Source organism: Nelumbo lutea, chromosome 5 (assembly GCF_056320005.1).
Source record: "Nelumbo lutea isolate HS-2025 chromosome 5, American lotus-T2T, whole genome shotgun sequence".
In the NCBI taxonomy this organism is placed as follows: domain Eukaryota; kingdom Viridiplantae; phylum Streptophyta; class Magnoliopsida; order Proteales; family Nelumbonaceae; genus Nelumbo; species Nelumbo lutea.
Genome location: NC_142688.1, coordinates 2,316,142 through 2,388,230, shown reverse-complemented (window position 1 = coordinate 2,388,230; position 72,089 = coordinate 2,316,142). Strand labels below are relative to the sequence as shown.

At 37.2% G+C, this 72,089-nt stretch overlaps 3 protein-coding genes, 1 long non-coding RNA gene and 2 other non-coding genes across 8 annotated transcripts in view; 3 read left to right on the top strand and 3 right to left on the bottom strand.

Annotated features, from left to right (window-relative positions):
• The window catches only part of LOC148849804 (Tetratricopeptide repeat (TPR)-like superfamily protein), a 20,211-nt gene extending 19,341 nt beyond the window's left edge, over positions 1-870 (bottom strand). The window contains exons 1-3 of one of the 3 annotated variants that reach the window (XM_088947230.1): positions 477-870; positions 306-366; positions 134-191 (exon numbers count right to left, since the gene is read on the bottom strand). In XM_088947230.1, coding sequence (XP_088803356.1) covers positions 134-191; positions 306-366; positions 477-490 — 133 coding nt within the window. In that variant the 5' untranslated portion in view covers positions 491-870. The remainder of the gene's footprint in view (positions 1-133; positions 192-305; positions 367-476) is intronic. The other 2 variants (XM_088947231.1, XM_088947232.1) reach the window with 2 other exon arrangements.
• A 5,827-nt stretch (positions 871-6,697) lies between these two features.
• Positions 6,698-8,658, bottom strand: LOC148849803 (scopoletin 8-hydroxylase-like). The gene is made up of 3 exons (XM_088947424.1): positions 8,018-8,658; positions 7,570-7,894; positions 6,698-7,305 (listed from the first exon to the last, which is right to left on the bottom strand). Exons 1-3 carry the CDS (start codon positions 8,581-8,583, stop codon positions 7,063-7,065), a joined length of 1,134 nt encoding a protein of 377 aa, XP_088803550.1. The 5' UTR covers positions 8,584-8,658; the 3' UTR covers positions 6,698-7,062.
• A 12,310-nt stretch (positions 8,659-20,968) lies between these two features.
• Positions 20,969-21,074, bottom strand: LOC148849802 (small nucleolar RNA R71). Its single transcript, XR_016100076.1, has one exon. It is a non-coding gene; the product is annotated as a small nucleolar RNA R71 (small nucleolar RNA).
• A 22,109-nt stretch (positions 21,075-43,183) lies between these two features.
• On the top strand, positions 43,184-43,289 carry LOC148849801 (small nucleolar RNA R71). Its single transcript, XR_016100074.1, has one exon. It is a non-coding gene; the product is annotated as a small nucleolar RNA R71 (small nucleolar RNA).
• A 12,307-nt stretch (positions 43,290-55,596) lies between these two features.
• LOC148849800 (scopoletin 8-hydroxylase-like) lies at positions 55,597-57,557 on the top strand. Its single transcript, XM_088947342.1, has 3 exons — positions 55,597-56,237; positions 56,361-56,685; positions 56,950-57,557. The coding sequence occupies exons 1-3, from the start codon at positions 55,672-55,674 to the stop codon at positions 57,190-57,192; spliced, it is 1,134 nt and encodes a 377-aa protein (XP_088803468.1). The 5' UTR covers positions 55,597-55,671; the 3' UTR covers positions 57,193-57,557.
• Positions 57,558-63,382: 5,825 nt separating this feature from the next.
• LOC148849799 (uncharacterized) lies at positions 63,383-65,552 on the top strand. The gene is made up of 4 exons (XR_016099980.1): positions 63,383-63,772; positions 63,883-63,943; positions 64,058-64,115; positions 65,519-65,552. It is a non-coding gene; the product is annotated as an uncharacterized LOC148849799 (long non-coding RNA).
• Positions 65,553-72,089: the final 6,537 nt, after the last annotated feature.

Here is a 72,089-nt window from a genome sequence, read left to right as displayed (position 1 = left end):
GAAATTATTCATTCAGTGCTATATGATTTCCAAACGCCAAAACCGTGGCTCGTGAGCCTATGAAGCAAAAAAAAAGGGACCCTATAAAAGTTTTCCTTAACCAATTTAACAAACAGAACCACTGAATAAATACCTCCTGAAGTTGCAGAGGTTAGGGAGGATTCCATTCTCTCGGCCACATTCCTTCGCCTCTGATCAACATTTGTAGTTACATTAAAAGGGGAAAAATCAAGATCATGTGATATCATCGAACGTACTTCCTGATATTCATTCAAAATTTCATATTTTGGAGGAGAGAAAAGTACCTTTCCATGCGCTTTGGATTTAAAGAAAGAATCTGCAATCAAGCGAAGAGGTGTTCTGGCTCTGTAAAACAAGAAAACAGCTAAGAGGGTAACATTATATATGACCAAATGACTCGTTTCTTACTATGTATGCTTGTACAGATGGATGGACGAATTATACTTAGTACTTACAGGGATCTATGCATACTAGAGGCCTCAGTGGAAGTAAGAGCAACACTAGTGCTTGCGATTAATGTTTGCGACTAAGACGGGGTTTTCGCCGGAGACAGATGGGAAACCGTCAAACCGCTTATTCCTCACCATCCAAGGTTTTAATAGCTTCTCTCCGTTGCTGCAATTCTGGAACTTAGGTCGAGAATAGCCGTTGGGTTTATTTCAGACTTCTAACCAGCAACTGTTACACATCTATAGTTTCCAGCATATCTCGATCTGAACCAGCAACTGTTAAGACGCATCATCCCCGTGCATTGGAAACATCTCGAGGGATTTGCTGTGAGGCGATTGTGGGTTGTGCCCAGTGGGAAGATCATCCGATCTCTCCTGCTGCGATTTTTTATTGTTATTTATTTACTAATAATTAATCACGCGTTGTTTATGAGAAATTTTTGTTGATGTTAATTATTTGAATTTTAGATATGTCATATATATAGAAATTGAAAATTGATAAATGTAACAATACATTAAAAATAAATTTAAATGTTTGTACCAAATAACAATTATTATTATTATTATTATTATTATTATTAAATTTTGTGTTTCATTTCTATCATAAATTAAAATAGTCTTTTATTTTAACAATTATTTTTATTTAATATGATGAATATATAACATTATAAATGTTCTTAAATGTTTTTGATAAAATTCTGTACATTTTTTTTTGGTGTTCTATCTTTTATTAAACATTTATTATTCAATTATGATATCATGGGTCTTTTAGAAAAGTTGGATCAATGACCCACTATTTAAATAAGAAAATAGCTTTGGTTCGAGATTAATTTTAAATTAGGAAAATTTATAGCTTGGGCGTTTAAAATTAGGCTACAGGTTAGTCCAGAAATCAACAAAATTTTAACAATCGGCTCTACATTTCAAATTATCATGTCATTGGAGGTTTATTTGGCTATTACCTCTATGGAATTCTTAATCCATGTTAAACACAACAAAAAGCTTATATCGAAATTGCCCTTTAATGTTAGGTGATTGGAAAATATGAAAAAATGGTTTTTAGTCTCGAGACAAACTTGGTGTAGTTCAAAAATCATTACACCAATTTGATAAAATTTCATAAGAAGCTCTTGGCTTGAGAGAGTAGGAGGTCGGGAGATGATTGCGAGAGTGAGAGAGAAGAGAGGGAGATCAAGAGACAAGAGGGAGTGGGAGAGAAGCTGAAAACATATTTTCCATATATGTTTTTTTTTTTTTTTTTTTGTCCAGCATGGATTAAGAGTCCTATGTTGTCAACAGCCACATAAGCTTCAAATGACATGGCGAGGGTTTTTATAATTTGAAATGTAGAGTTGGTTGTCAGAGTTTTTTTTTTTGTTTCTAAACCTACCTGCAACCTAATTTTAAATGTATAACCGACTTTGACTATAATTTTCTATTTAAATTATATATTTTACTTACATTATATAAATAATTTTTACTTATCACACTTAATTTTTGTTTGTCTATGATATCATTTAATTTCACCCAAAACACTAACCCACCACCCAAAAAGAAAAATAGTTTGATTTGTAGGTTGACATTAAATTTTGTATTACATTTCATCATTGAAAAAAAAAAATTCTTATGTATAATACATATTTTTGTTCAATATAATGGATGCATAATATTAGAGGTGTACCCAATATCTTATTTTTTTATAAATATATAACATTTGATATGTGCCCAAATTTTTTTCTATCTTTTTTTTTTTGTATTTTCTATTTTTAAAGATTTTATTATTTGACTATTACATCATTTCATTTCTAGGTAGATTTTAAATTTGGCATTCCATTTTCATCATTAATAAAAATACTTATTACATTTCATACTTATTTATTTTAAAAATTTTATTATTTAATTATGGAAATTTTTATTAATCCATTTGACCCCAAATGATTAAATTGTTTGCCCACCACCAGGAGGGAAGAAAATGATATTGTTTCAAATTACTTTTCAAAATATTTATTTTTATACTATTAAAATTAATATTTTAGATTTAATTATAAGAGTTTAATGATGAGAAAAATATATTTTAAATATAAGATTTAATGATAGAATATGAAAATATTTTTATTTCCAATTGGTTTTAGATTTTACATTCAATTTCAATCATTAATAAAAATATTTCTTATTTATCATACTTATTATTGTTTAATATGTTAAAAATGTTCCCAAATTTTTTTAATTTATATTTTTTTCATTTGATCTATTTTTAAATTTTATTATTTAATCGTGGCAACATGGATTAACCCATTTGACCCAAAATGGTTTAATTTCTCACTACCACCTAGATGAAAACTCTATTTTTTCTAGTTAGATAAAGTATAAGCTTTTATATTATTGAAATTATTAATTTATTAAATATGGATTTAATTGATAGAACTTAAAGATGAGAGAGAAGAAACAAAATTAACTTAAATATAAGATTCAATGAACATGAATTCAAGTTAATAAACTAAATATTGGATTTATTGAGAGGGAATTGAATGCATTGAATATCATAAAATTATCTCTTTTCAACTCATTTAATATCAATAATCGATTACCTTATTTGCCCTCACTTTTTACCAATAAATTTAAATGTAGAGGGGTAAATTTTGTCCTAAAAAAATCCAAAAACTTTCTTGAGGCCATTTGTGCTCTTTAAAGTAGTATAGATTTATTATCCTAGCCCATCCTGAATTTGTCTTCGGTCTCATTCGAGTAGCCTTTATAGCCTTCCAATAAGAATATCTCATTGTTTATATGTGGGATTATAACTGATAAAGGTAACTTTATTTTAAAAAAATATCAAAAAATGGTAGAAACATTGTTCATCTCCTTCCTCCTTTAGACCACTGAACAAATGTCCCCACCTTTGGTCTCTAGTCTCTTTCTCTTTCTTGAGTTCATATCTTGTGAACCCATGGGTTCACGGGATGCACAAACCTACCAATAAGAATGGATCATGTTGGCATTTTGAACTAAAAGAACAAATCCGAAATGACTGTCCTTCTCAACGTTGTTTTTCACTTTAGGGCTTTCTTTTGGAAGTGCTCCAAAAGGCATAATGGCGACTCTCTTTTTTTTATTTTGCTTTTGGCACGGGTTCGGCATTGGCGGTGACTACCCACTTTCTACCACGATTATTTCCAAGTATGCCAACAAGAAGACTCGTGGCACCTTCATTGTTGTTGCTTTCACCATGCAAGGATTTGGGATCTTAGATGGCGGGGTGGTTTCAATCATCATCTACTACAATCAAAGCCAAGTACTCTTTTCCAGCTTATGAAATTGACGTCAGTGCCTCAACTATCTCACAAACTAATTACATATGGATCCTTGTTCTAATGTTTGGTGCATTGATTCAATTGATAGGTTTCTTCTTCAAGGCAGTGTTTAGCCCATTGAAATCCTATTTCCATACCAAAATAGGGGTTAGGGCTTGGGGAATTCTTCCAAAAAAAGCCTTGAAGTAAAGAACAAAAAAGTAGAGATTTATGAATAATATTTATTAATCTTGAGAGAGATTTATTCAGTGGTTTGGATGAGGAAGAAGATGAAAAGTGTTTTTGCTCTTATTTAATATATTTTTTTAAAAAATTAACCTATTTCAAAAATTATATTAAAAATATTATTTTTATTGATATTAGGGCTCAAAAGTTGCCCTTATCAGCTATAATTCCTTTATTTTATGGGAAGATATTCCCAATACAGATTGTAAAAAGGCAATTGGAGCATTGTATAGAAGCCAATCTCGCCCATTCCCATCTCGAGATGTCAACTTTCACCAAGATTTGATTGGCGCCCCACATGCACATCTTAGTGTGCATTGGGAATATTCACTACTTGCCATGGGAAGATGTTTTCAATATATTGCTGGAATGAGCTGTAAGACGTCTGTAGGGCACACTCTAGGATGCTAATGCAAATTCATTTTTACCCTAACCATTGTGTATTCGTTCTAATGAGGTGGTTTTTTTATTAAAAAATGTATTTTGGTATAGGAATGGGTTTTAGGATTTTACAAATCATATAGATATTATTATCTATTTGATATTGAATTTGATGATATTTTAAATTCTATAAAAGGATAATTGATAATTTATTTAACTTATGTTTTTTAATCAAATAAGTGGAAATTTTTTATGTTTATATTATTTTATTTATTTATTACTTATATATAACAAAAAATAATAAAAAATGGAGCAGAACAAAACTACTCTCCACCCCACCAAAGACAACTTCCACAGGAGTCCGGGAGGAGTAACTGGCCGAAATGGAGAAAATAGATATCCCTACTCAAGAATGGTTAAACTAATATAGTTGGACTTGGCGTAGATGAAAACAAAACCCAATAGCTAGGCAGAGAGTTTATTACATGGCGATGATCAACACTGCTGTTTGATCGTCACCATGATTAACATACAAAATGCACTTGACACGATGCATGTCGGCCAACCAGGTAGGAACCAAATACATCCCCCTTTCACTGAGAGAAGAAAACGAGAAAGTCTTAATACCAGCAGCTAGACGCAAACCACGGAAATCCAGAATAACAGGACCTGCCAGCAGAAGAACATTCAGATTCGAACAAACTGCTTCCATATTGGTTTTGACAGATAATCTAGTCATAATTGCGGGTTCGATCAACTTTTACCCACCATGTCACAGAAAACCATTTAGCTTGGTCAATGACCCGTTGAACCGAATAGTTGAATTAGTAACCCGTTAGATTTGTTGAACGGGTTACCAAGCCTTTATTTATTTTTTTATAAACATAACATTATGGTTGACCCAAATGGTTTAACTGTTAATCTATAATCCACGTGGAGGAAAAAACAATGTATATGCTTTTATAATTATAATATATATATATATAAAGTTTTAAACTCTTTATTTTATCTATAAATAGAGTTTGGTTGAGTGTCTTATTTTTTAATAAAGAGAATAGATTAATTTCAAAAAAAAATTCACTATATTCTGTTTGTCATATTTCATATAATGATATACAATATCAAAGTCATGAATTAATATTAAAGCCATTTTTAGTTAAATTTATTAAGCTGCATTTGGAAACTTGCAAATAAAGTGTGAATGTAACTAGGTTCATTGTAATTAAAAAAAGGGATACAATATAAAAACCTCCTTTAAAGTTTCTGACAATCATAAAATCCTCCCCTATAGTTTCATTTTAATAAATACCTCCATTGAACTTTTGAGAAATTCAACAAAAACCTCCCTTCCGTCATTATCCCAGACAGAAAACATCAGATTGATACACCAGTTTTTTCCAAATACCTATTTTACCCTTTTATTGATTATTTTACATACAAAATTACAGAAATAACCCCATTTTAACTCAACAAAAACCTCTTTTAATGATCACTTCAGTAATTTTACATACAAAATTACTGAAATATGTTTTTTGTTGAGTTAATTAAAATGGGATTATTTCAGTAATTTTATATGTAAAATAATTTATAAAAGAATAGAATGGGTATTTGGAAAAGACTGGTGCATCAATCTAATGTTTTTCGTCTGGGACAGTGGTGAAAGGGAGGTTTTTGTTAAGCTTTTCAAAATTTCAGGACAGGTATTTGTTAAAATGAAACTATAAGGGAGGCTTTTATGATTGTCAGAAACTTAGGGGAGTTTTTTGTATTTTACCCAAGAAAAGGCATATTACTTTATTTGGAATAATGTTTGCATCCATTATAATTAAAATTTGTTTGGTAAGAAGCAAATTTGTTAATGAAAAACTAACCCAACTTTGCATTTGTGTGGACTGAAATGCATTATATGCATATTTTCATTTACACTCTATTTGCATGGCTTCCAAACGTAACCTTAATAGCATACAATATATTAATAGTTTTTAATTTAATATATTAATGTTATTCAGCATCTGATTGTAATAATTTAAATTCGACAGAATCCAATGGATAAGATTTAATTTGGATCCGAATAAAAAGGAATTAAACTTGAGTTTATATGAGTGTGGATCTCCTGCCCACATCTACCCACATAACATTGCAGTCACACATGGAGAACATTTCATCCTCCTATATAATATTATGCAGGGAGAGATATTCTCAATTTACGGAGGTAGTGTGTTGTGGGTAGACATGAACAGAGTTATCGTGGACAAAAAATCCGGAGTCGTTTTATATGGCATTCAATTCAATCCGAACTGTTTGCGAGTATAAACGAAAGTAAACCAAATTACCTGTTACCATAAAAGAATACACATAAGTCTCACACTTCATCCACTTTTCAAGGTGGATTCACAATAATACATGAAATTCCATCGATATTCATGGTTTGTATTTGGAAAATTTTTTTTCTCTTTTTTGTTGTTTTTTCCATGGGGTCAGACACGAGGGGTAGCCCATACTTCCACTACAACTAGTTGCAGGAAGTCTTCCCAACCAACCACCAGGACTTGGTACCTTGCAAATTGCAAAAGTGATTTGTATCACATATGGTTGAGATAGACCTTATTTCTTGTGTTCATACTACAAATTAATAGTTGATCGACTGCAACGGCATATGATGATGGGTGATGTGTTCAGAGTCTAGCAAAGTCTAGAGTCTTCTTCCCTTGGTGAGCCGCACCAAAGTAGTTAGTCATGTATTCTCCAAACAAGAGATGCCTGTAAACGGTCTTGCCGTCCTTCTCCGCTAGACCCGGCAAAGGTCCTATCATGGTGTGTGGTCGTGGGCTTACAAAAATAGGGACTGAAACTCGCGCTCTAGTGCTGCTGGCGATCACCCGATGCTCCGCACTCTTGTACCTCCCATTGCTCAGTATCTGCAATATTTTATCGTATTGGATCAGTTCTTTTTTTTAAGCAGGCAGGCACTGCGAGGAACATCTCCCGTCACAGAGGGCGCCTCCGACCTCACAGACACATACCATCATGCATTAGGAATATCTCCCGGGAAATGTTTCAATGCATGCATGAGACGTGTCTATGAAATCGGTGTGAGGCGCGCGTTGTGTGAGGATCAGATCCCAATTCGGCACTGAATCAAAACCCTAGTTAAGAAGCGCTCGCAGCAGTCGATCACGTACCTCCAAAGTGTCACCCACATTGACTACAATTGCACCTTCCACGGGAGGAATCTCTATCCACCCTCCGTCTTCAACCTTAACGAAGAGGCCTCCGATGTCATCCTGTAAGAGAATGGTGAGGGCTGCCAAGTCGGAATGCCGGCCTACACCTACCGTCAGCTCCGGGTTCGGGCAGGGTGGATAGAAGTTCATGTTCACAGCCTTAGCTTCCATGTAGCAGCTGAGGAGAGACTCATCGTACTCTACTCCAAGTCCCCTCAGGAGAGCACCCAGTATCCCCTGGATCATCTTGCTTGCCGCTTTTAGATAGTCGAGCGCAGCTTCTCTGCAACCATATATACCAGTTAGTAGATCTATGAACCAAGAGAAGGAATTTTCTGCAAGCATGGGTCAGACCAGACGGGAGAAAAACATCAACCAAAATAAAATTAAGGAATATAATACGAACCGACATTCACGCGGCCAGAAAAGCATAGCCTCTTCGTCGTTCATATAGATCATGCTTAAGTAGTCTTTCCATTCAAGAGACTTCTCGGCCTCCGGCGAGAAGCTGGTGCTGTAAAAGACGTTTGGGCAGGGCGTCTTTCCCTTTAAGTAGACGGCTTTCTTCTCCGGCGACAGGTTGAAGAAAGTATGTGCATCCTGCTTCGCACGTTCCATGACTTGGAGTGACACTCCATGGTTCACCACTTGAAAGAATCCGAGCTTGGAGGCAGCTTCGCAAATAGCAGCAATAGTTTCATCCTTCTTCTCTCCTTCCAACCCGGACAAGTCAATAGGTAAGCCCAAAAATGGTGATGCATCAATTGTTTTCTTCCTATCAATTCTCTCGTCTGGAGGGTGGATATATCGTGGGGGTACAGAGGTTATTCCTGAATCAGCTAGTCCTTTCACTCCAAAACCTTTCTTCACCACAAATTCGAACACATCGGATTCGTGATGAGAGGCAGAGACTACAGGAGAGGACGAGAAGGAAAAGGAGGAGGAAGAGGATGACTTGTTGATAGCATCCATGGATGCAAACAATGGAGCAAGGCTCTTATGTATTTGACGTATGTATCTCTCTTCCTGGTCGATGATAATGAAGCTCAATGCGGATCTCATGTCATTGAAGAAGCCTCTTTTATAGACAGCCACTTACATTATAACTTAGTACACCTAATTAAATGAAAGGTTGGAGTTTGACTTCTTCAAATCTAATTAATGATATGTTGGACATTGGACACTTAGACACTTGACCTAATAAAAGTTGATACTTGCCTATACCCTCCACCCAAAACAATAAGGGACTGTTTGGTTCCCGGGAAATATTAAAACCTTAATGACATGAGAAGCCTTAATAACATATTTTATATTTTTTGAATATTTTATTCTTTATCTTTTATCTGTTGTTTGTCACTCATAGCTTACCGTCCATAAAAGATCTATTGTAAGTTATAACTCGTAATAAACTATAGTCATTTCAAACAGTTTTTTTTTTCTAAATTTTGTACTTAAAGAACCAATAACTACATCAACAAACAAATACTAATAAAACATATGATTAATATATGTAGTGAAAGTTGAGTTAAAATATGAGATTAAGAAGTTTGTACAAGATTTTGAGGGATGGGAAGAAGGTTGGGTTGGGCCCAACCTGAGCCCAACCAACCCGAAGTTGACTTTGGGTTGAGTTGGATTGGGTTAGGGTTGAAGGAATTTAGTTAGGTTAGGGTTGGGGGTTTAGAACTTAGGGTTGGCCTCAACCTGACCTAACCCGACCCAACTTGCAGCCCTACTACACTTGTTCCCTCTTCATTACATGTAGTTCTAGGCTAATGTATCTCTATTATCTGCAACAATGAAAAGAGATTGATAGAGCTCAATAAGAGGATTTTCAACACACCATGGATCTCCTCATAGGACAACTTGGAGACATCCCCCACTTTATATATAAGCCCTGTTATGAAAGAGGTATGGGATTTCTTAATCCTATCCTTTACTATGCACCCACTCCCAACCAAAATTTCTTGTGCAAGGGTTGATCTCTAGAGTATGTTGGTTCATTAAGCCTCCATCATTTTCTAGGTGGTTGGGGGGGGGGGGCGGTATGGGAGCTAATATTATTATTCTAGTCCATTAGATGGTACTTGAACTCACCCTTTCACCCTCTCCATGAGAATACCTCTTTATGTTTGATAGAGAGTTAAAGGAAGAAGGACCATAAATTCTCATAGTTTAACAATTGCTAAGGTTGTAAACAACATAAAATAAAGGAGAAATCATCGTTGGTCAGTCCCAAAACTTCCTCTCAATGTTAGTTTTCATCCATTTATTTTGGGATTTAAAGAAGTTGTTGACAAAAGGTATGATCCAGGTTTAGAAAATTTTGTTAATAAATGTTTGTAGGGTCAATATTGGGGTCTAGGGAGGTGAAGATGGATTTGAGATAGATAGGTTTAAAAAAAATTCTCAAGATAGGAAAATAAAGAAAGTTAACAAAAAACATGAAGATTTGACATTTTATAAAATAGTCTAGATAGATGACATGCAAGGGGCGACTAAGTTTGGTAGCATTTTCTCATTAGGAAAAAAACATTTTGTTAACAATAAAGAGGAGATGAGGCATGAAAGGTCATTACCCAATGTTGGTCCCCAGATAAAATTTGGCATTACTTTTATTTATTGCATGAAGTGGATGCTCTCAGGCTCGAAGTTGCATTTTCATGGTTGTCATCCTGAGATTTTACTACTAAACCAAGCAATGGCCCCTAGAAGAGATTAGAAATAAAAAGATAAAAACATACAACCTAAAAAAAGAGAAAAAGAGGTTAGTGCCAACATGAACAAATCAGCCCATTACATTATATCATAATGTCATAATGCTTGCTTATGTTTTCCATTTGCCCATTCTAGCCATGTTTGATTTCCTTGTTAGATACTGTATGCATGAGTGTTCTATCCACATATGGTTTAGATTCTCATATTTCATTTGATTTTTGTTTAATTTGCCACAAATGTGTATAGGGTAGGAGAAATGTGCAATAATCATACCCAACAGCAATTTTGGAGCATATTTGCAAAACTGTTGTAAAGGAGAGATGATGTGCAGTAACCATATCCAACTAGAGCCTATTGTTCAGTTAGATTCTGACTGTTGAACGCAGAGGTTGTTTTAACGTTTGTAGGGATGATGTGAATGCCATTAGCCCAAACTCGAAAGGTGTTGTTCAGTCAGATTCTGACCAACAATTTCAAATTTAGCTAGCAGCAAGAAAATGGTGAAAATTTGCAAAACTAGATTTTTATCTAGATGTGTCATACCTGGACATCAAAAAATTTGAGTGGTTCTTATCTAAAAAAATAAATGGTTCACATATAACAAAAAGTGTTATTTCCCCTTCTAGAAAAGCTAATGGTGAAAGGATAAAATTGGTAAAAAGTGAAAAAAACAACTTACCCAAAAAAGTCAGTATTGCAAAAGAATGGAAAAGTAAGTAATCTCATTTATAAGCTCACTAACCCAATAAACACTTACGTATATAAATGTGTTTCCAAAAAAAGAACATAGCCTATGAGGTGGTAATGAGTTTTCTTGTACAAGCTAATGAAACAATATATAATTAGCATGAAATTGCTTGAATTTACGGGTGAGTACATTCTGAGGAGTTTACATCTCCGCCCCACAGTACATCCCCGCAGTATATTGAAAATCTCTCAAGATAATACTAAAACCGATAATATGATGCACCTACACTCATATTTTGTCTGTGATCGATGGCGCTAAAGCGAGTGGGTACTTGTGGCCCACTTCTGATCTGAACAGAGATGTAGGGCAATTAATTGAGTAATCATATCTTGATTTTGAATCTCATTTGATGGGCTATTTGGACTTTCACGTGGACATGGGTGTAGTGGCGTTGGGGTGATATCATATCACCCAATTCACATTTTCAAAACTCCCATATCTCATCTCTGCAATGTCAATGCCATTGTTCTTGAAGTCTTTTACTTGGATTTTTGGACTGCGACTGGATTGTTTCTTTGGACTATAAAGGTTGCACCGGTAAAGCAGGTTGTGAGACAATGGACAAACCCACTACCGACTTGACCGGCGGATGTAGCTTATTTTTTTTCATTTGCATCTTCAAAACATTGATTACCAATGGAAAAAAACTAATTATTTCAATTTTCTTTTGTCTCTTAAATAAAAAAAAAGAAAAAGAAAAAAAAGAAAGAAGCTAAAAACTTGAATTTTGGAAATGGTTTCATAAAACTTTATACTAAATATAAGAAATATCTTCCAATGAAAAATATGAAAGATGTTTCAGTTTACAGTGAGATGTACATGTACGGAGCCAGATATGCATGTGGGGGACCTATGGGGTGCTGATGAGATCACAGCAATAAATATAGAGGATGAGAGAGGAGAGAACACTATACCTTTAGAATAGTGCATTATTTATAGATAAGGCATCACAATTGTGGGAGTAATGCCACTTTGGTTGGCTCGAGATTTTTGCCTGTAACAGCCACCCTTACTCTTTGCACAGACGGGATCAGCTGCCCACAAAGCATGCCCTACAGGCGCCCGACCACACATCCCCTCTATGCATCAGGAATATCTCCCCATCACAATCATGGCAGCTGTTCCCAATGCGCGTAGGGGATGGACTGTAGGGTACTCTCTGTGGGCAGCCAATGCGATCTCCTCCTTGCATTATTCAGCCGTTACTCTACCGTTGTGTGGTTGTTGGCCTACCAGTGACACGTAATCGTTACTAGTGGTTCATCATGGTGGCAAATTGGTGAAATTCCCATTTTGCCTCCATCTCAGTGCCACATGGTGTCTCTTGAGTGGAGATTAGTTTTGGTTGTATCACTTTTTTTTTTTTTTTTCATTTGAGGTTATGTTAAATTGCTATGATGATGGTCAATGTAATACTTTATGGTCTAATGGTATTTTACATGGTTTTTAAAATCGAACCGAATCGGATGGTTGGACTGAAAAAATTGGGAATCAGTCACATGATTAATTTCGTTTTTTCTCAAAATCGCTTTTTTTCCCAAAATCATTGATTTTAGTCAGCAAATCGCTGAACCGGATGGTTGACTGTTTGAACCGTTAGAACGGTTTTGACCATTTTTTAATTTAATTTTATTTTTTGTCAAAATTGGCCGACTGTTCGAACTGATAACCGGACCCCTGATCAATTCGGTCACCGATTCGTTTTTAAAAACATGGTATTTTATTTCAGCATTGGTGGTTCTCAGATCACCCATGTTCCTACTAGTATTTAAGAGTTTAGATCCGGGCCAGGCACTTTGATGCTTAAATTAATCAAAGTGATTATAAAAAATGGGAAAGTGAGAACAAAAAAGTAAAATCTGTTTATACTTAATCACGCGTAACTTGTAAAGGAATAGAAGAACTTTTATATGAACTTCGAGGTCCAAAAGCCGTATCCAAGATATTTAGGAACGATAGGCCTTATTGGCCTTGGGCAAGCTGTGTAGAAAAAATGAACGAAATTTTTGAGACAAAACGTATGAGGCGTAATTAAGATGCACAACCTGCCGTTCCATTGTCAACTTCTAAGCCCAAAGAAGTCAGGCAGGACGAATTAATCAAAATTAAAGGCTATGATAAGAAACCCATATTTAGAACCAAGGAAAAAAAAACAGAAAAAAAAGAAAGAACCGAGAAAACCGTAGACAATGAGATTCAGAAGAAGTCACAAGAAAATCAGATCTATGGACATGGGACAATTCAGAGATGAGGGATGGGGAGTTTTTGAAAATGTTAATTGGGTGATACGAAATAACAAGGAAATGTCCCAGCACATCAGAATAAAAAAATATTTCTTTATTTGGTAAATGAGTCAAAAATCAAGATATGTATTCACACTTCATGCCGTATGGATTTCACACAATCACACACACAACATAGGAGTTTGTAGGTCATCAATACATCATATTGACGTGAAAATCACTTTTTGTCACAATACCATTGCACATCACTAAAACGTATTGTTCATGATAAAATGTTATTAATACAGACTATGAATCCATGTGAGAAGATGTATAAGTAGTAAACCCCAATTTCTGTATTTCATCTTAAATTAAATGAAGTGACATCTTATATCATTATAAAAGTGAACTCATTGATATGAGTATCAGAAAATTAGAATGTATTAATATAACCAATTCTCGCGTTAATTACACAGAACAGAGGAGGTACCTTTAGGGTAAGAGATGCGCTAGACGATAGAGAGCAAATCCCATTACCTATGAACCATGGTTTTTAAAAACCAACCGGTGACCTAACTGGTCAGAGGTCCGGTTATCGGTCCAACTGTTCGATTTTAATGGCTGGTCCGTTATGACAAAAAGAAATAAAAAATTAAAAAATTGGAAAACGATTAAAACCGTTCAAATGGTTCAAACAATTAATTGGCCGGTTCAACGGTTTAATGACCAAAATCAATGGTTTTGGGGGGAAAAAGAAGTTTTGGAAGAAAACAGAATCGGTCCCGACCTTTCTGGTCCGACCATCCGGTTCGGTCTGGTTTTGAAAACAGTGCTATGAACATCCTCATGGTGTAACTGTAATTGATAAGTAGCGAGGTTTTAGTCCAACAAGTTAATAATAATAAAAAAAAGTCACACAACTATAGGACATGGTTTTTAAAACTGAATTGGTGATCGAATCGAACAGAGGTCTGATTACCGGTTAGAATGGTCTGACCATTCAACCTGAACGATCGGCCTATTCTGACAAAAAATTAAAAAAAAAATTGAAAAATAGTTAATCAGCCGGTTCAGCGGTTTACTAACCAAAATCAACGATTTTGGGGGAAAACAGAACCGGTCAGGTGACCGGTTCCCGGTTTTTCTAGTCCAACCATCCGGTCCGATTTTGGAAACCACGCTGTAAGAAAAATAACGATCTGTTTGATTTACAGACAAAATCAGAATTGGAATCAAAATGATCTATCCGATCCCATAATCTGTTTAATTCAAAATATTCAGAATGAGAATTGAAATCAATTAAAATAGGATTTTATTCCCAATAAAACGGGAAAAAATGGCCATTCCCTCAAATGAAGAAATATCACTCCACCAAAAATAAAAAAAAAAATTCCAAATTTACTCAATCAAACAATTAGAATGAAATTCCAATTTCAAATCCAGACCTCCATTCCCCAAAAAAACAAATGGGCCCTAAGAAGATAAGAGGGGAGATTCCTGCTAAAGATTCCACTTTATCTGGGGAATGATTTTAGTATACAGGGAATCATGCATGGTCTTCTTTGATGTATTAACAGGATCACAATATTGCAATTTTGCAAAGATATATCAAAGATTTTGATTTCGAGATTTTTGGCGCTGTACCGTAAACTAAAAACTACAATTGTAAAGGTGACAAATAGAACCAAGGTGACGAAATTTACTTGTACCAACTTGCAAGCAATTACGTTTACTGGAAACCAAATCTCATTAATTAGGTTTGGATTAGTCCAACGCCAACCTTTCAATGAATTAAGTCCATTAAATTAATAATGAATTAAGTCTTGCATCAGGTGCTATTGATAACACCTCCGCGGTCAAGAATTTTTTTCATTTTTTATTATTTTTATTTAATGTCATTTTTGAAATAATTAATGAGATGCATTTTCTCAATAACATAAATAATCTTTTCTTCTAAAATTACTCCTAAATTACCTTCCCCACTTTCTTCAAAATTATCTGTAATTCCTATTTATCTTCTAAATTATCACTAATACCTATTTATCTCCAAAATTATCTCTAATTTACTAGAGAGTTTCTCTCCTAAATTATCTCTAATTCCTATTTATCCTCTCCCCTACTTTTTATTTATATTTATCTACAGAAAGTTTTGATTAAAAATTTAAGAATTATTTAAATATTCTAACAAAATTATATAATAACTTTAAAAATGTTTATTAAAAACACAAAAACTAATTTTATATTTTTACAAAAAAATATCACGAAATTATATACTAACAATTTAAATTATACTTTTTTGGATTATCAATTTACATAATTTAAACTTTTTCCGGATTATCAATTTAAATAACTAAATATTTATCATAACTAGATTCTAAATAGTTAAAATAACAAAATCATGTAATAAATTTAAAACATTCTTTAAAGTAGAAAAATAATTATAACATAATATTGAAATTAATAATAATTTAATATATTCCAAAATTAATAATGAAATTATGTTATAATAGTAGTATAAATTATGATTTTATGGATAATTAAATTCAATAAATAATTAATATTTTAATATTTTACATAGTATTTAAGTATTTAAATAACTAAATATTTTAAATAATAAAATATTTAACATAACCAGATTTTAAATAGTTAAAATAAAGAAATTATGTAATAAATTCTAAAAATTAGAAATATATATATAACATAATATTGAAGTTAATAAAATTTAATATTTTTACATAATATTGTAAATAATTAATTTCACTTATATCAAGTAATAATTTTAGAAAATAACTTTCAAAAAAATTAATATTTATTAATAATAATTTTTCACTCTTAATATGTATTTATTATATAATTATATATATTAAGATTAATATTTATTATCTTTTGTGATACAATATTTTCAATGATTACGTATAAATTTATTTTGTTTTATTATTTAATAGAGAACTTTCAATAATTATTGGAGATTAAATTACTATTATTGAAATTTATAAATTTAATTTATTGTATTTTTGTTATAAGTTATTGATTAATATTTATTAGAGATTAAACTATTATTTGAGATTACACTACTTATTGACTAAGTTAATATATTTTTAGTACTTATTATATTTTCTTAATTTATGTAATTATTGTATTTCTCATTATCAACATATTTTCAATAATTGTGTATTTTTGCTATAAATTTTCAATAATTATTGGAAATTAAACTATTATTATTTATTAGAGATAAGACTGTTAAATTAGTTGAAATTATGAGTGTTCATGAGTTGGTTCGATTTAATCATATGCTATTTGGCCCACAAAATTGACATAGTCAGGTTAGGGAGTTGGTTAGCTTAAACCAACTAACCTCTTATGAAAACCAACCCACTCAAGTTGTATCGATTTGGGTCAATTTTTTTGGTTTGGTCAATCTGTTCAAAAGATTTAAACTTAAAAATTTAATTTAATTTTAAAAATTATGGTGTAATTATTAAAAATAAATTAAAAAAATTAGACCTATGATATAAAACATTTTAAACTAAGAAGTATGGGAAAATTCCCACTTTCCATATTAAAAATTATATTTAAAATATAAAATATTAATATATATCCATGGTTAGGTCATTCGATTTTGGTCGGTTTACAAATGGCCAAAGTGAAACTAATCCAACTTGGTCAAATTGGGAAATTTTTTAACCAAAGCCAACCTAAAATACTAGAAAACCGACAAACTTGGGTTGAGTTAATCTGGTTGGTTGGTTTCATCAATTTGATAAATAAACCTAACTGAAATTAATTATTGTTATTTTTTTTATTATAAAAAAATTATTAAAAGAAGCATATAAAATATTAAATAATTTTTATTTATTTTAAATTTTAAAAAATATAAAACAATTGTATATTCCTATGTGTTTCTATTTAGGTCATTTATTAGAACACACTTTTAGGGATGGCAATTTTCCCCATCCTCAACAAGGACCCGACTTCCCCAACTCGATGGGGCCGGGGTTTGGGATTGTTTTGGCGATGCAGGGGCAGGGTCGGGGATTATTAGGAATCCCCGGTGGAGGTCGGGGTCGGAGATTATTAGGAATACCCGGTGGAGGTCGGGGTCGGAGATTATTAGGAATCCCCGGTGGAGGTCGGGGTCGGGGTTGAGGATGGGGATTGAGGTCCCCACCTTGCCCCTACCTCGATTAGGTCTGAAATCTGTTGCAGTTAGGTCTGAAATAAGTTTGATCCCAAGAGCTTAAGACTTCTCTTTCAAGTCCCAACTTAAATGTCTTGTATGCCTCAATTGATTGCAGAGACCTGAAATCAGATCTGCAATTTTATAATGAAAGCAGCCTTGATTCAAATCTGAATACCATTACATCAAAAATATGAAGCTCTTTTTGGACCTCACAAACATCAGTCCTAATCCAATACAACCAATTCAGATTGGGTGCAAGTGATTTAAAAGATAACAAAACATCAAGTTCACAAAAATTTTAGATCATGTACTTATACTGCCTCTGATTCTCATGCACTTCAGAACTGATTTTACCATTGATGGCTTAAATTTTCATCAATGAGGCAAGTCTGATGCATCAAATTGTGAATTGGGTGCTGTCACTACCCGAATTCACATCAAAATAGAGTGGGTTTAGGTCTGAGTTTAGATGAACTCAGATCTGAACCTAACAGAATGCAGTCCTGCAACCGGCTGAACACAGATCTGAACTTCAAATCTAAGTTTCAGATTTGAAAACTCACATGCTATTTTTTTCATTGTTTTCTTTTTGTTTTCCTTATCTATTTTTTTTTAAAATAAATCTAAAACAAAATACAACAATGCAACCAAAATCTTTTTGGATGAGTGCAAGTCTGATTGATGAATGCAATTCAGATCTGAACTCATTTTAATTTTTTTTCGGTTGAGTGCTGCAATTCTGCTATAGCAGATCTGAGTGCCGAATGCAACTCAGATCTGCAACACTCATGATTTTGTGATTTTTTTTCTTTTGCAGGGTAATAACTTCAAGATAGAAAGCAAAACATGTCCCCTTTTATTAAAATTAAACTGAAACAAGGAAAATAAAGTAATCTACTAAAGAGAAAAGAAGCATAACTACAGTAATACAGCAATTGCATTCAAAGCAAAAATGAAAAATTAAGCAAATTAAGCCAACTATGAATGCAATGCTGAAGAACTACATCTGAAGAACTACATCTACCAGCTACACTAAATCAGCAAACAAATATGAAGTAGATCATCAATGGGAAAGAGAGCTAACTAGATCAGCAGTGGAGTTTCATGCTAATTGCTGTACTGTAGCAGCCTTGCTACAGCTCTGAATGCTAGTGGAATGCACTGCTGCTTTTATTGAATATGTGAGGCATCACAATTATTCGATCCAAACACACATCCCCAGCAAATTTAGATTGGGTACAAGTGGGTAAAGCCACATCAAGTTTTTGGCGCCGTTGCCGGGGATTTATAGAAGCAATATTAGGAAACATTGAGCATTCTTAATCTGGTATCATTCAGCATTGCATTCATAGTTGGTTTAATTTGCTTAACTTTACATTTTAGTTTTGAATGCAACTACTGTACTACTGTAGTTATGTTTTTCTTTCTTAAGTAGATTACTTTCTTTTTCTGGTTTCAGTTTCATTTTAATAAAGGCATATTTGATTTCTATTCAATCTTGATGTTGTTCCCTTCAAAAAGAAAAAAAAAAAGAAAAAATTCACATAAACATGAGTGTTGCAGATCTGAGTTGCATTCGGCACTCAGATCAGCAGATTTCAGATCTGCAGCACTCAGCTGAAAAGAATTGCTTGTGTTTCAGATTTTATTATTCTTTTCTTTCATTACAAAAAGAAAAAAAAAAACAAATGAAAAAAAAAGGGGAGATCTTTTGAACAACCAGAGGAGCAATTGAGAATTCGGATCAGAACTCAGATCTGAGTTCAGATCTGAATTCTGCTATTGCAGATCTGCAACAGTTCAGATCTGAGTTCCTCTGAACTCAGACCTGAACTGATGAAATTTTGAGGGGAATTGGGTGTCATCACCACCCCAATTCACCCTAGGGCACTTCTGCTATTCCCCAAAAACAATTTGGTAGCAATAACTGAAGGTAAGGCAATTGAGAATTCAGATCCAAACTCAGACTTGAGTTCAGATCTGAATTCTGCTGTTACAGATCTGCTCAGTTCAGATCTGAATTCCTCTGAACTCAGATCTGAACCGATGCAAGTTTGAGGTGAATTGGGTGCCATCACTACCCCAATCCACCCTATGATACATCCAACCTGCCTCAAGGGTGAATGGATAGCAAGGAATGAGAGAAATTCAAATCTGAAATGCAGTTGATATTATGTGAGGACTGAACTGATACAGAGCATACTATGAATTCTGGGTGGACTGAATTCTTGGCTTTACCCACTTGTAACCGAGCTACATTAGCTAAGGAGGTGTATGTTTGGATTGAATAATTGTTATGCCTCAGATACTTAAGAAAAATTAGCACTTTCCAAGTATTTCTATTAGCATTCAGATCTGTAGCAGGGCTGTTATAGTGCAACAGTTAGCAGACCTGATTTCAGATTTCTACAAAAGTTGTATGGACCGAATAGCTTGCAATACCAAACATTGCAGACCCAATTTTCAGGTCTTAGCAAGTGTTTGATATGCATCAGCTATACAGGTTTGAGCTTCAATTGTAGAGTTTAAAATCTTTAACCCAAGCCTAACTCAGGACTGGTTTTAGTTTATTTCAGATCCTTTTAAATCATTTTTTTTTTTAGATCAGATCTGATTTCAGCCCTAAAGCATCACAGAATTGATTCCAACCTTAATGGATGTATATTATAGTGTATACCAATGAGTGTGTATGAGATATACAGCTCAGATCTGAATTATTATTTGTTAATTTCTCTAGACTAACAATACCAAAGACTTGTAGATCTGAACTCAGATCTAAATTGGGTCTGAATTCAGATGTTGCAATCGATGGATGTAGATAAAGGAACCTTGAATAAGATGATTGGTTTAAATCTTCTTTTAGTATAATCGGCTTCATTTATTCATGATAGGATGTAGGTTTTGTATTCCAATACTTCACTTTACATTTTCAGTGTGATAGGATTAGTTATTTATTTTCTTTTGTGAATATTGGCATTTTTATTGCTTTGACTTTAACAGTTTATGACAAGCAGACCTGAACTGGAAGAGATCCTTTACGACTCAGAGATTGAACGGACTCTCCGTGTCCGTTTGAGAGCTGCTAAGCAAGTCAGACAAGAAGCACAAGAAATGGCTGAACAAAGAACAATGATGGATTATGCCAAGCCCACCCTCACCGGGACTGTCTCCAGCATTATCAGGCCAACTATTGCTGCCAATAACTTCGAAATTAAACCGGCCATAATCCAAATGATACAAAATACGGTTCAGTTTTGTGGTATAGCCCATGAGGATCCGAATGCCCATATTGCTAACTTCTTGGAAATCTGTGACACCTTCAAACACAATGGGGTAAGTGATGATGCCATCCGGCTGAGGTTATTCCCATTTTCTTTGAAGGATAAAGCCAAAGCTTGGTTGAACTCATTACCGACATGATCTATAGCCACATGGGACGAAATGGCCAGCCGTTTTCTCTCTAAATATTTTCCCCCTTCTAAAACTGCTAAAATGAGGAATGACATCACTACTTTTTCCAACAAGAGGGGGAATCTTTATATGAGTCATGGGAACGTTACAAGGAGCTGTTAAGGAGAGTTCCTCACCATGGCCTCCCCATTTGGCTGCAAGTGCAGACTTTCTATAATGGTCTTACTGACTCAAATAAGACCATATTAGATGCTGCAGCCGGAGGATCCATAAATAATAAAACTCCTGAGGTTGCCCATGCACTTATTGAGGAAATGGCAGCCAACAACTATCAATGGCATTCGGAAAGAACTCAAACTAGGAAGCAGCAAGGCTTGCATAATGTTGACACTTATACAGCACTAGCTGCACAAATAGGAGCACTCAGTAAGAAAATAGATGAAATGCAGATAGCTGCCATGCATGTGCAGCCTCTTAATTGTGAATTGTGTGGGGGAGGCCACATCAGTACAGACTGCCAAGTTGGCAATCAGTTCAGACCATCTACTGAACAAGTTGACTATGTCAGCAATTCGTTAAGACAACAGGGTTACCAGAGTCACCATACTTTTCATCCAGGATGGAGGGGACATTCAAATCATTCCTGGCCAAATCAGCATATTTCCAAGCCGTTCCACCAGACTTATCATCAGCCTGAACCAAAATCCAATTTGGAGGAACTGATGACAAAATTTATAGCAGGTGCAAAAACTAGGTTCCAGAACCAGGAAGCCTCAATCAAAAACCTGGAAAACCAAGTGGGGCAATTGGCACAATTAATCTCTTCCAGACTGCCGGGAACTCTTCCAAGCAACACTGAAGTGAATCCACGAGAGCAGGTGCAAGCTATTACCTTAAGAAGTGGAAAAGAGTTGCCTGAGGTAGAAAAGAAGAATTGGGCTGAACCCAAGGCAGAAACAAGCCTTGGGACCAGACAACAGAAGACGGAACAACCAGAAGCACAACAAGGGATGCACCAACAACCACAAGTTCCATTCCCTAACAGGCTGAAGCAACAAAAATTGGAGAAGGAATTTGGTAAGTTTCTTGAAATATTTAAAAGTTTACATATTAATATTCCTTTTGCTGATGCTTTAGCCCAGATGCCACACTATGCAAGGTTTTTGAAGGAATTATTGGCAAACAAAAGGAAACTGGGAGATGTGGCTACAGTTGCATTAAATGAGGAATGTTCTGCTATCCTTTTGAACAAGCTGCCTCAGAAACTCAAAGATCCAGGGAGTTTCACTATTCCTTGTACCATTGGCAGTTTAAAAATTGAAAAAGCTTTATGTGACCTAGGAGCTAGCATCAATTTAATGCCATACTCTATCTTCAAGAAATTGGGGTTGAATGAACCCCAACCCACTAGAGTGGCATTACAATTGGCTGATAGATCCATTAGACATCCTAGGGGGATCATAGAAGATGTGTTAGTTAAAGTTGACAAATTCATTTTTCCAGTTGATTTCATTGTGTTAGACATGCAAGAAGATGTGGAGGTTCCGCTTATCCTAGGGAGACCTTTCCTGGCTACCGGGAAAGCAATGATTGATGTCCAACAAGGACAACTCAGCCTTAGGATACAAGATGAGGAGATAATTTTTAAAATGTCTGATGCTATGAAACATGCACCCTCTAGTGATGATTCTTGTTTTATGATTGATGCCATTGAATTGACAATTGATGAATGCTTCCAGGTAAGTAGAATAACTGATCCTCTTGAACTCTGCCTCCAGCAGGGAGAACTTGAAGAAGCAGAAAATGAAAAAATAAACCTCATGATAGCATACCTGAACGATAAGCCTCAATTCAAGGGAAAGGGGTTTCTTAAATTAGAGAACTTAGGCAAATTGCCCGGACCATCAGGTAAGCCATCACCCCAAGAACCCCCCACCCTTGAACTGAAGCAATTACCATCCCATTTAGAGTATGCTTTCCTTGAGGAACCATCAGATCTCCCCGTGATAATTTCCGCAGCGCTGAATCCCTTACAAAGAGAAAAATTATTAAGAGTGCTGCGGGAACACAAAAATGCTATAACTTGGAAGGTAGAAGATATCAAAGGCATTAATCCATCAATCTGCACTCACTGAATTTTGATGGAAGAGGACAGCAAGCCTTCCGTTCAGCCCCAAAGGCGCCTGAACCCCAACATGAAAGAAGTGGTAAAGGCTGAAATAATTAAGTTGTTAGATGTTGGGATCATTTATCCTATTTCTGATAGTTCTTGGGTAAGCCCTGTGCAAGTTGTGCCCAAAAAAGGGGGTACGACTGTTGTTCCAAATGAGAAAAATGAACTCATCCCTACTAGAACCGTTACCGGATGGCGTGTGTGTATTGACTATAAAAAATTAAATGAAGCCACCCGGAAGGACCATTTCCCTCTCCCATTTATGGATCAAATGTTGGAGAGGCTAGCCGGGCATGAGTATTATTGTTTCTTGGATGGATATTCAGGGTATAACCAGATACCAATTGCACCAGAAGATCAAGAAAAGACCACTTTTACTTGCCCATATGGAACCTTTGCATACCGAAGGATGCCCTTTGGGTTATGCAATGCCCCAGCAACCTTTCAGCGATGTGCTTACTAGATGTAAAGAAACACATATTGTGTTGAATTGGGAGAAATGTCATTTTATGGTGCAAGAAGGCATAGTGCTTGGACACAAGATCTCTCAAAGAGGTATAGAAGTCGACAAGGCCAAGGTGGAGGCAATTGAAAAATTGCCAACCCCAACATCTGTTCGTTCTTTGAGAAGTTTCTTAGGACATGTCGGATTCTATAGAAGGTTTATTAAAGATTTCTCAAAAATTTCCAAGCCATTATCTACCTTGCTTCAGAAAGAAGTGCCTTTTGAATTTTCAACTGAATGTCTTCATGCTTTCAACATCTTGAAAGACAAATTGATCCATGCACCTATCATGGTAGCACCAGATTGGACCCTCCCATTTGAATTGATGTGTGATGCGAGTGATTTTGCTATAGGAAATGTTTTAGGACAAAGAATGAACAAACATTTTCAGCCAATTTACTATGCTAGCAGAACCTTGACTGGACCCCAACTCAATTACACCACCACAGAAAAGGAGCTGCTAGCAGTAATATTTGCACTTGATAAGTTTCGTTCATATCTGATATTATCCAAGGTTGTTGTCCACATAGATCACTCGACATTAAGGCACTTGCTTACCAAGCAAAACTCAAAACCAAAACTGATCAGGTGGATCCTTTTATTGCAAGAGTTTGACATTGAAATTAAAGACCTGAAGGGTGCTGCAAACCTGGCTGCTGACCATCTCTCCCGGTTGGACACGGTAAGCTCAAAAGAGGAGATAACCAGCAACATTCGAGAAGAATTTCCGGATGAGCAGTTGTACTCAATACAGAAATACTCATATCCTTGGTATGCTGATTTTGCTAATTATAGCTGCACAACTCCTTCCTCCTAACCTTTCATATCAACAGAAAAAGAAATTCTTTTCTGATGTAAAATACTATCTGTGGGAGGAACCCTTTTTGTATAAATTGTGTGCAGATCAGATCATAAGGAGATGTGTCCCCAAGGAGGAGATGGAGTCGGTACTCCAATTTTGCCATGATAAAGAAGCAGGAGGTCATTTTGGAGCTAGTCGCACTGCAGCCAAGGTTTTGCAATCAGGTTTTTATTGGCCCACACTTTTCAAAGATGCCCATCGGTATGTGTCCACATGTGACAAATGCCAAAGATCGGGAAACATTTCCCGACGGAATGAAATGCCCCTTTCCAATATTTTAATCTGTGAAATCTTTGATGTTTGGGGTATAGATTTCATGGGACCTTTCCCGAATTCTTTTGGGAATAAGTACATCCTCGTTGCAGTTGACTATGTATCCAAATGGGTAGAAGCCATGGCTTTACCCACAAATGACTCAAGAAGGGTGGTACACTTCCTAAAGAAGCTATTCTCCCGATTTGGCACTCCGCGAGCTATAATTAGTGATAGGGGAACTCACTTCTGCAATAGCCAATTTGAGAGGTTAATGCAGAAATATGGAATTACACATAAATTAGCTACCCCTTATCACCCTCAAACCAGTGGCCAAGTGGAGTTGGCTAACAGGGAACTCAAAAGAATTCTGAAAAAGACCGTAGCATCCGCCAGAAAAGATTGATCCATCAAATTAGATGATGCATTATGGGCATACAGAACTGCATTTAAGACACCCATTGGCATGTCCCCCTACAGATTGGTCTTTGGTAAAGCATGCCATTTACCAGTTGAATTGGAACACAAGGCCTATTGGGCTCTTAAATTCTTAAATTTTGACATTCAGGCCACAGGGGCTAAAAGGCGGTTGCAATTGAATGAATTGGATGAATTCAGACTTACCACCTATGAGAATGCCAAAGTTTATAAAGAAAGGATAAAAAACTGGCATGATAAGAACTTGCTGAGACGGGACTTTTATGTAGGCCAACAGGTATTGTTATATAATTCCCGTCTCCGCTTGTTTCCAGGTAAGCTGAGATCCAGGTGGTCTGGACCCTTTACCATTTCACAGGTTTTTCCCCATGGGGCTATAGAACTCACCCACCCGGTTCAGGGCACGTTTAAAGTAAATGGTCAGTGCCTGAAACCATATTTAATGGGCAGTACTGTACCCCCTCCATCCACTGTTTATCTAGATAACCAATAATATCTTATGCTTGCTCATGAACAAGTTAAGGAATCTTTTTGTCATTTATCTTTTTAGAATATTAGTTAGTAAAATAAAGATCTTTTTCTCAAAATTCCAATTCTTTAAGGACTCAGTTCATCATTTTCTTTTCTTCAGTTTGCTCTAGCAAGTGTGACTCCCTAACACTACGAACATTGAGGACAATGTTCATCTTAAGTGTGGGGGAGTGAGCCCGAGGCTAGGGTATGGAGGTTGAAACCATGCACCTCATTCACCCCAAACACACATATGCAGGCAATGACATAACCAAAAAAAGACTGGAACCCCTCAAGTTCATTACTATTTATTTGATGATTTTTTTAAGAAGGAATTCAATGAGTTGAGGGAAACTGATGTACTTGTTAAGTTTTTATTCTTGTGAATGACCCAATTTGATATATGCATGAGAAAAGGGGAGCTGAATATGCCTTTCAGCATGACTAGCCCTAACTTCCTTCATGTGTATGGAAGCCCTTGATTTCATTGTTAATGGTCAAGAAAACTAGTGCACATCTGAAGTGCTGATTCTTGAGGTTCAAAAGCCCAAATTGACTCCGCTATTTTGAGCTGAATAGTAAAACTAGCAGCTCAGAACATGAGTCCTACCTCAAGTAAGTGACCAGTGTGAAATGGAGCATAAGATGCACTCACACCGAAAAAAAAAAAAAGAAAAAAAAAAGGGTGAGATGGAGCATAAGATGCACTCACCCTTAGAAATAAGTAATTGTAGTGACAACCGAGGTTCAAAGGGGCACTCTAAAGTTGAACTCTCATTGAGATTTAGTTACAGATGTGAAACTTAGTGAAATTTGATTATTAACTTTGACAATTAAGGAGCTGATTTATATATGAATTAGGAGTGAAGGCTAGAATATGATGAAATTCATATTCTCCTTTCCTCGGATCTGATACATATCTTAAATGGTAATTTACAAGAATAAGAGTTGAGCACTTACAAAAGTTCCCCGACTACTCAATGCATTTCTATCTTAAAAAGTTCACCAGGTAAATGGTGAGAACAGAAGGGGGGAATGTTAAGTTTATGGCTGATGTCTTTGCTTGAGGACAAGCAAAAGCTTAAGTGTGGGGGTATTTGATGAACCTACAATTTATCTATATTTTATGACGTTTTTACATGAAATTTTATGATGGTTTAATTAAATTTTGCCCTATTTTAGCTTGATTACAAGAAAGATTTCAGGGGAGCCAAATCAACAAAAAGAAGGCAAAAGCAAGAAAAGAAAACCCAAAATTTATCAAGTTCAGCCCGGCTCAGCCATGAGAGCAAGAGAATTTCATTCAGCCCAAGAAGAGCAAGTGAAACTCTTTGAAAAATCCAAGGGAAGAAGCCTAGCAAGAAGGAAATTTCGGCCCAGCCCATTTTTAGCCCAAATAACAGCCTAGAGTGTAGCCCACATGAGCTCAAAAGCAAGCTAAGTTGTAGCCCAAATAGCAGCCCAAAGGGAGCTAGGGGCGGCAACTTCTAGGTGTTTCTTGAAGAGAAGGAGGGAGCACTCTAGAAGGTTCATGAGGGGTGTAATACACCCCATTCTAGAGGCTTCAAGAAGGGGCAAGAGCCCCCTTGAAAAACTATATAAGGAGGCCTCTAGGAGGGGAGAATGTTGTTCAATTGCTTGAGAGGAAGGCTCTCCCACTCTTAGAGTTTCGGCCACCTTGAGAGAAGAGAAGAGAAGAAGGCTAGGCGCAAGGAAAAAGAATAAGAAGGGCTGAAGGAAGTTCAAGACAAGCAAGCTAGAAGAAGAAGGTGAGTTCGAATTGAGGGTTTGTGATTCAAAGATCTTTTGTAATAAATCATTTGTAGTTTCATTCTCTTTTGATTTGAATTCAGTTTCTTAGTTATATGTTCTTTCTTCTTTCTCCTTGTTTCCATTCTTCCTTGATGTATTTCAGCTTGTAAAATTTCAGTTCAGCAATCTAATTCTTTTTTATTCATTCAAATGGTCATGCATTGTACTTGAAGTTTCTTGAATAAGGGTGTGATTGTAGAGTAATTCGGCCAACTAACCTTCAAAACTCAGATCTAAATTCTCAGATCTGAGATTGCAAGATCTGAATTGCTTGAAAGAGAATTCAGATCTGCAATTTTCAGATTGGGCGAATTAATCTACAGCTTGGAATTCGTAGAGTGCTTGAGAGAGACTCTAGGAATTCAGATCTACTATTCAAGAACTGAATTGAGTGCAAGGTTAGAGATAACTTGCACAATTCAGTTGGTGATCAATTCAAATTTGAATTGATGCCTTAGAAGTGTTTGAAGAAATGCATGCATGGGGATTAGATTCTTGCTAGAGATAGAAGAACCGTCACTCATGCATAGGATGAACATGCGCTTGAGAGAGGCTGTTCATGACCTTGGGGTTTCACCAAACCAAGGATCAATCATGATTTATTCGAATGATCCAAATTGATAGATTGCTGAATTCTGAGATTGACATTTACTGCTTAATCTTCTAACCTGAATTGAAGGCAATTGGGCCAATGATTTAGATAGATTTTAATTTAGGATTTCTTAGCTTTCATTAGAGTTTTGATTTATTTGTTGATCAGATAAGAAGTTCTCAATTTAGTATTGGTAATTGTTTCCTAAATCCTCGTGGGAACGATACTTCACTCTCTACTTTATTACTTGAACGGCTAGTGCACTTGCTAGTGTCACAATGAGCAACACATCATTGGGGGAACTGCTGCTGATAGTGGTGTTGAGAGAGGTGGTGTAGTATTTGGTGCTGCTGGAGTTGATGCTGCTAAAATTGTTGCATTTGGGCTTGCATTGCCCGCATGCATTGCATTAGGTCGTCAAACTAGTTCTGGCGGGTTGCCAAGGGGACAACAGTTGGTTCAACAAAAGTTGCTTCAATAGGGAGTGGAAGAGAGACGTTCATGGCAGGAAGGTTTACGGGCGCCACTGTTTGTGGCGCATTCAAGCTGGGGATCCCATCCATTGGAAGGGGGATGGTGAACTGTCTGATGCACACCACGGGGACTTGGAGTTATTCCTCGGTGGTGTTCGTCTCTGTGCCCTGTCTGGCATTGCTGGAAGAAGCCATGAGTGTTGGAGTTTTTGGAAGAAGATGAGGTTGTGAGAGTTTTAAAGGGAGGCTTTTAGAAGCATTCCCACAGACGGTGCCAATTGATGTTGCACAATCCGGCCGGTCCTAGCTGCCAACGGCCTTGCCTCTGAACGGAGCTACAGGGAACCTGAAACGGAGAAGATGAGGGAACTCCGGGGGGAACCCAGTGAGATTGCTCCGAAGCTCAAGTTAGTATTCTCTCAAAGGCAAGATAAAACTAGATGGCGCAAAGTTCACATACCTTGTTCTTGGGGGGTAGGAAGCCTTTTATAACCACTTCGCGCGCTCACTCCGAGGCTTCTGTCAGGTCGGGTATGATTACTTCTGTGCTCTGCCAGTTCGGGTGTCATCCCCTCTGCTGGGACAGAACTGCCACTGCTCCTTGTCGGAGTCGTCTCTATAACTGGAGATGGCGGTGGTAGGTGCCCGTTTGAAGTGCGGCTGTCAAGCGTCAGATCCCAAGTCAGTCATGTGCACCGCCCCTGGATACGAACTTCCTCGGTGTCAGGCATGGTATGGTTGTTCAATTTGACGTCCTGGAGGCGAAGTGCTAGAGTGGTGAGCGAGGTGAAGTCTTAAATTCAGATAGAGGTGTGTCCCGAACTTCCATGGGGCAGGCTAGTTCAGGTTATTGCCCTTTGTGTTTGGCTCGGGGCCTAAGGGAGAGTTCGAGCTCCTTGTAGGGAGTTCGGGCTCCTAATAGGGAGTTTGGACTACTGGTAGGGAGTTCGGACCGCTGGTTCCTCCCTTTGGTGCTCGCGCCTTGGGCGCGCTGTTGTGCCCAGCTGTTGCCTTTGCCACATGTTGCGTAATTACGAGGTCAAGCCAAATCTTCCTTCATCAGGATCTGTACTCTTTGAGTGCATAGGGACAATCCCTTATCCTATTTACTGATCTAAATCCCATAACCACCTCTCTTTAATTAATCATATTAAACTAGTTCGAATTGGGCTTTAGGCCCATTAAGTCCATGTGCTCACTTATCCTCCAAACTGCTGCCCATTTGTGTATCCTTGTATGGCGTGAGACCCAAACATTGATCTACACATCAGCCACATGGGTTCAGCTCAACCTCTGTGACAAGGCCTGGCCGATTGCCCTGTAGGAGACAGTGAACCCCTGAGTCCATCACCATGGGCTCTTAATGGGCCCAACACTTACACTAAACGGTCCCTAGGTCAAGCCACTTTATAAAAACCCAAGGACTGTGGGCAGATGCAAGATTAGCCCATCAGGTATAACCCTTAATGGTTTTATACTTAACCTCTCAGCCCATAATGATCAAACACTGCCCGACAAGAGATGACCTCTCCCTCGACTGCAAGGAACAGTGTTGCACTCTCTACTCACATGGATCCCGGGAATTAAAACATTTTGCAAACATTTTGAAGCAAAACAATTTTCAACGGTTGAAATCGGCTGCCGGCAGCTTTGGTTTCCATCAAAGAGAGTGCATCCCCGATCATTCACTTTGTCCGACAAAGGGGTTGATCCTGTTACTATGATCACTCACTCAGATGAATTCTTGGACTATCCCAACATACCCAGGTTTTGACCCCCTCTAAGGAACTGATTGGCATATCAAAGACAACCCAATCCGACACCTAGTGCTGTGTCATAATCGAGACTAGGGGTCAGGTGTAACATTCCAGTTTTGCCCATCTATCTCTAAGGTCCAGGGCAATACTAGAACTCTGATCCGGTTCAGGGCTTCAAGAAAACTCACACTGCATGTACCTGAGTTCTCACCTTGGCAGCTGAGACAAGCCACCCCAACCAACTCGGCGGCACATCAGTGTCAGTTTTGACAAGATAAATCTCCTCAGATCTATCCAACGACTGTGAAGATTCTAAACTAACACGAGTCTCATATGTGTCCAGTTTAAGGGTATTACACAGAAACACACCATAATAACATGAATCAAATATGTAATTTGTTCATTTACATTAAATGTCATAATGTACATTATTCTGATTGGAGCTAAGGACATACACTGTCTAACAACTTCGCCTCTCTTCCACCGTCACCTGCACCGCACAACCTATTCCACTAATTGTCTTTCCCCTTTTTTTTTACAAGAGATTACAAATCACTCGACGTTGATTTTTCTCGTGGCAGTGGTCGTCCATCATTTGGTTGGTGGTTTGTGTAGTTACAACTCACATCCCAATATGTATTGTTAGTTTTTTTTTCATTGATTGTTGTTTGCGTAAGTACATCTCAAATCAATTCTATTTTATTGCTAGTCATATTTGTTGTGTTACATATGGATTATATGGATTAATGTGAACCACTGAGATTTTTTTTTTGTGTTTATATTCATCTCTAATGTGGTTTGATAAGGATTAATGTGAATCACTATTTTTTTGTGTTTATTGCTTTGATATAAAAATCATTGATTTTTTTTGTGTTTATATGCCATCGGTAATGTGGTCTGTGATTTGATATTTACTAATGTGAACCACTTTTTTTTTTTTTTTTTGTTTATCATCTGTAGTGTGGTCTACGGTTTGATATGGGAATCACTGTTTTTTCTTCTATGTGCGTTTATTTCATCTGTAATGTTTTGATAATGGATGGATGGCTTTTGGCTTAAGATTTACAGTCACTAATTAGCCCAGATCAGCAGTATACATACTCAAACAATTTGAAATGGTCTTTGGGCTGATATTATCTTCTAATAGATCGATGAATAATCACACTTACCAAACGGCCTTATAGGCTATTTACTGACAGATCTTATATCAAAAACTTAATACACAGAACTATCAAAAGATTTTCTAAAAAAGACATATCAAACAAGACCTAAATCAAAGCTTTTGACTTATTGTTATATTCCCACCTTGAATTACATGTATTAATTTATTGCTGGGCCACTGCAATACATCTAAAGCTATGGTTTTCTGTTTTAGCTCTGACCTAATAGGCTAATACAGTGTAACTTTCGTAGCAAAAGTGAACTCAAGTTCCATAATGATTCGTGGCCTGACCCACTAACGGGATTAAAACGGTCTCCGCTACTCTAGCCGAGGAAAAAGGAATTAAGGGTATGACTTAGGTGGGCCCAATTCGAACTTATCTGATCGGGTTTTAGTTTTCGAATGTTTAAATTGGGCTTGGGACAAAAAAAATATATCAATTATGTTTAAATTGAATCCGACCTGACCCAATTTAATCTCATCCAATATTTCATAATATGCATATATACGTAATATCAATTATACAGATCAACATATCCAAGCATAAGTCCAATTCTAATTCTAGATGTTGAGATAAGCTCAAGTTAGGCCTAGATTAGTAAACTCGGAGTTAACTTGGGCCAAGCCTGAGCTCTAGCTTTGAGACTTGGGGTTGAGTTTGGGTAGATCCTTAATCTGACTCAACCCACTCAAATTGCATATTAAGGAGTATTGTTACGTTCTTAATTGTATTAGTTTTCAATTTTTATGAAATTGTTTTGACTTTTACTAAATTTTTATTTAGAATTAAGTTTTGTTATTTTTAAATGCATTGCAGGATTTCAAATTAATAATAATTAAGTTTAAAACTATTAATTTTGTTTTTTTTTTTAATTTTATCAACAAATTTATAGTATTGCTTTATTTTTAAATGAAATATAAATGGATATCAAATTATAAGATTTATTTTTAAAATTAAAATTTTCTTTTTTATTTGTTGTTTTATTAATAAACATGTATTAACTTTATTTTTAAATAACAACTTATATTAATGTTAGCTATATAGGGACAAAGTTATAGATATTTTTAGTTAATAAGTTGTTAATGACTTTTTTTCCATATGCTCAGTTTGGAAAGACTACAAATGCAAATATGCCCAGTGCAAATATACAAAACAATACAAAATATAAGGTTTTGCACTCTACATATTTGCATTTGTACTCCTTCCAAACTGAGCCAAGAATATAAATACAAATATGTATAATGAAAATACATGAATTACAAATATGTGCTGGCTGGATTCAACCCCAAGTCTCCCTGTGCTAGCAGGAGACCTTATCAACCAGCCAACTTTTAGTGTGTAAGCTCATTAATTAATGAAACTGAACGAAATGTAATTGAACTGTGCGTCTGTTGAAAAGTAGAGCTAGTCTTTAGAATGAGATTGGATTGATTCAGTCCTTACAATACTGTGCTTATAACCACTTGTAAATTGTGTATTGGGAATATTTCTGCACTTGTATGTTTTTATTCATGGAGAGATATTTCCAATGCACAGGTGTAAGGGTGTCAATTGGACTTGATTTGGTCCAATTAAATCCAGTATAATGTAAATTCACTACAAATAGACCAAGTCTAATCCAATAAATATTTTGAACTAGTCAAATTCAATATTATCTTGTTGGTCCACCCAATCCATCCAAATTGATTTTGGTTTGGACAGGGTCGAATCCATAACCGATCAATTACACCCCTACACAGATGCAAGTGGCTATGAATATAGTGTGAGCATGATTTTATGAGGACTGAATCCGAGTTCCTTTAGAACTGATTTAATATATGATAGTGACATAATACAATTGTTTTCATGGTGAGGCTTACGTTTACTTCTCTTTCAAATATTGGATATATTAAGTAGAATACGGAATAATGGTGGCTCAGTTGATAATGTCTCTAGCTAGCTATGTCCATTTCCTTAAACCTTCTTATCATTTCTCTTGTCTAGAGTGTGGATATATCTAAGGGTGTTAATGGACCAGTTTTGGATTGGACCATCCAGTCTAAAATTAATTTGGATAGATTGGAAAAACAAAAAAGACAGTGGATTGGACCAATTCGGTCCGAAATATTTATTAGATTGGATTGGACCTGGTCTGTCCATAATAAATTTATATTGGATTTCGTTGGATTAAGCCAATATCCAGTCCATTGATATAAGATAAGTAGACATGGCAAAAAGTTGACCCAATCCGTGAATCTGACCCAACCCAACCCCAAAAAATTGGATTAGGTTCTCATATTTAACCACTCGAATGTGAGAATGACCTGAACCGACTCGGAAAAATTGGGTTGCATCATGGGTCAACTTGTTGACCCGATTGTCAAGTCTAATTAGAACTATTTATACATTACTAGAAGTTTTCACTCTTTAATTTCTTTCTATTTAGTCTTTACTCTTTAAATTGTTAAATGTTTAAGTTTTTTTTATTTATATTTGGAATTTTAAGGTTGATTCTTTTAATTTTGGTATTTTCATGTAGTCTTTCTTTATTTTTTTTAAATTTCAGTTACTTTTGGGATGACCCGAATTGACCCACGAGTCAATCCTAACCCGAACATTTAGGGTTAGGGTCTAGCATTTGATAACCCAACCCAAAATGTCTTGACCCAACCAAACCCGATCCACCTAACCCAATTGCCAGGTCTAAAGATAAGAATATAGGTGTCAATGAATTCGGTTTGGGTTTGAAACTAATATAAATTAAAATGAATTTAAACAAATTGATCGATCCAAACATTGAATTGGACTAATCCATAATTATCCAAATTATTTATTGGACTGAATTGGACCTCATCCATTTGTAATGGACTTACATTGGACTGGATCGGATTGTACTAAATCCAATCCAATCGACACCCCTAGATATACCATGGAGGTACAAAGGTTATTCCCGAATTAGCAATCCCTTCGCTCTAAAACTCTTATTAACCACGAATTATATGGAACTAGCAGGGACCCGTGCGATGCACAGGATTTATTAAGAGAAACCTAAATAATAGAAAGGGTCATATAATAAAATACCCCTAATAGTTTCATGGATTTACTAAAATCTACCATATAGTTAGCATTTTACTAAAACACCACCTATAATTTGCAATGGATTTAATCAATCTATCATTAGATGACAATGGAAAAAGTGTTAAGGGTATTTTTGGAATAAAAAATCATGGGCCTAATGGCAAAACAAACACTTCTTAATGAAAGGTTGATTAAGTAAATAAGTTGCAAAATATATGGGATGTTTTAGTAAAATGATAACTATAAGGTAGGTTTAAGTAAATATGTAAAACTATAAGGTGTGTAGGAATGGCAATGGAGCGGGAATCATATTCCCCGTCCCTGACTCGATTCTAAAATTAACCCCATCCCCAATCCCCGACGGGATGGGTTTCCCGTGGGGACCCGAATCCCCAAAATGTTTTCAGATAATAGTATTTTTTTAAATAATTTTTTTTTAAATAAATAAAAAAAAATTAAATTATAAATAGTGTTTTAAATATGTTTTGATATATATATTGATGAGGGCAGATTTGGCCCTCCAGTGAAATTGCGACACGTGGCACCTCGTGACAACTAGGCAAACACCCAGGCAACAACTTACGAAGTTGGTGACCCACCCGGGCACCAGTCTGGCCGGCCTGGCACGGCCTAGCGGGACCTGCGCGCGGCCTAATCAGCCTAGCACACGATCAGACCTAGCCGCCCATAAGACGCCCACTGATAAACTCGACATGCATACCCCACGAGCTCGGTAGCTCACCAAGGAGCTCGCCAAGGAGCTCGGTAGCTCACCCAAGAGCTCGCCAAAGAGCCAAGCAGCTCGGCAGAGCTCGCCCAAGCAGCTCGGCATAGCTTCCCCAGGCAGCTTGCCACTTGTAGGGTAGCTCGGTACAGGACTAGTTTAGCGTATCGCAGGAAGATCTCTTGCCTGACATCCTGGCCTAGACACCAACCCACCGACTGACACAGGCGCCGACCTGACAACCTGGCCCATACATCGACCCGCCGGCTAACACAGACGCCGACCTAACAACCTGGCCCAGACACCAACTCACCGGCTGACATAGGTGCCGACCTGACAAGCTAGCCCAGACATCGACCCGCCGACTGACGCAGGCGCCACCCTGACAACCTGGCCCAGGCGCCAACCTGGCCGCCTGACACAAACGCCAGCATGACGACCTCGATGAGTTTAGCACCGTACCCCGGTTCTGACGGGATGTGACGAGTCTTACCGTTTGGAGGCTTTTCACCCACCTAACCCGCGAGGACTCCTGTATATAAAGACCTCACCCCCCAAAGGAGAGGGAGGATGGAAAAAATGGAGGTAATCCCTACTCTCTAGCTCTCTCATTTCTCCAATATCATCTTCAAAGTTCTCTACAATCAGAGTGCTAACTTAAGCGTCGGAGAGCCCCCGTCAGGAAAATACCCCCAGGTCCTCTAATTCAGTTCTCGCAGGTCTCTCAGCTCCCGCCACCTACAAAGAGGAGGAAAAGATGGAGTTCTCGTAGGTCCCTTAGCTCCCACTGCTTACAAAGGAAAGAAGACCACCTCATGCAGAGGGCAGTCGGGTTGCGCTACATGAGGGAGCTCCATTGTTCTCTAAGTCACAGGCCACCTAGTAGGGAGCTCGCCACCAAGTAGCTCTCCACCAGGGAGTTTGCCACCAGGCAGTTCGCCACCAGACAACTCACCACCAGAGAGTTCGCCACCAGGGAACTCGCCACCAAGTAGTTCATCACCAAGGCATGTCACCATCGGGTCAAATAACGAGGTACTTAGCCAAAAAATTTTTACATCACAAAAAATGGTACATGACTAGAAACGGTTACATCATATATATATATATATATATATATATATATATATATATATATGTATATATGTATGTATGTATATGTGTGTGTGTGTGTGTGTGTGTGTGTGTTAAATGTTATTTATATTAACACCAGGGAGCTCGCCACAAGGCAGTTCGCCACCAAGTAGCTCATCACCAAGGCATGTCACCACCGGGTCAAATAACGAGGTACTTAGCCAAAAAATTTATACATCACAAAAAATGGTACATGATATATATGTAAATAAATAATAATATAATAATACATTTAATATAAATAAATTTAACATATATATATATATATATATATATATAATCGAGGTAGGGGCAAGGTGGGGACCTCAATCCCCATCCTCAACCCCGACCCCGACCTCCACCGGGGATTCCTAATAATCTCCGACCCCGACCTCCACCGGGTATTCCTAATAATCTCCGACCCCGAACTCCACCGGGGATTCCTAATAATACCCGACCCTGCCCCTGCATCGCCAAAACAATCCCAAACCCCGGCCCCATCGAGTTGGGGAAGTCGGGTCCTTGTTGAGGATGGGAAAATTGCCATCCCTAAAAGTGTGTTCTAATAAATGACCTAAATAGAAACACATAGGAATATACAATTGTTTTATATTTTTTAAAATTTAAAATAAATAAAAATTATTTAATATTTTATATGCTTCCTCTCAAGCAATTGAACAACATTCTCCCCTCCTAGAGGCCTCCTTATATAGTTTTTCAAGGGGGCTCTTGCCCCTTCTTGAAGCCTCTAGAATGGGGTGTATTACACCCCTCATGAACCTTCTAGAGTGCTCCCTCCTTCTCTTCAAGAAACACCTAGAAGTTGCCGCCCCTAGCTCCCTTTGGGCTGCTATTTGGGCTACAACTTAGCTTGCTTTTGAGCTCATGTGGGCTACACTCTAGGCTGTTATTTGGGCTAAAAATGGGCTGGGCCGAAATTTCCTTCTTGCTAGGCTTCTTCCCTTGGATTTTTCAAAGAGTTTCACTTGCTCTTCTTGGGCTGAATGAAATTCTCTTGCTCTCATGGCTGAGCCGGGCTGAACTTGATAAATTTTGGGTTTTCTTTTCTTGCTTTTGCCTTCTTTTTGTTGATTTGGCTCCCCTGAAATCTTTCTTGTAATCAAGCTAAAATAGGGCAAAATTTAATTAAACCATCATAAAATTTCATGCAAAAACGTCATAAAATATAGATAAATTGTAGGTTCATCAAATACCCCCACACTTAAGCTTTTGCTTGTCCTCAAGCAAAGACATCAGCCATAAACTTAACATTCCCCCCTTCTGTTCTCACCATTTACCTGGTGAACTTTTTAAGATAGAAATGCATTGAGTAGTCGGGGAACTTTTGTAAGTGCTCAACTCTTATTCTTGTAAATTACCATTTAAGATATGTATCAGATCCGAGGAAAGGAGAATATGAATTTCATCATATTCTAGCCTTCACTCCTAATTCATATATAAATCAGCTCCTTAATTGTCAAAGTTAATAATCAAATTTCACTAAGTTTCACATCTGTAACTAAATCTCAATGAGAGTTCAACTTTAGAGTGCCCCTTTGAACCTCGGTTGTCACTACAATTACTTATTTCTAAGGGTGAGTGCATCTTATGCTCCATCTCACCCTTTTTTTTTTCTTTTTTTTTTTTCGGTGTGAGTGCATCTTATGCTCCATTTCACACTGGTCACTTACTTGAGGTAGGACTCATGTTCTGAGCTGCTAGTTTTACTATTCAGCTCAAAATAGCGGAGTCAATTTGGGCTTTTGAACCTCAAGAATCAGCACTTCAGATGTGCACTAGTTTTCTTGACCATTAACAATGAAATCAAGGGCTTCCATACACATGAAGGAAGTTAGGGCTAGTCATGCTGAAAGGCATATTCAGCTCCCCTTTTCTCATGCATATATCAAATTGGGTCATTCACAAGAATAAAAACTTAACAAGTACATCAGTTTCCCTCAACTCATTGAATTCCTTCTTAAAAAAATCATCAAATAAATAGTAATGAACTTGAGGGGTTCCAGTCTTTTTTTGGTTATGTCATTGCCTGCATATGTGTGTTTGGGGTGAATGAGGTGCATGGTTTCAACCCCCATACCCTAGCCTCGGACTCACTCCCCCACACTTAAGATGAACATTGTCCTCAATGTTCGTAGTGTTAGGGAGTCACACTTGCTAGAGCAAACTGAAGAAAAGAAAATGATGAACTGAGTCCTTAAAGAATTGGAATTTTGAGAAAAAGATCTTTATTTTACTAACTAATATTCTAAAAAGATAAATGACAAAAAGATTCCTTAACTTGTTCATGAGCAAGCATAAGATATTATTGGTTATCTAGATAAACAGTGGATGGAGGGGGTACAGTACTGCCCATTAAATATGGTTTCAGGCACTGACCATTTACTTTAAACGTGCCCTGAACCGGGTGGGTGAGTTCTATAGCCCCATGGGGAAAAACCTGTGAAATGGTAAAGGGTCCAGACCACCTGGATCTCAGCTTACCTGGAAACAAGCGGAGACGGGAATTATATAACAATACCTGTTGGCCTACATAAAAGTCCCGTCTCAGCAAGTTCTTATCATGCCAGTTTTTTATCCTTTCTTTATAAACTTTGGCATTCTCATAGGTGGTAAGTCTGAATTCATCCAATTCATTCAATTGCAACCGCCTTTTAGCCCCTGTGGCCTGAATGTCAAAATTTAAGAATTTAAGAGCCCAATAGGCCTTGTGTTCCAATTCAACTGGTAAATGGCATGCTTTACCAAAGACCAATCTGTAGGGGGACATGCCAATGGGTGTCTTAAATGCAGTTCTGTATGCCCATAATGCATCATCTAATTTGATGGATCAATCTTTTCTGGCGGATGCTACGGTCTTTTTCAGAATTCTTTTGAGTTCCCTGTTAGCCAACTCCACTTGGCCACTGGTTTGAGGGTGATAAGGGGTAGCTAATTTATGTGTAATTCCATATTTCTGCATTAACCTCTCAAATTGGCTATTGCAGAAGTGAGTTCCCCTATCACTAATTATAGCTCGCGGAGTGCCAAATCGGGAGAATAGCTTCTTTAGGAAGTGTACCACCCTTCTTGAGTCATTTGTGGGTAAAGCCATGGCTTCTACCCATTTGGATACATAGTCAACTGCAACGAGGATGTACTTATTCCCAAAAGAATTCGGGAAAGGTCCCATGAAATCTATACCCCAAACATCAAAGATTTCACAGATTAAAATATTGGAAAGGGGCATTTCATTCCGTCGGGAAATGTTTCCCGATCTTTGGCATTTGTCACATGTGGACACATACCGATGGGCATCTTTGAAAAGTGTGGGCCAATAAAAACCTGATTGCAAAACCTTGGCTGCAGTGCGACTAGCTCCAAAATGACCTCCTGCTTCTTTATCATGGCAAAATTGGAGTACCGACTCCATCTCCTCCTTGGGGACACATCTCCTTATGATCTGATCTGCACACAATTTATACAAAAAGGGTTCCTCCCACAGATAGTATTTTACATCAGAAAAGAATTTCTTTTTCTGTTGATATGAAAGGTTAGGAGGAAGGAGTTGTGCAGCTATAATTAGCAAAATCAGCATACCAAGGATATGAGTATTTCTGTATTGAGTACAACTGCTCATCCGGAAATTCTTCTCGAATGTTGCTGGTTATCTCCTCTTTTGAGCTTACCGTGTCCAACCGGGAGAGATGGTCAGCAGCCAGGTTTGCAGCACCCTTCAGGTCTTTAATTTCAATGTCAAACTCTTGCAATAAAAGGATCCACCTGATCAGTTTTGGTTTTGAGTTTTGCTTGGTAAGCAAGTGCCTTAATGCCGAGTGATCTATGTGGACAACAACCTTGGATAATATCATATATGAACGAAACTTATCAAGTGCAAATATTACTGCTAGCAGCTCCTTTTCTGTGGTGGTGTAATTGAGTTGGGGTCCAGTCAAGGTTCTGCTAGCATAGTAAATTGGCTGAAAATGTTTGTTCATTCTTTGTCCTAAAACATTTCCTATAGCAAAATCACTCGCATCACACATCAATTCAAATGGGAGGGTCCAATCTGGTGCTACCATGATAGGTGCATGGATCAATTTGTCTTTCAAGATGTTGAAAGCATGAAGACATTCAGTTGAAAATTCAAAAGGCACTTCTTTCTGAAGCAAGGTAGATAATGGCTTGGAAATTTTTGAGAAATCTTTAATAAACCTTCTATAGAATCCGACATGTCCTAAGAAACTTCTCAAAGAACGAACAGATGTTGGGGTTGGCAATTTTTCAATTGCCTCCACCTTGGCCTTGTCGACTTCTATACCTCTTTGAGAGATCTTGTGTCCAAGCACTATGCCTTCTTGCACCATAAAATGACATTTCTCCCAATTCAACACAATATGTGTTTCTTTACATCTAGTAAGCACATCGCTGAAAGGTTGCTGGGGCATTGCATAACCCAAAGGGCATCCTTCGGTATGCAAAGGTTCCATATGGGCAAGTAAAAGTGATCTTTTCTTGATCTTCTGGTGCAATTGGTATCTGGTTATACCCTGAATATCCATCCAAGAAACAATAATACTCATGCCCGGCTAGCCTCTCCAACATTTGATCCATAAATGGGAGAGGGAAATGGTCCTTCCGGGTGGCTTCATTTAATTTTCTATAGTCAATACACACACGCCATCCGGTAACGGTTCTAGTAGGGATGAGTTCATTTTTCTCATTTGGAACAACAGTCGTACCCCCTTTTTTGGGCACAACTTGCACAGGGCTTACCCAAGAACTATCAGAAATAGGATAAATGATCCCAACATCTAACAACTTAATTATTTCAGCCTTTACCACTTCTTTCATGTTGGGGTTCAGGCGCCTTTGGGGCTGAACGGAAGGCTTGCTGTCCTCTTCCATCAAAATTCAGTGAGTGCAGATTGATGGATTAATGCCTTTGATATCTTCTACCTTCCAAGTTATAGCATTTTTGTGTTCCCGCAGCACTCTTAATAATTTTTCTCTTTGTAAGGGATTCAGCGCTGCGGAAATTATCACGGGGAGATCTGATGGTTCCTCAAGGAAAGCATACTCTAAATGGGATGGTAATTGCTTCAGTTCAAGGGTGGGGGGTTCTTGGGGTGATGGCTTACCTGATGGTCCGGGCAATTTGCCTAAGTTCTCTAATTTAAGAAACCCCTTTCCCTTGAATTGAGGCTTATCGTTCAGGTATGCTATCATGAGGTTTATTTTTTCATTTTCTGCTTCTTCAAGTTCTCCCTGCTGGAGGCAGAGTTCAAGAGGATCAGTTATTCTACTTACCTGGAAGCATTCATCAATTGTCAATTCAATGGCATCAATCATAAAACAAGAATCATCACTAGAGGGTGCATGTTTCATAGCATCAGACATTTTAAAAATTATCTCCTCATCTTGTATCCTAAGGCTGAGTTGTCCTTGTTGGACATCAATCATTGCTTTCCCGGTAGCCAGGAAAGGTCTCCCTAGGATAAGCGGAACCTCCACATCTTCTTGCATGTCTAACACAATGAAATCAACTGGAAAAATGAATTTGTCAACTTTAACTAACACATCTTCTATGATCCCCCTAGGATGTCTAATGGATCTATCAGCCAATTGTAATGCCACTCTAGTGGGTTGGGGTTCATTCAACCCCAATTTCTTGAAGATAGAGTATGGCATTAAATTGATGCTAGCTCCTAGGTCACATAAAGCTTTTTCAATTTTTAAACTGCCAATGGTACAAGGAATAGTGAAACTCCCTGGATCTTTGAGTTTCTGAGGCAGCTTGTTCAAAAGGATAGCAGAACATTCCTCATTTAATGCAACTGTAGCCACATCTCCCAGTTTCCTTTTGTTTGCCAATAATTCCTTCAAAAACCTTGCATAGTGTGGCATCTGGGCTAAAGCATCAGCAAAAGGAATATTAATATGTAAACTTTTAAATATTTCAAGAAACTTACCAAATTCCTTCTCCAATTTTTGTTGCTTCAGCCTGTTAGGGAATGGAACTTGTGGTTGTTGGTGCATCCCTTGTTGTGCTTCTGGTTGTTCCGTCTTCTGTTGTCTGGTCCCAAGGCTTGTTTCTGCCTTGGGTTCAGCCCAATTCTTCTTTTCTACCTCAGGCAACTCTTTTCCACTTCTTAAGGTAATAGCTTGCACCTGCTCTCGTGGATTCACTTCAGTGTTGCTTGGAAGAGTTCCCGGCAGTCTGGAAGAGATTAATTGTGCCAATTGCCCCACTTGGTTTTCCAGGTTTTTGATTGAGGCTTCCTGGTTCTGGAACCTAGTTTTTGCACCTGCTATAAATTTTGTCATCAGTTCCTCCAAATTGGATTTTGGTTCAGGCTGATGATAAGTCTGGTGGAACGGCTTGGAAATATGCTGATTTGGCCAGGAATGATTTGAATGTCCCCTCCATCCTGGATGAAAAGTATGGTGACTCTGGTAACCCTGTTGTCTTAACGAATTGCTGACATAGTCAACTTGTTCAGTAGATGGTCTGAACTGATTGCCAACTTGGCAGTCTGTACTGATGTGGCCTCCCCCACACAATTCACAATTAAGAGGCTGCACATGCATGGCAGCTATCTGCATTTCATCTATTTTCTTACTGAGTGCTCCTATTTGTGCAGCTAGTGCTGTATAAGTGTCAACATTATGCAAGCCTTGCTGCTTCCTAGTTTGAGTTCTTTCCGAATGCCATTGATAGTTGTTGGCTGCCATTTCCTCAATAAGTGCATGGGCAACCTCAGGAGTTTTATTATTTATGGATCCTCCGGCTGCAGCATCTAATATGGTCTTATTTGAGTCAGTAAGACCATTATAGAAAGTCTGCACTTGCAGCCAAATGGGGAGGCCATGGTGAGGAACTCTCCTTAACAGCTCCTTGTAACGTTCCCATGACTCATATAAAGATTCCCCCTCTTGTTGGAAAAAGTAGTGATGTCATTCCTCATTTTAGCAGTTTTAGAAGGGGGAAAATATTTAGAGAGAAAACGGCTGGCCATTTCGTCCCATGTGGCTATAGATCATGTCGGTAATGAGTTCAACCAAGCTTTGGCTTTATCCTTCAAAGAAAATGGGAATAACCTCAGCCGGATGGCATCATCACTTACCCCATTGTGTTTGAAGGTGTCACAGATTTCCAAGAAGTTAGCAATATGGGCATTCGGATCCTCATGGGCTATACCACAAAACTGAACCGTATTTTGTATCATTTGGATTATGGCCGGTTTAATTTCGAAGTTATTGGCAGCAATAGTTGGCCTGATAATGCTGGAGACAGTCCCGGTGAGGGTGGGCTTGGCATAATCCATCATTGTTCTTTGTTCAGCCATTTCTTGTGCTTCTTGTCTGACTTGCTTAGCAGCTCTCAAACGGACACGGAGAGTCCGTTCAATCTCCGAGTCGTAAAGGATCTCTTCCAGTTCAGGTCTGCTTGTCATAAACTGTTAAAGTCAAAGCAATAAAAATGCCAATATTCACAAAAGAAAATAAATAACTAATCCTATCACACTGAAAATGTAAAGTGAAGTATTGGAATACAAAACCTACATCCTATCATGAATAAATGAAGCCGATTATACTAAAAGAAGATTTAAACCAATCATCTTATTCAAGGTTCCTTTATCTACATCCATCGATTGCAACATCTGAATTCAGACCCAATTTAGATCTGAGTTCAGATCTACAAGTCTTTGGTATTGTTAGTCTAGAGAAATTAACAAATAATAATTCAGATCTGAGCTGTATATCTCATACACACTCATTGGTATACACTATAATATACATCCATTAAGGTTGGAATCAATTCTGTGATGCTTTAGGGCTGAAATCAGATCTGATCTAAAAAAAAAAATGATTTAAAAGGATCTGAAATAAACTAAAACCAGTCCTGAGTTAGGCTTGGGTTAAAGATTTTAAACTCTACAATTGAAGCTCAAACCTGTATAGCTGATGCATATCAAACACTTGCTAAGACCTGAAAATTGGGTCTGCAATGTTTGGTATTGCAAGCTATTCGGTCCATACAACTTTTGTAGAAATCTGAAATCAGGTCTGCTAACTGTTGCACTATAACAGCCCTGCTACAGATCTGAATGCTAATAGAAATACTTGGAAAGTGCTAATTTTTCTTAAGTATCTGAGGCATAACAATTATTCAATCCAAACATACACCTCCTTAGCTAATGTAGCTCGGTTACAAGTGGGTAAAGCCAAGAATTCAGTCCACCCAGAATTCATAGTATGCTCTGTATCAGTTCAGTCCTCACATAATATCAACTGCATTTCAGATTTGAATTTCTCTCATTCCTTGCTATCCATTCACCCTTGAGGCAGGTTGGATGTATCATAGGGTGGATTGGGGTAGTGATGGCACCCAATTCACCTCAAACTTGCATCGGTTCAGATCTGAGTTCAGAGGAATTCAGATCTGAACTGAGCAGATCTGTAACAGCAGAATTCAGATCTGAACTCAAGTCTGAGTTTGGATCTGAATTCTCAATTGCCTTACCTTCAGTTATTGCTACCAAATTGTTTTTGGGGAATAGCAGAAGTGCCCTAGGGTGAATTGGGGTGGTGATGACACCCAATTCCCCTCAAAATTTCATCAGTTCAGGTCTGAGTTCAGAGGAACTCAGATCTGAACTGTTGCAGATCTGCAATAGCAGAATTCAGATCTGAACTCAGATCTGAGTTCTGATCCGAATTCTCAATTGCTCCTCTGGTTGTTCAAAAGATCTCCCCTTTTTTTTTCATTTGTTTTTTTTTTCTTTTTGTAATGAAAGAAAAGAATAATAAAATCTGAAACACAAGCAATTCTTTTCAGCTGAGTGCTGCAGATCTGAAATCTGCTGATCTGAGTGCCGAATGCAACTCAGATCTGCAACACTCATGTTTATGTGAATTTTTTCTTTTTTTTTTTCTTTTTGAAGGGAACAACATCAAGATTGAATAGAAATCAAATATGCCTTTATTAAAATGAAACTGAAACCAGAAAAAGAAAGTAATCTACTTAAGAAAGAAAAACATAACTACAGTAGTACAGCAGTTGCATTCAAAACTAAAATGTAAAGTTAAGCAAATTAAACCAACTATGAATGCAATGCTGAATGATACCAGATTAAGAATGCTCAATGTTTCCTAATATTGCTTCTATAAATCCCCGGCAACGGCGCCAAAAACTTGATGTGGCTTTACCCACTTGTACCCAATCTAAATTTGCTGGGGATGTGTGTTTGGATCGAATAATTGTGATGCCTCACATATTCAATAAAAGCAGCAGTGCATTCCACTAGCATTCAGAGCTGTAGCAAGGCTGCTACAGTACAGCAATTAGCATGAAACTCCACTGCTGATCTAGTTAGCTCTCTTTCCCATTGATGATCTACTTCATATTTGTTTGCTGATTTAGTGTAGCTGGTAGATGTAGTTCTTCAGATGTAGTTCTTCAGCATTGCATTCATAGTTGGCTTAATTTGCTTAATTTTTCATTTTTGCTTTGAATGCAATTGCTGTATTACTGTAGTTATGCTTCTTTTCTCTTTAGTAGATTACTTTATTTTCCTTGTTTCAGTTTAATTTTAATAAAAGGGGACATGTTTTGCTTTCTATCTTGAAGTTATTACCCTGCAAAAGAAAAAAAATCACAAAATCATGAGTGTTGCAGATCTGAGTTGCATTCGGCACTCAGACCTGCTATAGCAGAATTGCAGCACTCAACCGAAAAAAAATTAAAATGAGTTCAGATCTGAATTGCATTCATCAATCAGACTTGCACTCATCCAAAAAGATTTTGGTTGCATTGTTGTATTTTGTTTTAGATTTATTTTAAAAAAAAATAGATAAGGAAAACAAAAAGAAAACAATGAAAAAAATAGCATGTGAGTTTTCAAATCTGAAACTTAGATTTGAAGTTCAGATCTGTGTTCAGCCGGTTGCAGGACTGCATTCTGTTAGGTTCAGATCTGAGTTCATCTAAACTCAGACCTAAACCCACTCTATTTTGATGTGAATTCGGGTAGTGACAGCACCCAATTCACAATTTGATGCATCAGACTTGCCTCATTGATGAAAATTTAAGCCATCAATGGTAAAATCAGTTCTGAAGTGCATGAGAATCAGAGGCAGTATAAGTACATGATCTAAAATTTTTGTGAACTTGATGTTTTGTTATCTTTTAAATCACTTGCACCCAATCTGAATTGGTTGTATTGGATTAGGACTGATGTTTGTGAGGTCCAAAAAGAGCTTCATATTTTTGATGTAATGGTATTCAGATTTGAATCAAGGCTGCTTTCATTATAAAATTGCAGATCTGATTTCAGGTCTCTGCAATCAATTGAGGCATACAAGACATTTAAGTTGGGACTTGAAAGAGAAGTCTTAAGCTCTTGGGATCAAACTTATTTCAGACCTAACTGCAACAGATTTCAGACCTAATCGAGGTAGGGGCAAGGTGGGGACCTCAATCCCCATCCTCAACCCCGACCCCGACCTCCACCGGGGATTCCTAATAATCTCCGACCCCGACCTCCACCGGGTATTCCTAATAATCTCCGACCCCGACCTCCACCGGGGATTCCTAATAATCCCCGACCCTGCCCCCGCATCGCCAAAACAATCCCAAACCCCGGCCCCATCGAGTTGGGGAAGTCGGGTCCTTGTTGAGGATGGGGAAAATTGCCATCCCTAAAAGTGTGTTCTAATAAATGACCTAAATAGAAACACATAGGAATATACAATTGTTTTATATTTTTTAAAATTTAAAATAAATAAAAATTATTTAATATTTTATATGCTTCTTTTAATAATTTTTTTATAATAAAAAAAATAACAATAATTAATTTCAGTTAGGTTTATTTATCAAATTGATGAAACCAACCAACCAGATTAACTCAACCCAAGTTTGTCGGTTTTCTAGTATTTTAGGTTGGCTTTGGTTAAAAAATTTCCCAATTTGACCAAGTTGGATTAGTTTCACTTTGGCCATTTGTAAACCGACCAAAATCGAATGACCTAACCATGGATATATATTAATATTTTATATTTTAAATATAATTTTTAATATGGAAAGTGGGAATTTTCCCATACTTCTTAGTTTAAAATGTTTTATATCATAGGTCTAATTTTTTTAATTTATTTTTAATAATTACACCATAATTTTTAAAATTAAATTAAATTTTTAAGTTTAAATCTTTTGAACAGATTGACCAAACCAAAAAAATTGACCCAAATCGATACAACTTGAGTGGGTTGGTTTTCATAAGAGGTTAGTTGGTTTAAGCTAACCAACTCCCTAACCTGACTATGTCAATTTTGTGGGCCAAATAGCATATGATTAAATCGAACCAACTCATGAACACTCATAATTTCAACTAATTTAACAGTCTTATCTCTAATAAATAATAATAGTTTAATTTCCAATAATTATTGAAAATTTATAGCAAAAATACACAATTATTGAAAATATGTTGATAATGAGAAATACAATAATTACATAAATTAAGAAAATATAATAAGTACTAAAAATATATTAACTTAGTCAATAAGTAGTGTAATCTCAAATAATAGTTTAATCTCTAATAAATATTAATCAATAACTTATAACAAAAATACAATAAATTAAATTTATAAATTTCAATAATAGTAATTTAATCTCCAATAATTATTGAAAGTTCTCTATTAAATAATAAAACAAAATAAATTTATACGTAATCATTGAAAATATTGTATCACAAAAGATAATAAATATTAATCTTAATATATATAATTATATAATAAATACATATTAAGAGTGAAAAATTATTATTAATAAATATTAATTTTTTTGAAAGTTATTTTCTAAAATTATTACTTGATATAAGTGAAATTAATTATTTACAATATTATGTAAAAATATTAAATTTTATTAACTTCAATATTATGTTATATATATATTTCTAATTTTTAGAATTTATTACATAATTTCTTTATTTTAACTATTTAAAATCTGGTTATGTTAAATATTTTATTATTTAAAATATTTAGTTATTTAAATACTTAAATACTATGTAAAATATTAAAATATTAATTATTTATTGAATTTAATTATCCATAAAATCATAATTTATACTACTATTATAACATAATTTCATTATTAATTTTGGAATATATTAAATTATTATTAATTTCAATATTATGTTATAATTATTTTTCTACTTTAAAGAATGTTTTAAATTTATTACATGATTTTGTTATTTTAACTATTTAGAATCTAGTTATGATAAATATTTAGTTATTTAAATTGATAATCCGGAAAAAGTTTAAATTATGTAAATTGATAATCCAAAAAAGTATAATTTAAATTGTTAGTATATAATTTCGTGATATTTTTTTGTAAAAATATAAAATTAGTTTTTGTGTTTTTAATAAACATTTTTAAAGTTATTATATAATTTTGTTAGAATATTTAAATAATTCTTAAATTTTTAATCAAAACTTTCTGTAGATAAATATAAATAAAAAGTAGGGGAGAGGATAAATAGGAATTAGAGATAATTTAGGAGAGAAACTCTCTAGTAAATTAGAGATAATTTTGGAGATAAATAGGTATTAGTGATAATTTAGAAGATAAATAGGAATTACAGATAATTTTGAAGAAAGTGGGGAAGGTAATTTAGGAGTAATTTTAGAAGAAAAGATTATTTATGTTATTGAGAAAATGCATCTCATTAATTATTTCAAAAATGACATTAAATAAAAATAATAAAAAATGAAAAAAATTCTTGACCGCGGAGGTGTTATCAATAGCACCTGATGCAAGACTTAATTCATTATTAATTTAATGGACTTAATTCATTGAAAGGTTGGCGTTGGACTAATCCAAACCTAATTAATGAGATTTGGTTTCCAGTAAACGTAATTGCTTGCAAGTTGGTACAAGTAAATTTCGTCACCTTGGTTCTATTTGTCACCTTTACAATTGTAGTTTTTAGTTTACGGTACAGCGCCAAAAATCTCGAAATCAAAATCTTTGATATATCTTTGCAAAATTGCAATATTGTGATCCTGTTAATACATCAAAGAAGACCATGCATGATTCCCTGTATACTAAAATCATTCCCCAGATAAAGTGGAATCTTTAGCAGGAATCTCCCCTCTTATCTTCTTAGGGCCCATTTGTTTTTTTGGGGAATGGAGGTCTGGATTTGAAATTGGAATTTCATTCTAATTGTTTGATTGAGTAAATTTGGAATTTTTTTTTTTATTTTTGGTGGAGTGATATTTCTTCATTTGAGGGAATGGCCATTTTTTCCCGTTTTATTGGGAATAAAATCCTATTTTAATTGATTTCAATTCTCATTCTGAATATTTTGAATTAAACAGATTATGGGATCGGATAGATCATTTTGATTCCAATTCTGATTTTGTCTGTAAATCAAACAGATCGTTATTTTTCTTACAGCGTGGTTTCCAAAATCGGACCGGATGGTTGGACTAGAAAAACCGGGAACCGGTCACCTGACCGGTTCTGTTTTCCCCCAAAATCGTTGATTTTGGTTAGTAAACCGCTGAACCGGCTGATTAACTATTTTTCAATTTTTTTTTTAATTTTTTGTCAGAATAGGCCGATCGTTCAGGTTGAATGGTCAGACCATTCTAACCGGTAATCAGACCTCTGTTCGATTCGATCACCAATTCAGTTTTAAAAACCATGTCCTATAGTTGTGTGACTTTTTTTTATTATTATTAACTTGTTGGACTAAAACCTCGCTACTTATCAATTACAGTTACACCATGAGGATGTTCATAGCACTGTTTTCAAAACCAGACCGAACCGGATGGTCGGACCAGAAAGGTCGGGACCGATTCTGTTTTCTTCCAAAACTTCTTTTTCCCCCCAAAACCATTGATTTTGGTCATTAAACCGTTGAACCGGCCAATTAATTGTTTGAACCATTTGAACGGTTTTAATCGTTTTCCAATTTTTTAATTTTTTATTTCTTTTTGTCATAACGGACCAGCCATTAAAATCGAACAGTTGGACCGATAACCGGACCTCTGACCAGTTAGGTCACCGGTTGGTTTTTAAAAACCATGGTTCATAGGTAATGGGATTTGCTCTCTATCGTCTAGCGCATCTCTTACCCTAAAGGTACCTCCTCTGTTCTGTGTAATTAACGCGAGAATTGGTTATATTAATACATTCTAATTTTCTGATACTCATATCAATGAGTTCACTTTTATAATGATATAAGATGTCACTTCATTTAATTTAAGATGAAATACAGAAATTGGGGTTTACTACTTATACATCTTCTCACATGGATTCATAGTCTGTATTAATAACATTTTATCATGAACAATACGTTTTAGTGATGTGCAATGGTATTGTGACAAAAAGTGATTTTCACGTCAATATGATGTATTGATGACCTACAAACTCCTATGTTGTGTGTGTGATTGTGTGAAATCCATACGGCATGAAGTGTGAATACATATCTTGATTTTTGACTCATTTACCAAATAAAGAAATATTTTTTTATTCTGATGTGCTGGGACATTTCCTTGTTATTTCGTATCACCCAATTAACATTTTCAAAAACTCCCCATCCCTCATCTCTGAATTGTCCCATGTCCATAGATCTGATTTTCTTGTGACTTCTTCTGAATCTCATTGTCTACGGTTTTCTCGGTTCTTTCTTTTTTTTCTGTTTTTTTTTCCTTGGTTCTAAATATGGGTTTCTTATCATAGCCTTTAATTTTGATTAATTCGTCCTGCCTGACTTCTTTGGGCTTAGAAGTTGACAATGGAACGGCAGGTTGTGCATCTTAATTACGCCTCATACGTTTTGTCTCAAAAATTTCGTTCATTTTTTCTACACAGCTTGCCCAAGGCCAATAAGGCCTATCGTTCCTAAATATCTTGGATACGGCTTTTGGACCTCGAAGTTCATATAAAAGTTCTTCTATTCCTTTACAAGTTACGCGTGATTAAGTATAAACAGATTTTACTTTTTTGTTCTCACTTTCCCATTTTTTATAATCACTTTGATTAATTTAAGCATCAAAGTGCCTGGCCCGGATCTAAACTCTTAAATACTAGTAGGAACATGGGTGATCTGAGAACCACCAATGCTGAAATAAAATACCATGTTTTTAAAAACGAATCGGTGACCGAATTGATCAGGGGTCCGGTTATCAGTTCGAACAGTCGGCCAATTTTGACAAAAAATAAAATTAAATTAAAAAATGGTCAAAACCGTTCTAACGGTTCAAACAGTCAACCATCCGGTTCAGCGATTTGCTGACTAAAATCAATGATTTTGGGAAAAAAAGCGATTTTGAGAAAAAACGAAATTAATCATGTGACTGATTCCCAATTTTTTCAGTCCAACCATCCGATTCGGTTCGATTTTAAAAACCATGTAAAATACCATTAGACCATAAAGTATTACATTGACCATCATCATAGCAATTTAACATAACCTCAAATGAAAAAAAAAAAAAAAGTGATACAACCAAAACTAATCTCCACTCAAGAGACACCATGTGGCACTGAGATGGAGGCAAAATGGGAATTTCACCAATTTGCCACCATGATGAACCACTAGTAACGATTACGTGTCACTGGTAGGCCAACAACCACACAACGGTAGAGTAACGGCTGAATAATGCAAGGAGGAGATCGCATTGGCTGCCCACAGAGAGTACCCTACAGTCCATCCCCTACGCGCATTGGGAACAGCTGCCATGATTGTGATGGGGAGATATTCCTGATGCATAGAGGGGATGTGTGGTCGGGCGCCTGTAGGGCATGCTTTGTGGGCAGCTGATCCCGTCTGTGCAAAGAGTAAGGGTGGCTGTTACAGGCAAAAATCTCGAGCCAACCAAAGTGGCATTACTCCCACAATTGTGATGCCTTATCTATAAATAATGCACTATTCTAAAGGTATAGTGTTCTCTCCTCTCTCATCCTCTATATTTATTGCTGTGATCTCATCAGCACCCCATAGGTCCCCCACATGCATATCTGGCTCCGTACATGTACATCTCACTGTAAACTGAAACATCTTTCATATTTTTCATTGGAAGATATTTCTTATATTTAGTATAAAGTTTTATGAAACCATTTCCAAAATTCAAGTTTTTAGCTTCTTTCTTTTTTTTCTTTTTTTTTTTTTATTTAAGAGACAAAAGAAAATTGAAATAATTAGTTTTTTTCCATTGGTAATCAATGTTTTGAAGATGCAAATGAAAAAAAATAAGCTACATCCGCCGGTCAAGTCGGTAGTGGGTTTGTCCATTGTCTCACAACCTGCTTTACCGGTGCAACCTTTATAGTCCAAAGAAACAATCCAGTCGCAGTCCAAAAATCCAAGTAAAAGACTTCAAGAACAATGGCATTGACATTGCAGAGATGAGATATGGGAGTTTTGAAAATGTGAATTGGGTGATATGATATCACCCCAACGCCACTACACCCATGTCCACGTGAAAGTCCAAATAGCCCATCAAATGAGATTCAAAATCAAGATATGATTACTCAATTAATTGCCCTACATCTCTGTTCAGATCAGAAGTGGGCCACAAGTACCCACTCGCTTTAGCGCCATCGATCACAGACAAAATATGAGTGTAGGTGCATCATATTATCGGTTTTAGTATTATCTTGAGAGATTTTCAATATACTGCGGGGATGTACTGTGGGGCGGAGATGTAAACTCCTCAGAATGTACTCACCCGTAAATTCAAGCAATTTCATGCTAATTATATATTGTTTCATTAGCTTGTACAAGAAAACTCATTACCACCTCATAGGCTATGTTCTTTTTTTGGAAACACATTTATATACGTAAGTGTTTATTGGGTTAGTGAGCTTATAAATGAGATTACTTACTTTTCCATTCTTTTGCAATACTGACTTTTTTGGGTAAGTTGTTTTTTTCACTTTTTACCAATTTTATCCTTTCACCATTAGCTTTTCTAGAAGGGGAAATAACACTTTTTGTTATATGTGAACCATTTATTTTTTTAGATAAGAACCACTCAAATTTTTTGATGTCCAGGTATGACACATCTAGATAAAAATCTAGTTTTGCAAATTTTCACCATTTTCTTGCTGCTAGCTAAATTTGAAATTGTTGGTCAGAATCTGACTGAACAACACCTTTCGAGTTTGGGCTAATGGCATTCACATCATCCCTACAAACGTTAAAACAACCTCTGCGTTCAACAGTCAGAATCTAACTGAACAATAGGCTCTAGTTGGATATGGTTACTGCACATCATCTCTCCTTTACAACAGTTTTGCAAATATGCTCCAAAATTGCTGTTGGGTATGATTATTGCACATTTCTCCTACCCTATACACATTTGTGGCAAATTAAACAAAAATCAAATGAAATATGAGAATCTAAACCATATGTGGATAGAACACTCATGCATACAGTATCTAACAAGGAAATCAAACATGGCTAGAATGGGCAAATGGAAAACATAAGCAAGCATTATGACATTATGATATAATGTAATGGGCTGATTTGTTCATGTTGGCACTAACCTCTTTTTCTCTTTTTTTAGGTTGTATGTTTTTATCTTTTTATTTCTAATCTCTTCTAGGGGCCATTGCTTGGTTTAGTAGTAAAATCTCAGGATGACAACCATGAAAATGCAACTTCGAGCCTGAGAGCATCCACTTCATGCAATAAATAAAAGTAATGCCAAATTTTATCTGGGGACCAACATTGGGTAATGACCTTTCATGCCTCATCTCCTCTTTATTGTTAACAAAATGTTTTTTTCCTAATGAGAAAATGCTACCAAACTTAGTCGCCCCTTGCATGTCATCTATCTAGACTATTTTATAAAATGTCAAATCTTCATGTTTTTTGTTAACTTTCTTTATTTTCCTATCTTGAGAATTTTTTTTAAACCTATCTATCTCAAATCCATCTTCACCTCCCTAGACCCCAATATTGACCCTACAAACATTTATTAACAAAATTTTCTAAACCTGGATCATACCTTTTGTCAACAACTTCTTTAAATCCCAAAATAAATGGATGAAAACTAACATTGAGAGGAAGTTTTGGGACTGACCAACGATGATTTCTCCTTTATTTTATGTTGTTTACAACCTTAGCAATTGTTAAACTATGAGAATTTATGGTCCTTCTTCCTTTAACTCTCTATCAAACATAAAGAGGTATTCTCATGGAGAGGGTGAAAGGGTGAGTTCAAGTACCATCTAATGGACTAGAATAATAATATTAGCTCCCATACCGCCCCCCCCCCCCCAACCACCTAGAAAATGATGGAGGCTTAATGAACCAACATACTCTAGAGATCAACCCTTGCACAAGAAATTTTGGTTGGGAGTGGGTGCATAGTAAAGGATAGGATTAAGAAATCCCATACCTCTTTCATAACAGGGCTTATATATAAAGTGGGGGATGTCTCCAAGTTGTCCTATGAGGAGATCCATGGTGTGTTGAAAATCCTCTTATTGAGCTCTATCAATCTCTTTTCATTGTTGCAGATAATAGAGATACATTAGCCTAGAACTACATGTAATGAAGAGGGAACAAGTGTAGTAGGGCTGCAAGTTGGGTCGGGTTAGGTCAGGTTGAGGCCAACCCTAAGTTCTAAACCCCCAACCCTAACCTAACTAAATTCCTTCAACCCTAACCCAATCCAACTCAACCCAAAGTCAACTTCGGGTTGGTTGGGCTCAGGTTGGGCCCAACCCAACCTTCTTCCCATCCCTCAAAATCTTGTACAAACTTCTTAATCTCATATTTTAACTCAACTTTCACTACATATATTAATCATATGTTTTATTAGTATTTGTTTGTTGATGTAGTTATTGGTTCTTTAAGTACAAAATTTAGAAAAAAAAAACTGTTTGAAATGACTATAGTTTATTACGAGTTATAACTTACAATAGATCTTTTATGGACGGTAAGCTATGAGTGACAAACAACAGATAAAAGATAAAGAATAAAATATTCAAAAAATATAAAATATGTTATTAAGGCTTCTCATGTCATTAAGGTTTTAATATTTCCCGGGAACCAAACAGTCCCTTATTGTTTTGGGTGGAGGGTATAGGCAAGTATCAACTTTTATTAGGTCAAGTGTCTAAGTGTCCAATGTCCAACATATCATTAATTAGATTTGAAGAAGTCAAACTCCAACCTTTCATTTAATTAGGTGTACTAAGTTATAATGTAAGTGGCTGTCTATAAAAGAGGCTTCTTCAATGACATGAGATCCGCATTGAGCTTCATTATCATCGACCAGGAAGAGAGATACATACGTCAAATACATAAGAGCCTTGCTCCATTGTTTGCATCCATGGATGCTATCAACAAGTCATCCTCTTCCTCCTCCTTTTCCTTCTCGTCCTCTCCTGTAGTCTCTGCCTCTCATCACGAATCCGATGTGTTCGAATTTGTGGTGAAGAAAGGTTTTGGAGTGAAAGGACTAGCTGATTCAGGAATAACCTCTGTACCCCCACGATATATCCACCCTCCAGACGAGAGAATTGATAGGAAGAAAACAATTGATGCATCACCATTTTTGGGCTTACCTATTGACTTGTCCGGGTTGGAAGGAGAGAAGAAGGATGAAACTATTGCTGCTATTTGCGAAGCTGCCTCCAAGCTCGGATTCTTTCAAGTGGTGAACCATGGAGTGTCACTCCAAGTCATGGAACGTGCGAAGCAGGATGCACATACTTTCTTCAACCTGTCGCCGGAGAAGAAAGCCGTCTACTTAAAGGGAAAGACGCCCTGCCCAAACGTCTTTTACAGCACCAGCTTCTCGCCGGAGGCCGAGAAGTCTCTTGAATGGAAAGACTACTTAAGCATGATCTATATGAACGACGAAGAGGCTATGCTTTTCTGGCCGCGTGAATGTCGGTTCGTATTATATTCCTTAATTTTATTTTGGTTGATGTTTTTCTCCCGTCTGGTCTGACCCATGCTTGCAGAAAATTCCTTCTCTTGGTTCATAGATCTACTAACTGGTATATATGGTTGCAGAGAAGCTGCGCTCGACTATCTAAAAGCGGCAAGCAAGATGATCCAGGGGATACTGGGTGCTCTCCTGAGGGGACTTGGAGTAGAGTACGATGAGTCTCTCCTCAGCTGCTACATGGAAGCTAAGGCTGTGAACATGAACTTCTATCCACCCTGCCCGAACCCGGAGCTGACGGTAGGTGTAGGCCGGCATTCCGACTTGGCAGCCCTCACCATTCTCTTACAGGATGACATCGGAGGCCTCTTCGTTAAGGTTGAAGACGGAGGGTGGATAGAGATTCCTCCCGTGGAAGGTGCAATTGTAGTCAATGTGGGTGACACTTTGGAGGTACGTGATCGACTGCTGCGAGCGCTTCTTAACTAGGGTTTTGATTCAGTGCCGAATTGGGATCTGATCCTCACACAACGCGCGCCTCACACCGATTTCATAGACACGTCTCATGCATGCATTGAAACATTTCCCGGGAGATATTCCTAATGCATGATGGTATGTGTCTGTGAGGTCGGAGGCGCCCTCTGTGACGGGAGATGTTCCTCGCAGTGCCTGCCTGCTTAAAAAAAAGAACTGATCCAATACGATAAAATATTGCAGATACTGAGCAATGGGAGGTACAAGAGTGCGGAGCATCGGGTGATCGCCAGCAGCACTAGAGCGCGAGTTTCAGTCCCTATTTTTGTAAGCCCACGACCACACACCATGATAGGACCTTTGCCGGGTCTAGCGGAGAAGGACGGCAAGACCGTTTACAGGCATCTCTTGTTTGGAGAATACATGACTAACTACTTTGGTGCGGCTCACCAAGGGAAGAAGACTCTAGACTTTGCTAGACTCTGAACACATCACCCATCATCATATGCCGTTGCAGTCGATCAACTATTAATTTGTAGTATGAACACAAGAAATAAGGTCTATCTCAACCATATGTGATACAAATCACTTTTGCAATTTGCAAGGTACCAAGTCCTGGTGGTTGGTTGGGAAGACTTCCTGCAACTAGTTGTAGTGGAAGTATGGGCTACCCCTCGTGTCTGACCCCATGGAAAAAACAACAAAAAAGAGAAAAAAAATTTTCCAAATACAAACCATGAATATCGATGGAATTTCATGTATTATTGTGAATCCACCTTGAAAAGTGGATGAAGTGTGAGACTTATGTGTATTCTTTTATGGTAACAGGTAATTTGGTTTACTTTCGTTTATACTCGCAAACAGTTCGGATTGAATTGAATGCCATATAAAACGACTCCGGATTTTTTGTCCACGATAACTCTGTTCATGTCTACCCACAACACACTACCTCCGTAAATTGAGAATATCTCTCCCTGCATAATATTATATAGGAGGATGAAATGTTCTCCATGTGTGACTGCAATGTTATGTGGGTAGATGTGGGCAGGAGATCCACACTCATATAAACTCAAGTTTAATTCCTTTTTATTCGGATCCAAATTAAATCTTATCCATTGGATTCTGTCGAATTTAAATTATTACAATCAGATGCTGAATAACATTAATATATTAAATTAAAAACTATTAATATATTGTATGCTATTAAGGTTACGTTTGGAAGCCATGCAAATAGAGTGTAAATGAAAATATGCATATAATGCATTTCAGTCCACACAAATGCAAAGTTGGGTTAGTTTTTCATTAACAAATTTGCTTCTTACCAAACAAATTTTAATTATAATGGATGCAAACATTATTCCAAATAAAGTAATATGCCTTTTCTTGGGTAAAATACAAAAAACTCCCCTAAGTTTCTGACAATCATAAAAGCCTCCCTTATAGTTTCATTTTAACAAATACCTGTCCTGAAATTTTGAAAAGCTTAACAAAAACCTCCCTTTCACCACTGTCCCAGACGAAAAACATTAGATTGATGCACCAGTCTTTTCCAAATACCCATTCTATTCTTTTATAAATTATTTTACATATAAAATTACTGAAATAATCCCATTTTAATTAACTCAACAAAAAACATATTTCAGTAATTTTGTATGTAAAATTACTGAAGTGATCATTAAAAGAGGTTTTTGTTGAGTTAAAATGGGGTTATTTCTGTAATTTTGTATGTAAAATAATCAATAAAAGGGTAAAATAGGTATTTGGAAAAAACTGGTGTATCAATCTGATGTTTTCTGTCTGGGATAATGACGGAAGGGAGGTTTTTGTTGAATTTCTCAAAAGTTCAATGGAGGTATTTATTAAAATGAAACTATAGGGGAGGATTTTATGATTGTCAGAAACTTTAAAGGAGGTTTTTATATTGTATCCCTTTTTTTAATTACAATGAACCTAGTTACATTCACACTTTATTTGCAAGTTTCCAAATGCAGCTTAATAAATTTAACTAAAAATGGCTTTAATATTAATTCATGACTTTGATATTGTATATCATTATATGAAATATGACAAACAGAATATAGTGAATTTTTTTTTGAAATTAATCTATTCTCTTTATTAAAAAATAAGACACTCAACCAAACTCTATTTATAGATAAAATAAAGAGTTTAAAACTTTATATATATATATATTATAATTATAAAAGCATATACATTGTTTTTTCCTCCACGTGGATTATAGATTAACAGTTAAACCATTTGGGTCAACCATAATGTTATGTTTATAAAAAAATAAATAAAGGCTTGGTAACCCGTTCAACAAATCTAACGGGTTACTAATTCAACTATTCGGTTCAACGGGTCATTGACCAAGCTAAATGGTTTTCTGTGACATGGTGGGTAAAAGTTGATCGAACCCGCAATTATGACTATATTATCTGTCAAAACCAATATGGAAGCAGTTTGTTCGAATCTGAATGTTCTTCTGCTGGCAGGTCCTGTTATTCTGGATTTCCGTGGTTTGCGTCTAGCTGCTGGTATTAAGACTTTCTCGTTTTCTTCTCTCAGTGAAAGGGGGATGTATTTGGTTCCTACCTGGTTGGCCGACATGCATCGTGTCAAGTGCATTTTGTATGTTAATCATGGTGACGATCAAACAGCAGTGTTGATCATCGCCATGTAATAAACTCCCTGCCTAGCTATTGGGTTTTGTTTTCATCTACGCCAAGTCCAACTATATTAGTTTAACCATTCTTGAGTAGGGATATCTATTTTCTCCATTTCGGCCAGTTACTCCTCCCGGACTCCTGTGGAAGTTGTCTTTGGTGGGGTGGAGAGTAGTTTTGTTCTGCTCCATTTTTTATTATTTTTTGTTATATATAAGTAATAAATAAATAAAATAATATAAACATAAAAAATTTCCACTTATTTGATTAAAAAACATAAGTTAAATAAATTATCAATTATCCTTTTATAGAATTTAAAATATCATCAAATTCAATATCAAATAGATAATAATATCTATATGATTTGTAAAATCCTAAAACCCATTCCCATACCAAAATACATTTTTTAATAAAAAAACCACCTCATTAGAACGAATACACAATGGTTAGGGTAAAAATGAATTTGCATTAGCATCCTAGAGTGTGCCCTACAGACGTCTTACAGCTCATTCCAGCAATATATTGAAAACATCTTCCCATGGCAAGTAGTGAATATTCCCAATGCACACTAAGATGTGCATGTGGGGCGCCAATCAAATCTTGGTGAAAGTTGACATCTCGAGATGGGAATGGGCGAGATTGGCTTCTATACAATGCTCCAATTGCCTTTTTACAATCTGTATTGGGAATATCTTCCCATAAAATAAAGGAACTATAGCTGATAAGGGCAACTTTTGAGCCCTAATATCAATAAAAATAATATTTTTAATATAATTTTTGAAATAGGTTAATTTTTAAAAAAAATATATTAAATAAGAGCAAAAACACTTTTCATCTTCTTCCTCATCCAAACCACTGAATAAATCTCTCTCAAGATTAATAAATATTATTCATAAATCTCTACTTTTTTGTTCTTTACTTCAAGGCTTTTTTTGGAAGAATTCCCCAAGCCCTAACCCCTATTTTGGTATGGAAATAGGATTTCAATGGGCTAAACACTGCCTTGAAGAAGAAACCTATCAATTGAATCAATGCACCAAACATTAGAACAAGGATCCATATGTAATTAGTTTGTGAGATAGTTGAGGCACTGACGTCAATTTCATAAGCTGGAAAAGAGTACTTGGCTTTGATTGTAGTAGATGATGATTGAAACCACCCCGCCATCTAAGATCCCAAATCCTTGCATGGTGAAAGCAACAACAATGAAGGTGCCACGAGTCTTCTTGTTGGCATACTTGGAAATAATCGTGGTAGAAAGTGGGTAGTCACCGCCAATGCCGAACCCGTGCCAAAAGCAAAATAAAAAAAAGAGAGTCGCCATTATGCCTTTTGGAGCACTTCCAAAAGAAAGCCCTAAAGTGAAAAACAACGTTGAGAAGGACAGTCATTTCGGATTTGTTCTTTTAGTTCAAAATGCCAACATGAACCATTCTTATTGGTAGGTTTGTGCATCCCGTGAACCCATGGGTTCACAAGATATGAACTCAAGAAAGAGAAAGAGACTAGAGACCAAAGGTGGGGACATTTGTTCAGTGGTCTAAAGGAGGAAGGAGATGAACAATGTTTCTACCATTTTTTGATATTTTTTTAAAATAAAGTTACCTTTATCAGTTATAATCCCACATATAAACAATGAGATATTCTTATTGGAAGGCTATAAAGGCTACTCGAATGAGACCGAAGACAAATTCAGGATGGGCTAGGATAATAAATCTATACTACTTTAAAGAGCACAAATGGCCTCAAGAAAGTTTTTGGATTTTTTTAGGACAAAATTTACCCCTCTACATTTAAATTTATTGGTAAAAAGTGAGGGCAAATAAGGTAATCGATTATTGATATTAAATGAGTTGAAAAGAGATAATTTTATGATATTCAATGCATTCAATTCCCTCTCAATAAATCCAATATTTAGTTTATTAACTTGAATTCATGTTCATTGAATCTTATATTTAAGTTAATTTTGTTTCTTCTCTCTCATCTTTAAGTTCTATCAATTAAATCCATATTTAATAAATTAATAATTCCAATAATATAAAAGCTTATACTTTATCTAACTAGAAAAAATAGAGTTTTCATCTAGGTGGTAGTGAGAAATTAAACCATTTTGGGTCAAATGGGTTAATCCATGTTGCCACGATTAAATAATAAAATTTAAAAATAGATCAAATGAAAAAAATATAAATTAAAAAAATTTGGGAACATTTTTAACATATTAAACAATAATAAGTATGATAAATAAGAAATATTTTTATTAATGATTGAAATTGAATGTAAAATCTAAAACCAATTGGAAATAAAAATATTTTCATATTCTATCATTAAATCTTATATTTAAAATATAGTTTTCTCATCATTAAACTCTTATAATTAAATCTAAAATATTAATTTTAATAGTATAAAAATAAATATTTTGAAAAGTAATTTGAAACAATATCATTTTCTTCCCTCCTGGTGGTGGGCAAACAATTCAATCATTTGGGGTCAAATGGATTAATCAAAATTTCCATAATTAAATAATAAAATTTTTAAAATAAATAAGTATGAAATGTAATAAGTATTTTTATTAATGATGAAAATGGAATGCCAAATTTAAAATCTACCTAGAAATGAAATGATGTAATAGTCAAATAATAAAATCTTTAAAAATAGAAAATACAAAAAAAAAAGATAGAAAAAAATTTGGGCACATATCAAATGTTATATATTTATAAAAAAAATAAGATATTGGGTACACCTCTAATATTATGCATCCATTATATTGAACAAAAATATGTATTATACATAAGAATTTTTTTTTTCAATGATGAAATGTAATACAAAATTTAATGTCAACCTACAAATCAAACTATTTTTCTTTTTGGGTGGTGGGTTAGTGTTTTGGGTGAAATTAAATGATATCATAGACAAACAAAAATTAAGTGTGATAAGTAAAAATTATTTATATAATGTAAGTAAAATATATAATTTAAATAGAAAATTATAGTCAAAGTCGGTTATACATTTAAAATTAGGTTGCAGGTAGGTTTAGAAACAAAAAAAACTCTGACAACCAACTCTACATTTCAAATTATAAAAACCCTCGCCATGTCATTTGAAGCTTATGTGGCTGTTGACAACATAGGACTCTTAATCCATGCTGGACAAAAAAAAAAAAAAAACATATATGGAAAATATGTTTTCAGCTTCTCTCCCACTCCCTCTTGTCTCTTGATCTCCCTCTCTTCTCTCTCACTCTCGCAATCATCTCTCGACCTCCTACTCTCTCAAGCCAAGAGCTTCTTATGAAATTTTATCAAATTGGTGTAATGATTTTTGAACTACACCAAGTTTGTCTCGAGACTAAAAACCATTTTTTCATATTTTCCAATCACCTAACATTAAAGGGCAATTTCAATATAAGCTTTTTGTTGTGTTTAACATGGATTAAGAATTCCATAGAGGTAATAGCCAAATAAACCTCCAATGACATGATAATTTGAAATGTAGAGCCGATTGTTAAAATTTTGTTGATTTCTGGACTAACCTGTAGCCTAATTTTAAACACCCAAGCTATAAATTTTCCTAATTTAAAATTAATCTCGAACCAAAGCTATTTTCTTATTTAAATAGTGGATCATTGATCCAACTTTTCTAAAAGACCCATGATATCATAATTGAATAATAAATGTTTAATAAAAGATAGAACACCAAAAAAAAAATGTACAGAATTTTATCAAAAACATTTAAGAACATTTATAATGTTATATATTCATCATATTAAATAAAAATAATTGTTAAAATAAAAGACTATTTTAATTTATGATAGAAATGAAACACAAAATTTAATAATAATAATAATAATAATAATAATAATTGTTATTTGGTACAAACATTTAAATTTATTTTTAATGTATTGTTACATTTATCAATTTTCAATTTCTATATATATGACATATCTAAAATTCAAATAATTAACATCAACAAAAATTTCTCATAAACAACGCGTGATTAATTATTAGTAAATAAATAACAATAAAAAATCGCAGCAGGAGAGATCGGATGATCTTCCCACTGGGCACAACCCACAATCGCCCCACAGCAAATCCCTCGAGATGTTTCCAATGCACGGGGATGATGCGTCTTAACAGTTGCTGGTTCAGATCGAGATATGCTGGAAACTATAGATGTGTAACAGTTGCTGGTTAGAAGTCTGAAATAAACCCAACGGCTATTCTCGACCTAAGTTCCAGAATTGCAGCAACGGAGAGAAGCTATTAAAACCTTGGATGGTGAGGAATAAGCGGTTTGACGGTTTCCCATCTGTCTCCGGCGAAAACCCCGTCTTAGTCGCAAACATTAATCGCAAGCACTAGTGTTGCTCTTACTTCCACTGAGGCCTCTAGTATGCATAGATCCCTGTAAGTACTAAGTATAATTCGTCCATCCATCTGTACAAGCATACATAGTAAGAAACGAGTCATTTGGTCATATATAATGTTACCCTCTTAGCTGTTTTCTTGTTTTACAGAGCCAGAACACCTCTTCGCTTGATTGCAGATTCTTTCTTTAAATCCAAAGCGCATGGAAAGGTACTTTTCTCTCCTCCAAAATATGAAATTTTGAATGAATATCAGGAAGTACGTTCGATGATATCACATGATCTTGATTTTTCCCCTTTTAATGTAACTACAAATGTTGATCAGAGGCGAAGGAATGTGGCCGAGAGAATGGAATCCTCCCTAACCTCTGCAACTTCAGGAGGTATTTATTCAGTGGTTCTGTTTGTTAAATGGGTTAAGGAAAACTTTTATAGGGTCCCTTTTTTTTTGCTTCATAGGCTCACGAGCCACGGTTTTGGCGTTTGGAAATCATATAGCACTGAATGAATAATTTCAACTTGTGTTCAATAGTAATTTGAGGCACGAGTTTATCATATATTCTGATAAAAATGGGATGGAGATCGTTTAAAAATTTTGAGATCTGTGTAGCAGCTGCGTTCACCACTGCAAGTCTGGCTGTTGGGAATCTGCCGCACCAAGCTACAAATAATTTGACTTCAGCAACCCTCGTAAGCATCAAAGAAATTGTGAATTGATAAACTAGACAGAATAGAGTGTACAAAGAGATCCAAAAAAGACAAAATACACTGGACTACCTCCTTCAGCAATCTGGCGAGAAGACTAACTAAGCAACTATGGAGATCACCATAGAAGAACGATAACTTGCCTTTCCATTTCCCAAAAAACCAGTGAAACCTATATCTTTACCCAACTATCCTAAGACCGAACTCTTTTCTGTACCCTAACTATGCAGCCAAAACCATTACACCAAATAATATTTTAACATATCTAAATTATATCCTATTAGTTATATTATATATAATTAAACATTTTAGAGGCCATTGCTTGGTCAATGGCAAAATCCCAGACTGTATTAGTGAGAACTGGGGTTCAAGTTAGAGAGGGACCACCATCATCATCATCATCATCATCAAGCCTTATCCCAACTAAATGGATCAACTACGTAAATCCTGCTTTGCCATTCCATTCTATTTGGTCTACCCCATAGCCCTTTTAGCCCCTTTAACATGCAACAAATCACTTCTTTTTACAGCTGCTGTTGATAGTCTAAGTGTACCCTGATTTGCAATTATTATTAAATTTACATATCATATATTCCATTTTAGTCCTGCTTATTTTAAAACCTTTTGTGCCATCTAGGCCACATCTAGTCCACTTTATGCTAAATTTAGGTGATTAGGTCCATATCTCTAGTCCACCCCCATCTAGGCCTCAGATGGCTGGGGCCAACATTGGGTAATGGCCTTTATCATAAAACATTTTCAAGTACAAAAGTACAAATAATATACCTGAGATTGCCAATAGGTGGCTGCCTATAACCACATTAATGATAATTTAAAGAGAATGCTTACTAGCTATCAAACATGTAAATTGATGTAATTGGTGTTGGCTAGGCAAGCGGATCACATAGGTGGCACTTTAGATACACTCACAATGTATGTGCTTCTGTATATGTGTCTTTGTTGGGAGTGGGTGTACATGTATGGAATAGTTCAAGTAGAACCCACAACATTTACTCCCTCCTCTATCTTTATGTTTTTGTACTTCAAAGATTACATAAGATTACAATATATTTGTTCACAGGCGACACAGGTAATAATCCTTTTGGACTCAAAGGCGACACAGTAGTTGCATTCAAAACTAAAATGTAAAGTTAAGCAAATTAAACCAACTATGAATGCAATGCTGAATGATACCAGATTAAGAATGCTCAATGTTTCCTAATATTGCTTCTATAAATCCCCGGCAACGGCGCAAAAAACTTGATGTGTTGCTCATTGTGACACTAGCAAGTGCACTAGCCGTTCAAGTAATAAAGTAGAGAGTGAAGTATCGTTCCCACGAGGATTTATGAAACAATTACCAATACTAAATTGAGCATTTCTTATCTGATCAACAAATAAATCAAAACTCTAATGAAAGCTAAGAAATCCTAAATTAAAATCTATCTAAATCATTGGCCCAATTGCCTTCAATTCAGGTTAGAAGATTAAGCAGTAAATGTCAATCTCAGAATTCAGCAATCTATCAATTTGGATCATTCGAATAAATCATGATTGAGCCTTGATTTGGTGAAACCCCAAGGTCATGAACAGTCTCTCACAAGCGCATGTTCATCCTATGCATGAGTGACGGTTCTTCTATCTCTAGCAAGAATCTAATCCCCATGCATGCATTTCTTCAAACACTTCTAAGGCATCAATTCAAATCTGAATTGATCACCAACTGAATTGTGCAAGTTATCTCTAACCTTGCACTCAACTCAGTTCTTGAATAGTAGATCTGAATTCCTAGAGTCTCTCTCAAGCACTCTACGAATTCCAAGCTGTAGATTAATTCGCCCAATCTGAAAATTGCAGATCTGAATTCTCTTTCAAACAATTCAGATCTTGCAATCTCAGATCTGAGAATTCAGATCTGAGTTTTGAAGGTTAGTTGGCCGAATTACTCTACAATCACACCCTTATTCAAGAAACTTCAAGTACAATGCATGACCATTTGAATGAATCAAAAAGAATTAGATTGCTGAACTGAAATTTTACAAGCTGAAATACATCAAGGAAGAATGGAAACAAGGAGAAAGAAGAAAGAACATATAACTAAGAAACTGAATTCAAATCAAAAGAGAATGAAACTACAAATGATTTATTACAAAAGATCTTTGAATCACAAACCCTCAATTCAAACTCACCTTCTTCTTCTAGCTTGCTTGTCTTGAACTTCCTTCATCCCTTCTTCTTCTTCTTCCTTGCGCCTAGCCTTCTTCTCTTCTCTTCTCTCAAGGTGGCCGAACCTCTAAGAGTGGGAGAGCCTTCCTCTCAAGCAATTGAACAACTTTCTCCCTTCCTAGAGGCCTCCTTATATAGTTTTTCAAGGGGGCTCTTGCTCCTTCTTGAAGCCTCTAGAATGGGGTGTATTACACCCCTCATGAACCTTCTAGAGTGCTCCCTCCTTCTCTTCAAGAAACTTCTAGGAGTTGCCGCCCCTAGCTCCCTTTGGGCTGCTATTTGGGCTACAACTTAGCTTGCTTTTGAGCTCATGTGGGCTACACTCTAGGCTGTTATTTGGGCTAAAAATGGGCTGGGCCGAAATTTCCTTCTTGCTAGGCTTCTTCCCTAGGATTTTCCAAAGAGTTTCACTTGCTCTTCTTGGGCCGAATGAAATTCTCTTGCTCTCATGGCTGGGCCGGGCTGAACTTGATAAATTTTGGGTTTTCTTTTCTTGCTTTTGCCTTCTTTTTGTTGATTTGGCTCCCCTAAAATCTTTCTTGCAATCAAGCTAAAATAGGGCAAAATTTAATTAAACCATCATAAAATTTCATGCAAAAACCTCATAAAATATAGATAAATTGTAGGTTCATCACCCACCTACCCCTAAACCAGTCACTACTTCCACCTTGGCACCCTACTCCGGAGCCGGTTAAGGCCTCCCCTCAGGGTGGACACCCTAACCGAGGAGAATCCTCCCAACTCCAGAACCCCCCTAACAACCAGGCCACATCCCCAGGCCGAAGGGAAAGGAAAACCACCCCCGCCTCGCAGCTCGCAGGTGGGTTGGGAACCTCGCCCGTAAAGTCAGCACCTCGGCGCTCCAAGCCTGAGTTCCCGCTCACAGAGAACCGATTCAGCGCCCTAGCAATAGACAACCAACATTCCAGGCCCATCAAGCTCGGCAACACAGAGGCCAGCAACGCTAGTACCAGGCCCACTCAACAATGAAGGCGCCGACGAAGTCGCCGAACTACCACCCATATCCTACCCGAGATCAGAGGTAAGGAAGAGACGAACTCAGACGAGGTAAAAGCTGCCCCAATTCTCTCAATTCCTTCCCCCCTCGCATCAAAACTCCTATCAATCCCCATGCCCAGAGACTTCAAGCTCCCACCTTTGGACAAGTATGATGGGTCCTTTGACCCCAATGACCACGTCGATGCTTTCCAATCCCAAATGCACCTCGCTAGGGCCAGTGAATCATGCATGTGTGTGGCCTTCACCACCACCTTCAGGGGGGTAGCCCGCACTTGGTACAGGAACCTGGCCCTCGGGTCGATAAAATGCTGGGCCCAGTTCGTGCAGGTCTTCACCACACACTTTGTCACCAGCGGTGCCCCAAAACCGAGGAAAGCATCTTCGGAGTAGTCCAGAGAGAAGGAGAATCCATCTGGGGCTACATCAAGCAGTTCAATGAATCGTGCTTGCAGATACCGCGATTAGACCCCGTGGTGCAGCTCGCGGCGGCCAAGAGAGGAGTAACGCACAAGGAGTTCAAATGGCACATGGTAGCCAGCCAACCCGCGACCGTGACCGAATTCCTCAAGCTCGCAGACAAGTTCATGAGAACAGAGGAAGAGATCAACCAAAAGACCTAATGCGGGGTCGAGAAAAGGAAAAGGAAAAGAGAAGGTGAGCCCTCCAACCTAGGTGACAGAAGAAACCCAACCCGGGAGGTGAAGCCAAGCCAGCAGTCCCGAAGACGCCCCATACGTAAAGTGGCCACCTCGCTTAAATGGGAATCCAAACGAGAGAAATAATAATCTCCGGGACGAGATAGAGGGACTCATCCGTCGCGGATACTTGAAAAATTTTGTACAGCATAACAATAATAATAACAATAAGGCAGGCCGACAAGGGGAGCACGGAAAGGATGCCCCCGAATCCAACAGTAGACCAGTCGAAGCGTTGCAACGATAGCCTCCGGAAGAGAGGCCAGTTCGTGGAACCATCCATGTGATAGTGGGAGGTTCGGTGGTAGTAGGGTGTACTTCAGCAGTAGACCGGACGTCAGTTCGCGAGGCAGCCCGAGAAGGACAGAACCCTCCAAAGAGGCCGAAGACAGAAGAACCGATTTTCTTCACGGAAGACGATGTGCGAGGTGTCCACTACCCCACGATGATGCACTTGTTATAAAACTAAGGATCAGCGACTTCAAAATCAGTCGCGTACTTGTGGATTCAGGTAGTTCGGCAGACATCCTCTTCAAGTCGGCGTTTGACCAGCTACAATTGCAGAGAAGCGAACTGAAGCCCGCAAAAACTCCTCTGGTGGGCTTTAGTAGAGAGGAAGTCATGCCCCTCGGGAAGATAACAGTACCTGTGGAAGTCGGTAGATGGCCTTGTGCGGTCAGACTCAACCACGATTTCCTGGTGGTCGCGACCCTCTCCCCATACAATGCCATAATAGGGCGGCCAACTATGCATATTCTGCGGGCAGTGGTCTCCATCTACTATCTGGCAATGAAGTTCTTCGGTGTGGGGATAGAGCGGGGCGACCAGTTTGAGTCCCGCAAGTGTTATGTTGCCGCCCTGAAGGGAAAAACCAAGGCAGCCGACGACCTTGAGCTGGAGCGGCCTACGAAGCAGGGCAAGGAACGATCTTTGCCCATAGAGGAAACGGTCGCAATCCCGACCTTAGCTACAGATCCGGCTCGAATGCTACAGATCGGTGCTTCCGTCAAGGAGCCTCTACAAACCGAACTGGTGAGTTTCTTACTTCAAAATTTAGATATTTTTGTATGGTTCGCGGCCGATATGCCCTGTATTGACCCTGGCCTTATAACTCACAAACTTAATACTGACCCTGTAGTCAGACCCATTAGACAGAAAAAACGCAACTTAGCCCCAGAACGCTGGAGGGCGATCAACGAGGAGGTCGAAAAGCTCCTCGCAGCAGACTTCATAAGGGAAGTTCATTACCCGAGCTGGGTAGCCAACCCGGTACTGGTGAAAAAGGCAAACATCAAGTGGCGCATGTAAATCGACTACACTAACCTGAATCGAGCTTGCCCAAAAGACTGCTTACCCCTCCCCATAATTGACTGCCTAGTGGACGCGACCTCGGGACATGAGTTGCTAAGCTTCTTGGACGCCTACTCAGGCTACAACTAAATCAGGATGGACTAGTCCGATGAGGAAAAAACTAGCTTCATAACCGAGTTCGGCCTGTACTACTACAAGGTCATGCCCTTCGGACTAAAGAATGCTGGGGAGACCTTCCAAAGACTTGTAAATAAGCTATTTTGGCCCTTAATTGGCATGAAAATAGAATGTTATGTAGACGACATGGTCATCAAGACGCAGTTCTCACAGGAATTAATACAAGACTTAGATTTTGTCTTCCAAATTCTACGTCGATTTAGCATGAAACTGAACCCTAGCAAATGTGTATACGGTGTCACATCAGGTAAGTTCCTAGGGTACATTGTCAATCGGCGAGGTATTGAAGCCAACCCAGACAAGATAATGACCATCCTACATATGAGACCACCCCGAAAAGTAAAAGAAGTTTAGAGGCTAAACGGCCGCATAGCCGCTCTGAGCCGCTTCATGTCCAAATCGGCAGACCACTGTTTATCTTTCTTTAAGGCAATCAAAGGCAAATGGTGCGAATGGACCTGAGACTGCCAGCTCGCACTCGACGAGCTAAAGAGCTACCCCGCTACTGTGCCAACCTTAGCCAGGCCCGAGGAGGGCAAGGTCTTAGAACTGTACCTCTCGGCAAGCGACGAGGTGGTCAGTTCGGTACTAATAAAAGAAGTAGATCGGGTCCAGCGGCCCATCTATTATATTAGTAAAATTTTGCAGGGAGCAGAGACGAGATACTCGCAGATAGAAAAGTTAGCATACGCACTGGTAATTGCAGCTTGGAAACTCTGCCCATATTTCTAGGCTCACACCGTCATCGTCTTGACTGACAAACCTCTGAGGCAAGTCTTACTCAAGCCCGAGGTTTCCGGTCGGCTGACGAAGTGGGCCATCGAGCTCAGCGAGTACGACCTCCATTATAAGCCACGAACTACCATTAAGGCCCAAGCCTTAGCAGATTTTATCGTCGAGTGCACGTTCAACCTCGAAGCCCCTGGGCCGGTTGAGCCCGAGATCCCTAGTTTGGGTGAACCCGGAGCTCCCAAGCCAATAGAGACTGAACCCCGTGAAGTAGCAGCTAGTGTGGCATCTCTCCTGGTTAGGCCAAACACGAATTGGGATGAGGAGCCCTAGATTCTTCACATAGATGGCTCCTCAAACCAGCAGGGCAGCGGGGCTGGAATAGTCCTACGTGGCCCGGGTAGCACAAAATTGGAATACCCACTACGCTTTGAGTTCGCAACATCCAACAACGAGGCAAAGTACGAGACACTGATAGCCGGGCTGAACCTAGCGCAAAAGGTAAGAGCAAAGCACATAGTTATCTGTAGTGATTCCCAGCTCGTGGTCAACCAGGTTATGGGCGAATACAAAGCACGCGAACTCTCTATGATCGCATACTTGGCAAAAGTAAAGAAGGCTCTACTCAACTTCCAGTCACACTTCATCAGGAAAATCCCGAGGTCAGAGAACACTGAGGACGATGCCTTGTCCCGGTTAGCCAGCATCAGTCACAACGCCATGAGAACCGTGTACATAGAGGACTTACCTTGGCCTAGCATTCTCGGTGGGGCAGAGGAGGTCGCTCCCATCCTTAAAGCAAAATCGAGCTGGATCGACCGACTCGCGAGCTTCTTGCTAGATGGAACCCTCCCTGCGGACCACAATGCAGCCAAGAGGGTGCAGCGCCAGGCAACCAAATACATCATAATAGACGAACGGTTGTACCGACGGACCTACACGCTCCCCTACCTGCGTTGCTTGCGACCTGCTGAAGCCGAGCTCGTACTCCACGACACTCATGAAGGTCTATGCGGCGGACACCTGGGAGGCAAAGCCCTCGCCCAAAAGGCACTTCGACAAGGATACTACTGGCCAACGATGAAGGCAGAAACTGTCGAGCTCATCAGAAAATGCGACAAGTGTCAGAAGCATGCCAATATCCACCATCACCCTGCCGCCAACCTCAAATACCTCACCAGTCCATGGCCCTTCGCACAATGGGGCATCGACCTCCTGGGGCCATTACCGCCAGCAGCAGGTGGGAGAAAGTTCCTAGTGGTGGCAGTAGATTATTTCACAAAGTGGATAGAAGCTGAACCTCTGGCAACAGTTACAACCACAAACATACGAACTTTTTTTGGAAGAACATAGTATTTCGCTTTGGGCTACCTTGGGTACTGATCTCCGACAACGGCAAGCAGTTTGAGCATATCAAGTTCCAAGAATGGTGTTAAAATATGGGAATTCGTCAGAACTTCACATTAGTCGCACACCCGTAGGCAAACGGTCAGA

What these genes read in the sequence shown, in the direction of transcription:
- LOC148849803 (XM_088947424.1), bottom strand. Translation starts at nt 8,583, where the DNA reads ATGGATGCTATCAACAAGTCATCCTCTTCCTCCTCCTTTTCCTTCTCG. An exon ending in TTCTGGCCGCGTGAATGTCG is followed by an intron (nt 7,895 to 8,017) that starts GTTCGTATTATA and finishes ATATGGTTGCAG; the next exon opens with AGAAGCTGCGCTCGACTATC. An exon ending in ATGTGGGTGACACTTTGGAG is followed by an intron (nt 7,306 to 7,569) that starts GTACGTGATCGA and finishes AAAATATTGCAG; the next exon opens with ATACTGAGCAATGGGAGGTA.
- LOC148849800 (XM_088947342.1), top strand. Translation starts at nt 55,672, where the DNA reads ATGGATGCTATCAACAAGTCATCCTCTTCCTCCTCCTTTTCCTTCTCG. An exon ending in TTCTGGCCGCGTGAATGTCG is followed by an intron (nt 56,238 to 56,360) that starts GTTCGTATTATA and finishes ATATGGTTGCAG; the next exon opens with AGAAGCTGCGCTCGACTATC. An exon ending in ATGTGGGTGACACTTTGGAG is followed by an intron (nt 56,686 to 56,949) that starts GTACGTGATCGA and finishes AAAATATTGCAG; the next exon opens with ATACTGAGCAATGGGAGGTA.